This window comes from Clytia hemisphaerica, unplaced genomic scaffold, assembly GCF_902728285.1.
Source record: "Clytia hemisphaerica strain Z4C2 unplaced genomic scaffold, Clytia hemisphaerica genome assembly, whole genome shotgun sequence".
Lineage (NCBI taxonomy): Eukaryota > Metazoa > Cnidaria > Hydrozoa > Leptothecata > Clytiidae > Clytia > Clytia hemisphaerica.
In genome coordinates this window covers 1,878,076-1,949,772 of record NW_027104390.1, presented here as the reverse complement: position 1 = coordinate 1,949,772, position 71,697 = coordinate 1,878,076, and the positions used below count along the sequence as shown (strand labels likewise).

The window sequence follows — 71,697 nt, the reverse complement described above, 5'->3', positions numbered from 1 at the left end:
ATATTTATCGAGAGATACTATTCTTCCATCATCGGGCAATTTGGAGAATGCTTTCTCCACTATTTGTACTAAGACCTTCTGATTATCCATAATTATCAAGTGCAATTTCCTTACAAGGTGCGAATTCCCATGTTACAGACGTAGCCAAACGTAAATCTCGTGATCGAAGCCACGATAAACTTCCATATGAATATCATAAATTTATAATAATTTCCATTGGGTTACTTTCTAATAGATGCTGCACCAAAATGTTCAAAAGCTAAATGCAAATTCAACGAAATCTGCGTATTGGACGGTGATCGTAACGCACAATGTATATGTCCGAGATATTGCGTCAATAAAGAAGAATACAGGAAACTGGGGCGAGTTTGTGGTAGTGACGGCAAAACGTATAAAGACTTTTGTCATATGCAGCATCACGCTTGTCGTGAGGATAACAATGTCACGGTCACGAAGTATGGATATTGTGAAGGCGATGGTATGTCTTTTTTGAATTTTCATATACAGTGGTCATTAAACGTTCCACTATTCAATATGCTCCATTATTCGATAATATTGAAAGTCATCGTAAATAAGATACTCTCATAAACGACGCTTTGCCATTTGATATACTCCACTGTTCGATCAAAATCCGATTTCCCTTGAAAATAAAATTCGAGACTGTCAGCTGTAATGGAATATTTGAACTCGAAACTCGAATGTCTCTTTAACTCGAGCAACTGATCTTTTATTACTCACCTTCTAAAGACCGGGTCTTTTTAGCGTTATCCTCGTGGGAAATTTATTCATACTCGAAACTAGCGCTCGAAACCTATCCTAGGTAATAAGAATTTGGTTTGAATTAATTCAACATCTTCACGATTGCGAAATTCTTTTAATGATGACTTATGTATTGATTTATATATTTTTCAATTTTTAGAGCCATGTGAAGATGCCAAGGTAGAAAGCGAACATGGAATGTGCAAAGCATGGAAAGAAGCCGGCTTCTGCGAGAAAAAGATTTACGATTTCCAAATGAGAAAATATTGTAAAAGAACATGCGGACATTGTGACAGTACGTATTTTTTCTATCTATTGATTTCCAATCGTGATATTTATGATGTAATATTTTATGCGGAGGCACCCAAAAAAGGCAAGGCCACTAATTTTGATTCTAAACTAGTTGTAAACCCATATCTCATCCTTATAAAACATTACGTCATGAATATCATGAATATGCTTATCAATGCTGGAAGCTGCATGCAAAAGATTTATTTGATGATCATCATATGCATATAGCCGCCCAGGTCTGGCATTTTTGGACTTGCAAAAGGATATACGAGAAATGATTTAACTATATATATAAGTTACAATCGTTTACACGCTTTTTTATAAGAATAATTTCATAAGAGCGCGAGGCTTAAAATTTTCCCAAACCTAAGAACAAATTAAGAACAATCCTATAAGCTTCAGATTTCAGAAATAACTTAGAAAGTACTACTTTTAACTGGTTTTAAACCCATTTTAATTTTGTAATGAAGAAACTAAGCGTATTAAGAACGTCGTAAGAACATTTTAGCCTTAAAACAAAAAATAATTAAGAATAACGAAGCCTCTGCCAAAATTTACTAGTTCTTAAATAAAAAGATAAAACCGTGATTTTAAAATATGATAACTTACATGTCTCTTTCTTTTCGTTTTCACCAGAGGGTAAAGCAGCAGCATCAAAATTACGTGGAGAGTGTGATGATAAGAAAAAGAGTCCATATGGTTGTTGTTGGGACCTCAGCTTCAGACGAAACCCAAAATCTCCTAAACAGTGTCCATGTAAGGCTTCATTCTTTTTCATTAGAGGTTTCTCTTATAAGAGAAATTAATTCATAAGAACATGAGTTTGGTTGAAAGTTACTGAAACAAGACGAAAAAACTTGAGAAATTTGAGAAATTTCTAATCATATATAGTGTAATTGCCTCTGAGATCTTGTTTTAAACCTTAAAGGTAAAACACTCTTTATGTTATAAGCATAGCATAGAATTTATATTGATTAAGAAATATAAGAACAGCCTCGCTTGATATTACTGGTTCTTGTAAAATAGAGTGTTTGTATATGAATTGAGGAGAATTTCTATCTGCTCATCCTCTAGCGAAAAAAATTTCTTATAGGAAGTATATCTATAGAGGTCTACGATTCAGACTAAATTTCTACATAAGCATTTCCATCAAATGCAATTTAAAATTAATTATCATTTTCATTTTAGCTTGTCGAGATCATTATAAATTTTGCGGCAAATTTATTGACCAGTGTAACACAGTGAAGAATATGGCGATCATGAAAGAAAAATGTCCCGTTACTTGTGGCTTCTGCAGTAAGTATTGATACATCTTTTTTTGTAAGAATGATGTTTTTCCATTTCATCATGGATATTCTCAAATTATTGGGGTGATTTCAATAGGGATTTTTATTCCCACTGAGGAAAAAGTTCAACCGGGGCTGTGAGGCAGGGGTGTCTCATTATACTCATGTTTTTGATTACATCTCGTATTTTATACGAACTGTGCCGAAATCCACCTGACAAAGGGTAGGGTATGAAATTCAGCAATTATTTATTCAAACCCAGCTGGCACACAACGTTGTTTTAACGTTCAGATAACGTTATTTGGACGTTAAGACTGTCACACGGACGTTGTTTTGACGTTGTGTGCCGTCTGGGAAAGCTGTTGGCTCGCAAACTTAGAGTTTGGGTTATATAATCAGTTAAAAGGAAAATTTAAACTTAAAAATAATCTGAAAATGTAAATAGTTTAAAGGTTTTTTTAGGGTTAAAAACACTTTGATGATTTTTAACTTACGTAAGAGAAAATGAATAAGAAAGTGTTATTTTCTCATTCTACTTTATTTGCATCCTCTTCTAAAATGCTTTTAGTATAATGCCGGATATTTTTATAATACTGTTGAGATATTTTTTGGTGGTGTGACAGTGAGAATCTTTTAAGGGATAGGAGATGAAATGAAGAATATCGAAGTGTCTAATGGGTGTGGAAACTTACCTGCTGCTCAAAACAGATAGTGCTCTCAAATTATATTGTTTATACACGTTTTTTTTTATAAGAACAAACTATATAAGAACATAAAGCTTCGGTAGCCAAAATCTTGAGAACAAGTTAAGAACTTTTTAAGACTTTGTGGGCTCAAAAACACTTGATTTCTTAGAAAAATAGACAAAAATACTCAAAAAATGGTGAATATAAGAACATGTTAAGAACACTTTTAAGCTTAAAACCGAAAAAGCTAAGAACATCTGAAGGCTTCAAAAATTGTGGATGTTCTTATAAAAAAACGTGTAGGAGATGAAATGAAGAATTTAAAATTGTCCAATGGGTGTGGAATCTTACCCGCTATTCAAAACAGATAGTGTTTTCGAATTAGCCTGTCTCGCAGCCCCGGGTGAACTTTTTTCCTTAGTAGGGATAAAGAGTCCTATTAAAATTCAAATTGGGATGAAAAAAAAGTCAATTTTTCAGGGGGGCTGAAATTGAAGGGTAGAGTATTTGCCCTTGAAAGTCTATGCATGTCTTAAAAAGTAATGACGCACTCGCCTCAGTAAGGGTCCACATCCTAAACGAAAATACATTTATTTAGTATTAAAAAGCTGTAATACTTAAAAATATTGCACTCAAATAGATGGCTTACGCAAATTTTGAAACCAAACTGTCCTACTGCGATGCAATGGTTTTTTAATCCTTCAATTTTTGATCGTTCATACTGTTCTATTAAGGAGTAAAAGAAGTATACAGGTCCATACAGAGCTTACTTTCTTACGTATACGTTTTTTCTTAAGAACCATCCAACTCTTTGAGAGACTAACGTGTTCTTATTTTTCTCCCTTTTGAAATTCTGATCAAAAGCCCCTCAATATTAATCACATTTACTGCCGACTGTTTTTCGATTGATAGTGAGTTTATGTGTCATTTTAAAGACCGTAGTGTGATAGAAATGATCTGGAACAACCCGTAGTTTTGACCCGCAAAATCGAGGACGATGATCTTAAAAGTGTTGATTCAGTGTTGCAACTTTTCCGTCTGTAGACGGAAATCCGTCCAGCTGAGATACAAATACACTATTTCCGTCCTTCCGGCAGTAATACCGAGTTTATGTATTTGCACTTTTGAGGACAATAGAGTGACTGAAGCGATTTGGAAAAACCCGCAATTCCGCCCCGCAAAATCGAGGACGGTAAAAATGCTGATTTACCGTCGTCCTCAGCTGGTCAGGATCTACTCAAATTAGAACCTTACCGTCTCCGTCGCTGAAAAACACACATACATAAACTCGCTAATGATTTTGTTCAAAGGACTCACTAAACCAAAGATTTTTTAACAAATTCCGTCCATAGTTACAAAACCTGGTTGCAGCACTGTGATATACCGTCCTCTTCAGTCGGTCACAATTTGTACACAAATCAAAATCAACTGTCTTCGTTGCATAAAATATGACAAACATGAGTTCGCTTATCCATGACATTCATTACGTAATATTTTCTACGGAAACGCCCCAATTTTTGCCAGTAGTGGCAAATTTTGAACTATTTTTCTCTAGCTTAAATTTGCAACTGCTGGCAAAAACGGCGTGTTTCTATAAAAAACATTACGCCATGCAATTATCATGAAGAAATAATTAAAAGGAGAGAGGTTATTTTAACTTTTAAATTACGCTTCTCTTTTATTTTTAGCTCCGGAAAAGAAGCGAGTTGTGGAACTGATAGTCGTCGGGTCGGAGTTCACTGAAAGTCACAAACATCTTACGAACTAAAAAGAGGTAAAACGAAGAACAGAAAAAAAATTATAATATGCAACTTGTGTAAATTATAAGAAGTTGACGTTGTTGTTGTTGTTGTTGTGCTGATGGTATGCAAAAAAAAACGAAAATCCTGTGATCGTACGCATGCGTAAGAGGTCACAGATTACCACAAACAAACAAAATGTAAAAATAGTAAGAACTCTATTCCTATGGAAAACGACGAGATTTCAAAGTTTTTGTTGAAGTTATCGGTGATGACAATAAAATAATTTTGCTATGGTTGCAACTATGGTTATAGTGCACTGAACGTATTCAAAATGTACACGTGGCAATATTGAAACTAAAGTAAAAACATCGAAATTTCTTTAAAAACGATAATATAATAATTGTGAAAAAACGGACATACTTCATAAACGATCTTTGTCAGTGCACCCGACAATAATTAATAGCGCGAGTTTAATGTATCTGTGTTTTTTAGCAACGAAGACGGCTAACTCTTAATTGACTTTAGAAAGATTGCGCTAAATCGACATTTTTACCGTCCATGATTTTGCAGGTTAGAACTGCGGGTTATTCCGGATCGTTTTTTTCACTCTTCAGCTCTCGAAAGTGCAAATACATAAACTCGCTTATTTCTATTGTGCTAGAGATAAAGATTTGGTTAGTCTTCACCAAAATAGGGGGGGGGGGTACAAAATTTAACCTTCCCGTCACCATTGATATTTGAATTCACTTTTACGTTCGAAATAATTTGATCCCAGATTCTATACAAGTTTTCTTTTTTCCTATCTGACTATCGGTGAGAAATCCGAAATTCACAATCTTGGCAATGCCCTATTTATAGGATTTTGAGTACATGATTTTTTCTACTTCACTGTAGTAATAGCATAATAGCATGTAAAAACGGCAGGTATCATATGAAATAGGTTTATAGCACTCACAAGTCTCTCTGCGTAAAGAATTCAACCTAAAAAGGGGACCTTTAAGATCATTCAAAGTTTTTCGAATCTGTTTTCGTGTTTTTTTTTATAGATTATAAAATTTAAAGTATTGAAAAGTTGTATGAGGCATTTAAACTTTTTTTTATATTTTGATACATTATGGTTTATATAAAATTAATTAAAAAACAGGTTATAATTATTTAAATAAAATTGCTTTTTATTATTATTGTTAAGCAATATTTTTTTTTTTTTTGAGTTACATAGTTAAGAGATTATAGTGCGAGAGAAGATTAGAGGGTTTTCTTTTCACTTGCTTGAAAAAATACAAATCTGTCCCAAACAAATTCACTCAGTACTTTTTTAAACATTTCTCTCGAGGGAAAAAAAGATATTATCAAAAATAACACATCGTTGGAAAGATAATTTTAAGTGCATCGATCTTTTGAAAATTTGAAAATAAAGATGAAGAACTGGAGATTTTTTCTTATTGATTTAGAAATTTTGATGTTATAATTTTCTTAATTTTTTTTAGTTCACTTACTTTTTGGCCTTAAAAAATATCTCAATACGTATTTCCTTTGTAAATAAAAATTCTTTATTTCTCCTTTGTTAATATAAAGATTCTAGGACTTTAATCTTCTATTTTTTTTGCTTTTATTAAATATGTACCATGTACATTTTTGCAGTAAAAAATACAGAAAAATATCTATTTTAATTCGAAGTTTATCATTCCTAAATCTTTAAGATTATTCTCACAACTTCAATTTTCATTGGATACTATGTTACTAAATTTTAAGTAGCCAAAGACACAAATATATATTTTCAATCCGGCAAGCGGGAGTGGTATCAGGAACTGCAGGCAACCTAGTGTTGTTGGGTTGGGGTGTGGTTAGGGTGTGACTGTGTATCAGAATGGCTAGGAATTAGGTTATTATCAGTTAAGTCCACGTTGGAAACTTCAAGTTGGTGTCAAGATTAATTTGAACTTCAATTTATTTTTCATTGCTAATGGGCCTAAGTCATCATCATAAAATCATACAAAAAGTGTCAAAAAATGTCTATGAAAAGTATCTTTAAAATGTTTCCAAAAGTTTTGTGTCAACAATGACTTTGAATTCGGGTACCTTTCAAAGAAGGAGCAGAATTTTCTCTCCGTCTTGGTTCAGTCATTTTCTTTATTCCCACAAAAGAAGCCCAACTATTAGCACGTGCTAACCCTATAGATTCCAATGAAATACGACTAGCAATTTTTGATCCTCGTCGTATTCCTTTATACCTTTTTCTATAAGGTGAATCAGCACTTGAAAAACTCGGTAAAGAGTGTTTCCTTGCTTGAAACAACTCGGTTATGTCACGTTTGGATGATGTCTTTGATGACGAAGGTCGAGTTGGTAACTCGGGATATTCTGATTCGTCATTTTCACAAGGTTGTTTTTTACTATTCAGTTCCACAACCTCGGTATATTCAGTCGGTGTCTTCTGACCGTCTTCACCCAAATAAAGCTCTACTTCCCTATCCTCGAAATCAAGTGCTTCCATACTCTTTGCTAGACTAGCCACCCCGTTTATCGATCTCTCTAAAGGTTCTAAATCAGTACGTTCGACACTTAAGACATCTTCGCATGACATACTTTTGAAGCGATCATTCAAAGTCATTTTACTTGCAGTAGAACTATTCAAATCAATCGACTTTGGTACAACTATTATCTTTTTAACACCATCAATGGAATCAATGTCATCCACATCTTCAATATTAATCGATAATTTTGCCGACATTTCCGATAATTGTACATCACTCATGCTATCTCTAACAAATCGATTTTCAACCACGCTATCCTTCACATTAACATCTTTCTTGACAGCGTCAGTCTTATTCGTATCCGTCTTGACATGTTTACTGCCGCCGTATAAACGCCGTGATATCCATGACGATGATTTTGATTTATGTAGACTTTGTAAACGCTCATTAAATGAACGGCTACGTTGCGGTAAAAGATCTTTAGTTGATAACGTTTTCATTGATTTTGTATTATTGTTATTGGAACGTTTTTCAACCCTGGGTGTCGAATTATCGAGTAATCCACTATCTATAGATTTACTTCGCGTTAAATTCCCTTTTTTATGGTTAGTAATACTACCGTTCGCCGATCGATTTAAAGTCCCTCCGTTGGCTGATCGATTCAGTGATTGTGTTTGGTTTCTAGTCCTACTTATTTTACCGTTAGCCTGTGTTCCATTTTTGGACGGGTCAGTCGGCTTCCGCGGTTTTATATTACGCTGAACAGTCGGGATCATTTTTGGGACTGGGCCTGGTGGTTTACCTGACGCACAAAGACGTATGGCGTATAACCACCTGTACCTATGAAGTTTAGTCTCGCATTTGAACTGGTATTTTGTTTTCCCTGTCTCAATCCAAAACGGAAAACGATAACATTTCTTTTTATGGTCATCAAATCCGCAAAATGTTTTGTTTGATATTTCAATCATGGTCACATTATGTGGAATAATTTGTCCAGTCTTGCTGTCCTTTCTGTTAAATACCAAATGTTTATCAACTAAAACTGCATAATATTCTATCCACGTTTTTCCTTCTTTCTTTAGGATAACTTCTTTATGGTATATTTTTGTTTTGTCATATTGTATGCCTGGCAATTCCGCCATTTTGTCAATATTTTCCAATAAATCTCAAAGTCAAAAAACCATTACCTGAAGGAGATTACTAATAAATTTCAATTAACCTCCTTGATGCATAGAGTAAGATGCCACTGTTTTGTAGGATAATTATGACATGTCAATTTTTTTTATCCTTTGAAAAAAATACTAACAACTCCTTGATTTTTTCTTTCAACTTCTAAAATAATCACGAAAAATAATTTGGAAATATTCGTCCAACCATAACATAACTCACTTCAATAAACAATTACTTCTTTATCTAAATTGTCCATAAAATCAAAAAACTATTAACAACACAGTTGCTTAGCTAAACATGAATTCCCAATTTGAATGTTTTTTTCTTTTTCATTTTTGCTTTACCATTACACCATATATAATAAAGAAGAAAAAAACCCAAAAATATCGAAACTCGATATGTTTTTGTAGAAATCTCAGTAAATTTTAATATCTATTCATCTTCTTTTTTTTCATCTTTTTTTAGCTTTTTCGCGATTTCTTATATGAATAGATAAATTATTCATAATATCATACATTCAAATGTAGTGAAATATTGAAGCTTAATCAAAACTTCTGAATGGCTTTCCAATATAATTGTAGTACCCAAATCCTTTAAATCCATGTTATCTTGAAGTTTCCATTTTAATTATCACTCAACTATGACGTCATAATAGTTAGTCATTTTAAGGCTTTTAGGCTATTTATCCCAGTCTAGAACCGCAAGTTGACTTTTTTTCCCATGCTGTTTTTCTAGTGACACTACACGTTTTTTTACAAAAACAAACTATATAAAAACACCCCCTTCTCACGGACCCACTTGAAAAATTAGCCAAATTGGAAATTATTATCCTCAGTGGAAAATTATCTATCAATTTTTGTCCCCGCTGATAATAATCAAATGAATCAATTCTCAATGCAAAATATTATGCTATTTTCCCATCCCCACTGAATTTTCTGACATGAAAACAAAAAAATTTAAATCCCCAGCAATAAAAAATATGGGAATATCAATCCCCATCGAGTTTCAGAAGAAAATATATACTATCACAATTATTGTTTTTACAACAACTTGTGATTAAAAAGAATTAACTTTCTTTACAATTTTCATGACGTTAAAGTTATTGAGAATCGTTTTTTATAAAAGTTATTTATAGAAGATGTCTCGTGACAATTAATATGACACAGAGAGAAGCTTTGATAAACATTGCAAATTTAGTGAAACACACACAAGAACTTTCTTTCCATAGAAGTGGTACGACTCGATACTTTTTTTCCGGACACCCTGTAGATGGACAAATTTGAATTTAGTCAAGTTTTTGTAAAAAATGACGTTATAATTCTCTAGGGATTCATATCATTTAAAACTATTGTATTCTTCCTATTCTTCGTCCCAAAAACGACGACAAAAAAATTTCAAGTCGTCTTGAGATTTGAAAACGTCTATTAATTACCCTATTAAAATTCACTTTTCTCATGAGAAAATTGATATGAAAAGAATAGAACCTAGCTGAGATCTTTATATCAATCCCCTAAGGGCTTTCTTTCTCGGGTAAATTAATGCGTGTCCAAATTTTCGTTAATTTAGGTTTTGCCAATAGACGATATCGGCTTTCCGAATTCTCCCCGAATGATTACCCATGATGCATTGCACAAAAAAATTCACAGACAATATTGACTTACTGATTTTTTTTGCGCAATGCATCATGGGTAATCATTCGGGGAGAATTTCGTTAAGCCGATATCGTCTATTTTGCGAAAAATCACAAAAACCAAAAAATGCTGACGTCAGCAAAACTTGCTTTTTAAATAACTCCAATTTGGCTAATGGTATGAACATGAAATTTGGACCAAAGTTTGACATCATTAAAAGGATCATTTTGAAAAAAAATATTTTTGAAATTTTGCTGATGTCAGCACTTTATTGCAAATTTTCGTATTTTGCTGATTTCTGCTGACGTCAGCAAAATTTGAAAAAAAGGATTATGCAAAAGTGTTTTTATTAATGATATGCAACTTTGGTCCAAATTCCATGTTTATACCATTAGCCAAACTGGAGTTATTTAAAAAACAAATTTTGCTGACGTCAGCATTTTTTGGTTTTTACGGTTTTTTGCAAAATTGGCAAAACCTAAATTTAAGTAACACCGATTTTCATGTTTTACATCGTAATGCGCTTCTTTAAAGGTATAATTTATTATGCTAGGAAGGGTGGAATTGCCCCCGAGAAATTAACGAAAATTTGGACACGCATTAATTTACCCGAGTTTTTTCTCAATCTTGCCGTATACTTTTTCAAAGTCGCCGTCCTAGATGCTAAAGGTCCGTTAATGTGACACCGTGATCACCACAGCTAAGCTTTCTTTTTCTTAAGCTGTGGAGACAAACTGTAAGAATTTTATCGCGAATGTCTCAATCAATCGCATTAATATCCAAAGAATCGAAAATGGGGAGCACATATCCCTGTGCTAAGCTGAAGTAGATTATATAATTTATTATTTCCAGTTATTTAAGACTTTTCTGGGACTTAAAAAAACAGTGAAACGACTCTCCTCCAAATGATTTCTTTCTCCGACTCCCGTGTAAAGTGTTACACTAATCACATGGTGATCAATAAGTTTTCAATCCTCTAAAGTTATACTTTAATTTATTCTTAATTAAAACAATGTCTGTTATGTTCTTTCACTGAATCTTTTCTACCTTTCTTATTCATGATTTGAATTGGTACGGCTTTCATCGCTTTCATCCAAAATCTATTCTGGATGATTGCCATGGTTACTAAATGTGTCTTCACAATTTGATATGTAATATCAATACGCTGCGATATTCAATTTACAAAGGTCACACGTGGAATACACGATGCTACAATCTGAGGATCCAAAAGTCCAAGAATGGCTCAATAAGGCTCAGAATATAGCCTAGAAGTCTACAAACCTCTCCCAAATTGAAATATTTCATTACATTTAAAAAATGATAGCCTAAAAACACTTTCTCGCCCGAACTTCAAATTTCTAAAAAAGAGGAATTTTGGTTGTTCCCTATTGTAAGAAAATTCGGCATGACCACCATTGAATTGTCTGATTCAGCATAAATATCCAATTCTTTCCATCAAAGATCAGACTTTGAGATTACTCGATTTCGTTTTTCTATACCGGTTCTGTGCTTAGGAGCGCTGTGAACCATGCCAACCTGTTTTGACCATACCCGAATGTTTCAAATTTAGGTTGAATTTAGATCCTAACCTATGAATATTTTAGGATGATTTTCCAAAAAAATAAATAATTTCCGTGATGAAATTGAAAACAATCATTCTTATAAAAACGCGTACACTACAGGTTTATAATTTCTAAAGGCCATTCAAGTGGTTGCGCGCTAACCTGAGATCAGATTGTGGTTGTTTTCTGCCCACCACGCTGAAGCTCTAAAGGGATGGGTGAAAACATAACAATCTAACGAATATGCAATCTCGAAATCGTAAGGACCACGATCGTCTAAAAGAACTGGGGATGACAACAAATTTGCGTGATTGTGTTTATGAATAGGGCGCCGTATCAGTTTTTGACTTTCTGGCGCACAACAAGATTCTTGTTGCAAAATTTTGCGCTGGAGGACTATTTTCCTCAGATGTATAATTTTCAAGTGCCTTCAAAGGTTTACCGTGCACGTAAGAAAATTATGAACAGCTGTTATCAGGTTGTTGCGCGCGAAATGGGTGACAGTTTTTTCTTAACCTTTTTTTGCCTGAAGAAAAGATTACGTCATAAAAAAGTTTCGCGCGAACAAAAAAAAGTTGAAGGATCAAAATGAGAGGTGATAAAATTAATTTTTTGGGACAACTTTCTTCTGACGTCTACGGTATATCAAAAACATTGAAGAATCAAACTAAAAAAAAACATGAGCATTTTTGTCCATTTTATCCTAAGAATATGGGTGTTTTAGAGTCCTCAAAACTTACGTAAAATGATTTTAATTTGTTCTTAATATTTTGAAATGAAAATTTTTCATTTTGTTTTGTTTTTAATGCGTCCAGTTGCTGCTCAGATTTTCGATAAACCGAAAAAATTAATGAAATAAATTAGCACTATCTTTTTTTCTTCTTTTCGACGGAAGATACTTTTAGAGCATTTTAGAGTGCATTTAGCAATTGATGGCAGTAGGTATAATGATGATTAGGTGATAAATAAAAAATAGAAACCCCTCTTCAATAACAACATTTCCCCTTTTTGCGAATGTGCTAATTCTCTCCAGTCTTCTAAGGATTAGGATATTTTGAGAAAAAAATAGTACTGGTGAGTCGATGAGACACAGTTTTATACCATGATGAAAAGCACAGGCCGAAATCATATACTGACCTGTGCCGACCAATCCAGATTCTATTCAGCGCGCAATCAACGCAGAGAAAAGTAACCATGACGACAATCCCAGATCTTGGATTAAGTTCAAAGTTGATATTTTTATTCCCGTCGTTGAAAAAACGACTCAAAAATGTCATCAACGCTTTTTAAAAAGAGTCAGTGATAGAGAATCATAACACAAAGAACTGTCTAATATTAGATTCCATTAAAGTAACATTACCATGATTAATAGTTTAGTATTACTATTATACATTTGGGAATCATGTAGAAGATTTCTTTTGAAAGAAATTCATATTTCAATAACACTTGGAGGTTTCTGGGGAATTCGTAAATAGTAAACTGCATACTGATACAGTCTGTTAGACATTAATATGATAATATTTGCTCTTCATCTTTGATTCTTTCTACAGTGATTAGATTGGCGCACATGCACGATAAAATTTCTATTAGTGGACTTCAGAGGTTGATATATTCTTTGAAAACTCAACCTCTGATACTCAGGGTAACAGTTTTAGTTTTCTATAATAAACAAATAGTTCTTTATATACACTGAGACGATTAATTTGTCTGAGACGAGCAATTTAGAAAATGAGCACTATGGAGGAGTGTATTTTCCATTCATGTTTCAATAAATAGGATCTCCTCCCAAGATCACATTTTACAAACTACTCGTCTCAGACGATTTTTCCGTCTCAGTATAAATGGAACTAATGAAACTGACTTAAATTGCTGTCAACAGTAGTGTGATGAGTTGACCAAAATCGGGATTTTTGCGCTGGGGAGGGGGCAGTTGTTACCACGCTATCGGCTGTCTAAAAAAGGCTTTATTGAGCTTTGACGTTACAGTATTCTTACATATCTCATTATTCCAAACTCCATTGTAGCTATATAAAATGAATGTATTTTGTTGATGTGATGCTTTTATCCATCAATAGAGTGCTTAACCAACCGAAGTCAGAAGCGTGATATCATATTTTCAACTGAGGATTGTTTGAATAAGACATGAAACTGTCAGTATTGAAACAATAATTTTCACTACTTCAACTATAATAAAATGAATGTACAAATACCCCAAACAGTACTTTTTTCTCTTATTCTCTCCAGGAAATATCAAAACCTTTTTCATAGCGACTATGTAATTTTAAATGTAAAAGATCACAACATATATTGATAACAGTGAAAGTGTGAAAGAAATCATTAAAAGTTTGAGAAGAACGTCATATGCAAACGTAAATGTCTAGAAATTTCCTTTTTATCTTGGAAAGGTATATTGAAACATGATCTTTGAGTTTGGTTGAAAATAGAAATACATTCCCTTCTCACAGACCAAGAAGGATTTTTTTAGCCAGTGGATGTTAAAATAAACAGACCAAAACTCGATTGGATTGGGAAAGATTTGCCCATCTTTTGTGTGGCTGGAGATTTAAATATATTGTTTTCGAGTCAGAAAACTCCAGTGGGGATGTTAAAAATAGCACAATTTTAAAGCAGGGACAAAATTTGGAGTATAATTTTCCACTGGGGACGATATGTTGGTCAAATCCCGTCAATTTGAAAGGAAGTTTTTCTAATCCATGAAACGATTGTGAGGCTATCGTCAGGAAAGCCTGCAGTGAAAAGCTACAGAATAATGTGTTGTTTTTTGTTTCACATTTTCATAATTTTAGCAGAAAATTTAATTGATTGTACCTATTCTTTTTAATCATTAATTTTTCTAACAAACCTGGTCCAGATAAGAAATCAACTGCATCCGAAAATAGTGCCTTTTTTCATAATGTCATTTTCGCAATTAAATTCTCAATGGCTGCGTTTAGACCAGCCTGGCATTTGTAATTGCTTGCAGTATTCTTTTGAATTCTATTGTTCCACGCAATTGTTCGGTTTGTCAAATGCATAATGATGCCAGCGTGTTGGCATTTCGTTGGCATTTGAAATGCCATTTTGAGCAAAGGAATCCCCTTTTCTGGCATTTCAAATCAAACAAAGGAACCAAAACAAAGAGAAAAAATTACATTTTTGATTTTTTAAAGTATTTACACGTTTTTTATTCAGTTTTTTTCTATAGATTGTAAAATTTGCGAGATTTGCCATAGCCTAGCCCAACGGCAAAAAGTTTCAGTCTTAATGACTGCAGTTTTTGAAAAATTCCATGCTTTTCATTGTTTGATCTGTCAAAGTTGAACTTGAGGGAATCACCTTTTCAGTAATGACTCTAAAAAGACGATTCCTTAAATGCCATGACAGAAAATACAATGGAAAGGCTATTAAAATCGAATCCCTCATGAGCAAATGCCAAATTACAAATGCCAGTTGGTCTAAACGCAGCCATATATAATATTTTTTAGCCAATTAAGTCAACTTTTATCACTTTTATTCACTTTTATTGCCTGTTAATCCGTTAATCACTTTCTCATATTTTTTACATAGTAGAATCTGTTCAATTTTTTTTTCATGCATCTGATGATCATCTCTGTGGAATGCATGAGACAGCCTAGCCTGGGAATCCAAGCTCAAAATTTTAGAAAAAAACAAAAATACCTCACCTCACAAAGTTCTAAGATTATAGAGCTTGGTGCAGGTACATTAGTCTAACACAGAATGTTATAAACAGTCTGTGTGTGAACCCTTGTTGACAGACTCTAAACCTTGGAAACCCGGCAGGCAAACACACATAATCAACTTACCATAAAAACTCCTCCACAAGCTCTAAAGACTTTCAAAGCTACTAAAAACCACATCAAAACATCAGCCACATGTATTTAGACTTCCAGCCAACAGCCATTTTGTTTCGAAATGAATCTTTATTTTAATTTTCATTTGCTTTCCTTTTTTCTGCATAGTCAGCTTTTTCCATAAATTATGCACGCGCATCAAAATTATCAAAATGCGCGCCAAATTACTGCTGCTAAGTATAACGCCAAAAGCTGGCCAATAAGGCCGAACCTGCATTGCAGGAAAAAATCTCCATGCAGGCTAGTTACCTGCGCGAAGCGTTAAACAAGCAGCCAAAATATAATACACTAGACTGTGAACAAAGTTTAACGCTTGGGTTCCCAGGCTAGAGACAGCCTAGGCTGCTGGCATCCACTAACGGATTCGTGCTCCTTATACTACCTAGAGACAGCCTAATATGTTTTTAATTTTTTAACCTTTTGGACCCGAATGCCGTACATATACGTCCTTGAGACGTTCCGAATGCCGTACATATACGCAATTTGATAGGCATGTTTTTCTCGCGCAATATCTTTAATTGGCTTGCTTTCTGATCGTTGAAAAAGAAAGAAAAAGAAAGTAGAGAGTCTAAGCTTTCCGTTGATATATAATGATGTAATGTTATGATCACGGTGTGAGTCAGCACTTTTCAAATAAAAAACACTGATTCAAGATGGCAGACGGAAAAACACTGATTTTGGAGAAAAGTGGACAATGTTTGAAAAGCCCGTGTGACCAGTAGAATTGTTTTTGGATGCTAATTTTTGGTATATGGCTTCATGAGTAAGTATATATTGATAAAATAGTAAAGAAAGATTTTATAATTAACTTTCCCCCACTTTTTTTTGCATAGAAAGTGAAAAATGCCAAAAAAGTGACATTGTCGAAAAATGAGGAAAAAAGCATTGGTGTATGTAAAGCTACCATTTAAGTTAGAATACTTTAATTGAACTTGTACCCAACCTAAAAGCTGCAAAACTTAATTAGCTTTTCAGGGATAGTTTACTTTTTGCCAAAAGATTTCTAGTTCTTGAGTTATGGCAAATTTCCCAAATCCCGCGTTTTCTCAAAAAAAGTTGCGCGCAGACAGCGTGAAAATATAAAAAACAGCGCGCTGGAAAGGTTAAAGAAATTATTAAAAAAAGTAGAAATCTAATATTATTTTGAAAAACACATACCCTTCTCAAGAAAAATTAACTGTCACCACAAAAAGTCAAAACAATATTTTTAAAGGATTCACAGAAATTCGAAAAATATTGATAGTATATGCGGTCAGTGTGGGACTTTCATGCGTAACTAGCTTGATTGAAGTATACGGTTTTTCAACAACGTCCGGTCTGTGATTGCACTACTTTATACACCTTTTCGACAGTAGTCGCGCAGGCATTTTTTTGTCTGCTTTATCCACTAAAACAGCCCCAATCCTTTTTTTATGCATTTTTCTATCATCGATTGGTGCGAAAAAAGGACTGGGACGGTTTTAGTGGGATAAAGTGGACAAAAAATGCCCGCGCGACAATCGGTAGCTACGGTCGAAAAGATGTATTGTGTGATTAGTTTTTAGTCATCTCTCATTGAACGAAATATTTCGAGCTAAGATCTTGGTCCTCTCATCTAGGAGAGTAGTAAATAATTTTTTGTAATTCGAATTTTTCTCTAATTTGGGGTTCTAAGTTTTTGGTCCCCTGAAGATCGAACAAGAGAGAAATCAAACGTAGTAGCAAATATTGTTCACGGGGCATATGATCTTAAGATATTTTATTAAAATCTGTTAGCCGATGCGAAAAAAAGTCTATTCTCCAGTGGGGCTGAAACTGGGTATTAATTTCACCGAGGAGAAAATTTCAACCAAATTTTCCAGTGGGTAGTGGTTCTGCCGAGTCTGTGACACAGGGGTACAAAATCACCAAAATCTCTGAATCTAGATCACAATTCCTGGAAAATATGTTAAAGATTAATCAAATATCAAGGAGAAATATCTGGAGTTTAGACAAGACAAATTTGATTGTTTGTTTTACGGGCCCAACCGACCGCTATAAAAATAAAATTGATTTTTTTACTACATTTTTATTTTCATTGTTTTACTTAGTGCCAAATTTTTTCAATATTTTTGTAGTTTTCCCATGGTTTTGAGAATTTTATGTTCAATTTTTTATTTCATCCATGAATTCAAGCTTTTTGTAACTTTTTATTTTCTTTTTCGCATTTTTGTCAAAATGTAGTAGTTTTTGCTGCCTTTTTAGGAGATTTTATAGGTGAAATTCTACTATTATTCGCCGACCGACCGAAACTTTCTTTTTGGTAGCTTGGCCCGTAAAGCAACAATTTAAATTGGCCTCGCCTTAGTTTATTAAATATTAACCAAAAAGGAGGTGGTATTATTTTCTCTCCAAAAAAGCTAAAACAAAAATGATTAACTGTATCTGTTCCTCCTTTTAAATAACAAAAGAAGAATAGAAAACAAAAAAAGTAGAGAGCATGTATTTTTTTCGAAATAAGAAAAAGGAATACAAAGATTTCAAAATTTTAAAGTGGCAATGGTAAACGGACGAGTTGTTCAAACCGATCAGCTACTTATATCATCATCTGAAATTGAGTATTGTATTATGAAACTGACAATAAAGGGATCAGATTCGGGTGTTGCTTTTGGATGGTTCAGGATTGTAGTTGGGTTGTGTAGGCTTGACGGCTTGACTTACTGAATTCCGCCACTTTTCACACCAGTGATCATCTCTCCTCTTTAGATATTTGAGTAACATTATCAATCTTTAGATTACATCTGGATTACAGGGATTGCATTTGGATTACACCATGAACATATCTATCAACAACAATACGATCGACAATCTCAACAGAATCGGGATGGCAATACTTGATCGCAACATTCTTACAACTGTTTATGTTTTGAATGTCATTTTAGGAGTACCTGCGAATTCATTGTTATTGTACAGTCTTTTAATCAAGAAACGTGAATCAAGGCGTGAGAATATCAACGGATACCAATTCTACGCTTTTATGGCTATAGTGGATTTAATCAATTCTTCTCTAGTGCCTTCCTTTCACATAACAGGAGTACATTTCAAAACAATAACTTATGATGATTATTATGAAAACCTATGCCGTGTCATTTTATCATGTAATTATTCACTTTCAATGTTGAGTTTATGGGCGCTTTCTCTATTGAGTATCGACCGCTGTTTGGCTCTTGTTTATCCTTTCAAATACCACGACAATGACTATACCAAAACGAAATTTGCAGTGATTGCAATAGTTGTCTGTCATACTATGATAGTGATAATACCAGCATCGACAGAAAATTATTTCCAGTATGAAGGGCAACCTGGTTTGATGTGTGGTATGGTTTTCAAGCGGTTGAACTCTGTATATGGTGTATATGTTGGAACAACACAGCTGGCGTTACCATCTTGTATTATTGGTGTATCCAACTGCATTGTTTTCAGGTATGAGGTCATCTTATTATTTCTTCAAATGAAATGTAAAAAAAAACAGAGTAGGAACAAAAGGATAAGGGCATGTTGTCCCATTTTAATCACGCCGTTGTATACTTTCTTATACTATGGTCACGCTTAGGATCCGAACTGTAAAACTAGGCCGACACTGATGGGAAGAGTGACATGAAAAGAAATTTCCTAAAGAAACTTGCACGAGTCCATGTCATTGGTAGGTCATTCGGGCTTTTGATTTATCCCATGTTCTGTAAAATTCATGTCACCATTTTATTAATTTTCCACTTTCGTGAACTCTCGTGAACTTTCCCTATTGGAAGGATTATTGGAATAAGTTAAAGGTTTTTTTACACAAGTATTTCCGTTTCATATCAGACACATATTTCATATCAGGACAGTGTCTGCCTTTTGTTATATTATACTGATTAGTTCGCCCCCCCCTTTCTTAAGGGGGGATGACACCTCCCAAAAAAGTGAAGAAGGTGGGAGACCAGAAATTTTCATTAAAAAGGGGGGGATAGCAAGGAGGGGGGATCGTTTAAGAAGAGGGGGCTTACATATATTGTATATATTGTAGATTATTTTCCAGCACTGTTATGAAGTTTGGTCTGCATGAAAGGAAGTTCTTTATTTTCACTAAAAAGCGGTATTATATTTGCCAGGCTTGCCACAATTTTTCTTTACTGTTTCCCTTCCCTTTTTACCATAAAAAATTTAGCCCAAAACACTTGGGGGATAGGCATTTTTGAAGGTTGGGGGGGATGCCAAGAAGGGGGGAATCATTTAAGAAGGGGGGATCAGAACCCTCGTTCGTACTATGGATATAAGCAAAAAGATGTTTTTCTTTTCCTTTTTCTGACCAATCTTTCTCCACATCCCCGTGTCAATCCAATGTGAAAAAGCTTGTGAATTGAAATTGATAAGTAAGCAAACGATATCACTCTTATTTAAAAACAAAACCTTTTACTTACTATCTTTTTTTTTTACCTTTGACAGAATTGCTATCAAAAAGTTACAAGAAACTCGATTATTCAAGCAAAGAATCGGTCGTTTGTCTGTTAAACGTGGAAAAATAATCGAGCAAGACGCAGAATCTAGTAAAGAAAAACCTTCAACTCAGTGCTGGGACAAACAGTGGCCTGACAGTCAAAATCCATCTATATTGTCTATTAAGGCAAGTATTGAAGAAATCAAGCCTGCAATCCTACCAATCCATAATTTTAGCCTGGATGCAAAAAATATAAATGAAAAATCACAAGAACAAGTCCCGAATGATCGAAAGAAATTGAAAATTATAATCTCAACATTGTTCTTATTTTTAAACGCTTTAGTATGTTGGCTGCCATATTTGCTTCCACGCTTCTTGGCTTTCCTACATATCAAGCAATTCTCATCGAGAACATTTGTATATACTGTGATAGGAACGACTTACATATCTACATTGAACCCTTACATTATATTTTACACACGAAAGGATTTGAGACTATTTAAAAGCGAATCGTTTGTGACAAATTTCAATCGGCAGAGATCTATTAAACATAAAACAACAGATGCAAAGAATTGCTAAAGACAAACCAAGAAGTTTCTGAAAAGTTTGCTCGTAACAATTATTTACTTTTTTGTAAAGTTTACTTTTTTTATTGACGTGCATCAAAAGTGGGTCCAAATGTATGGGTGAACCAGCGAGATGGGATAGAATAAAAAACCAGTTTCTCTGATTACCTAAAGTGTTTTGATCGCTTCTATTGAAAACGCTTTTGTTTTGACTTTGATGAGGTCGTTAGAAAAAATACTGGGAAAGACGAGTGTTCGCTGGTTTCTAGCTGGTTTCTATTTGATATGACCATAAAGTGGGTTTTTATTTTTCATTTTTGACATGTTTATACTTTCAGTGCGAAGTGACAAATTTTACGGGAAAACCAGATTAAATTTCCTACTCTCTTGTATTCAGACGTTTTATCTAATGATGCAGATTAGAATTGCTTGGAAATCTTTTGGTCTTAGTGAGGTGCTCCCAAAATTTAAGCCCCTAAAGTTTGCGCATGATTAGACTCAAAACAAAAGAATTTCGTCACATCACGCTAATGCAGAATTTTTATCAACAAAAAAGAAATCCATTTACCGAAATAAACTCCTTTAAGGGCAAGACACCTGGTACATTACGAGCCGTATTTCTATTGTTTTCAAGAAGCTGGTTTTCCATTTCTTTAAGGCCGATCTCCACGTGCACACACTTCAATCGCACTTTTTCGAGAAAAGCTTCCACGCTATTGGTCAAAATAAAAATGAAGCAACTTCGTTAGCGCGATCTGACTTAACGGTTGAAAAAAGTTGAAATGTGAACTTTTTTTTCGAGCGCGCGCTACATTTTTATGACGTAATCTTTTTTCCAAGCAAAAAGAATTGAAGCAAAAAAGTGCGATCACAGGGCGCGCAAGTGGAGACCGGGTTTTACAATTCTCTGGATCAACCAAGATAAAAGCTTTAAAAAATTATCTTGAATGACCCTGCAGCAAAGAATTCGACAAATATGGTCAATGTTTTATTACGTGTCTTTTTCTTTATCTGAAAATTAACTTTCAAAATATTTCCGTTTCAGAATATTTTTTTGATATTTTATCTAGATCAAATAAATTTTTAATTTGAAATTAACAAAAAATATGAAAAACGTGATAAAAACCCACATTTTTTGGTTAAGCTATTTCCCTGCTAATTATTTCTCTCATTTAAAAACCTACACTAGTATTTTATCAGATTTTTGTCATAAAAGTTGCTGCGACTTTGCTAAGTATCTTTTCTGATTTTTTTCAAACCTCCCCCTACATGCTGGTTTCTCAAAAAAAAAAATTTAAATTCCTTAGTGTGAAAAAGTGGTTGAATTTTGACGTGGAGATTTTTGAAGCTCAGGGTAATTCTAACATTTTTTTTATAAGAGCATCTAAAGTTTTTGAAGCCTTCGGATGTTCTTCTTTGAGTTTAAGCCTAAAAATGTTCTTAACATGTTCTTATTTTGACCATTTTGTTAATATTTTTGAACATTTTCCTAAAGAATAGGAGGCTTATGTTCTTATATAGTTTGTTCTTGTAAAAATACATTCAAAAACTCTAAAAAAATTCGGATCTGTGTTAATGTTATTTTCACTGCGAAAAAAGCGCGCCGATTTTAAATAAGCGTGAAATAAGTGATTAATCGGTCTGCTAAGCTCATAACTTTTACACTAAGTATAAAATCAGCCATATGCAGTAGCGCTATCTTAGATGTGTCGGAAAATTTGCATAGGAAAAGTAATTATCTTTTAGTAATTGCTTTGTGCTTTGTCATAAAAATCTTTTTTCTACACTACAGACGATTTATCCACTCTGCACGTTTTTTATAAGAACAAACTACAGTATATAAGAACACAAGGCTTTGATATCCAAAATCCTAAGAACAAGTTAAGAGCATTTTAAGAATTTGTGGACTCTGAAACACGCAATCTTTTAAGAAAATGGACAAAAATACTCAAAAAATGGCGAAAATAAGAACATGTTGAGAAAATTTTTAGGCTTAAAACTCAAAAAGTAAAGGACATCCAAAGGCTTCAAAAAAATTGGATATTCTTAAAAAAACGTGTATTACTTGAACCTTCAAAATTAGAAAGTTTCTGAAAGATCGTACAGAGAGAGAGAGAGAGAGTTAACTGAAGTTACTTTGTAATTTTATGTTCGATTTTATAGACTTTTTCATAAATTACGTCACGAATACCACTTGCCTCGTATTCAAACAATTACCATGGTGATTATGTCTCTTTGAGACATTTAATGGTTTTTTAATGAATTGGAAATAAAAAAATCAAGAAAATCGTAATAGGAATCGTGAATAGGAAGTAGTTTTAATAAAATCCGCTCCGTGGCAATAATTTCAAACGAGGTAAAGTGATGTCCGTAACTTGATTTATGAAAAGGTCTATTGGCTTCTTGGTTAAAGATATTACCATTTAGGTCACTGAAACAGGGGTGTATCAATAGACGATATCGGCTTAACGTGAAAACTCAGATCTGATCCACGAGAATTCCCCACAATGCTTTGTGCCGAAAAAAGTTCACGGTGAAATTTTTTCCGCACAAAGCCTTGTGGGGAATTCTTGGGGGTCAAATCTGAGTTTTTATGTGAAGCCGATATCGTCTATTGATTATATTTTTTTGTTTGCCCTTCTGGAAAAATTTGATTTGGGTATGAGTAAAATGTTTACAGTAGTCACCCTCGCGGGTGAGGACCGTTTGATATCCCCGTCAATGTGTCCATCAGAATCATCAATAGCGTAAGAGGGGTGGGGTAGATAAGCACTGGGTCTGAGAGTATATGTATAGTAAGAACGTACAAGCAGGAAGGCCTAAAAACCCATTTAAATACACCTCTTTTAGTCTCAATTGGATAAACTTGTCTTTCAATATAAAAACACGTTTCTCATAGGCCCGTTGGGACAACTGTTAAAGTGGGGAGGCTGAAGGCTCAAATGAAATGAAATTCGTTAAAAATTCGAGACAAAAATAAATCTCATTTTTTCAAGAGTGGGGAGGCTGGAGTCTCCCCAGTCTCCCTGCTTCCGCCGGGCCTGATGTCAGAGGCCTTCTAAGAGCAGTCAAATTTTTTGAAGCTTTTGGATGTTCTTATTACTTATTAGCCTTTGAGGTTTCAAGGCTAAAATATGTTCTTAACATTTTCCTATTTTCATCACTTTGTGAGTATTTTTTGTGTATTCTCAGAATCCACAACGTCTTTGAATCTTCTTAATTTGTTCTTATTATTTTTGGCCACAAAAACTCTTTGTCATTTTGTTTTTATAAAACAATCATATAACAAACTATGATTATAATAACCTACTCTTATCACCCTTTCGAACTGATTTGGATTGACACCAAAGAGAAAAGAGACAAACTTTCACGATTTTTAATGACTTAATAAACAAATCTGTCAAAAATGACAATTATGAGGCTGTCAGTACAGAAAGAATAAACTAAAAATTTGTCACGAAATTTGATTTTCGAGATGTGATATCGTGACAAAAAAATGTTTGACAATTTAATTTTTTATCTATAACTTTGTTTACAATGTGGCAAATATAGGAAGGGTTTAAAATTTAGTTACTTTTTTTTCAAACAAACACTAGAAGTATAAGAAGTTTTATATTTGAGAAACTTAAATTTTGATGTCACTTCGAAATCATCATTGATACAAATCTCGCAATGAAGAACTAGTTGCTTCAATTCAACTTGCATACATATTGTATTGAAATGTAGACGGTGTACCTTGCATCTCTGATTTGTAAAATCAAAGATTCGTTATCCATGAAGCTTGGAGCTACTTTGTGATAATAACCGCATCAGAGATTGGTTTGCAGCTGGTCATATTTTACATACTTTTACATGCTACCCCTTTAAATACCTTGGTATAAATGCTAATTGCTATTGATTATATTATCTTTTACCACCATTTTAAGCATGGATGATATATCTATGGTAGTTCTTTTATTGGCTCTCATTGTATTATTTTTCTTGGCTCGTGGACTTGTTGGATTGAAGCTATTTCAACGTTGCGTATTTTTATCCAAAAAGAACGGGCAAAGACCAAACCTGATCGTCATTTCAAAATCTGAAGATGTCACAAACTCCAAGAAATACATTTTCGATAATGCCATCAAAACGTATCAACTACCTTTGAAGTTTCTGGTAATTCTACCAAAGCCATCAGTGAACACTGTATTCACCATGTACATTGGAAAACCTATCGAAGATAAAACTCAACCATACAACAAACTATGTCCTTTATGCTTAGACGAGTTGAATACAATGACTACAAACTGCTTTACTGTCAATTGTGGACATTCTTATCATCAAGTATGTGCTGTTAATCTCTTTCTGAAAGAGACTAAAACATGTCCTTTATGCAAACAAGGGATTGAAAAACGCGTTAAAAAGGTCTTTGGAAAAGAGACAAAGATTGACACATTAGCTAAGTTCTATGGCTCTACTATATCGACAACTTTAAATTCTGAGGCAGATTTAGTTTGATTAAACACTATAAAGGACTTGAAGACCCTTGAAGTTCAAAACATTTTTGGAACAAAAAGGAAAAAACTGTGTTTCATACTTTCAGATGATATCCAAAATAGTATATTAGGTACATTTTGTAAATATAATTTGTCATAATATAAAAAATACTACTACAAGGTGTCCCTAATACACTCTTCTCGAGATGTTTTTGCGCGGCATGAAAACGAGGCCAGCAATGATATTTTGTAAACATTATACAAAGTGGCGAACGAAAGCGGTGCTGTTCAAGAGCTTTTTGGATGAACTTCTTCTAAACACTGAAAGATCTATTGAAATTATTGTTGAAAAAGAACAAAACATTGAATGGACTAAACATTTAACTAATCTTCCTTTGTTTACAAAAAGAGAGATCGAATTACATCGACAAAAGAGTGGCAAAAATGCACGATCAATCATCAAAACAAGAGATCAAGGTTTAAAATTCAAAAACGAAGGATATGTTATAAAAGATCAAATGTATACAAAGACTTCCTCACTATTTTTGAAGAATTTCTTATCTTTTGAAAGGTTATCATAATTGTAAAAATTTTTCTTTAGTAATTCTACTTCAAGTTTTAAAGATAAATTTTCTTGTTCAAGTTCCTCAATTCTTTGTTTCAGTTCATTGATCTCGTTTACTTCATTGTTTATATCATTGACGTTTCTATTCTCTGGCTCCTTTTGAATCGTATTGCAAGCAGGATCGTCGAAAATTTTGGATAAACGTTTTTTAGGGACTTTAGGTGATTTTCTTGATGTTACTTTTTTCGGCTTTTTAAAAGAAAACACTATTAAAGGTATTGCTTCTTTCCTTAAAACCTTTTTATGTGTTCCAAGGGTGACTTTAATGTCCTCTGCTTTAAAATGAAATTCACAGATAACTGTTGTAGATGTGATTTTGAACTTATCTTTTCCTCCCTTTCGTCGATACCGGTAAATGATTCGTTTCCATTGTGGATTTTGTTTAGGGTTAGTTGGGATCTTGAAAAATCCAATTTCAGTTTTGGTCATGTCAATGTTATAAAAACTGCTCTTGCATTCGGGTATACAACAATATGCACCTTTTCCTCCTTTCAAAACTTTTCCAGGTCGCGCAGCAGACGATCAAGCATACTCCTCAGAAGCCATTTTTAACTAAAGACACATAAAATTTTGTTTCTATTCACTGAAAATCTTTACTCATTTTGGTTTTTTCTTCTATAAACAAACACTAAATTTTTTTTATATTCTAATCCCTCATACCATCCATTCCATAAAAAACTTCACAGAAAGATCAATTTTCTCACAAAAGAAAGCATATTATTTTCATTCAAATTTCTTGTGTAAACATATAAAGAATAAATAATAAGAAAAATTCAAAGGAATGAGAAAAGAAAAGAGAAAAGAAGACATATTTTGTAAACTGTTATGGGAATTTATAAGATTTCCCGCTAGAAAAAAAGTTTGTTTTGATTTTTATCATTTCTGGCCTCGTTTTCATGCCGAGCGAAAACATCTCGAGAAGAGTGTATTAAAGTATCGAGTCGAAACACAACTATGAGTAGAAAGTTTTATGTGCGTGTTCACAAAATTGTATCTTAAGCTCTCCCTCTTTTTTCTTTGTCATTACGATTAATTTATACGTTGTAACTACCTTTAGTAATAAGCCTGTGTGATGGAGAACGTTCTTATATTTTAGCGATAACACACACAAACTTTTCTACTCAATCGCATGTTCAAACTCGATACTTTAATTAGGGACACCCTGTATATCAATACAAAATCCTTAGCGAAGGTGCAATTGAAAAACTATAGGGGATGTGGTTCCAGGGTTGAGACTTTTCGCGGCAATGATTTCTTGTTCTGCAGTTTTTCCCGAAATCCTGATCTACCGACTTTATGGATTGAAATTATACAGATTAAGTGGTGTTTCGGTGCAGTGGAGCTTTTTAATTAAGTCTGGGTTGAAATTCTCCATCAAAATTAAATCAATACATAAAATCGACGGAATGAGGTCCTCGGAAGCAACTAAGTTTGACAAGACTCGACCGGGTTTGTGATACAGGGGTGTATATGAAAAAAATTCAGTAATAGGGGGGGGTTTGTACTTTTTCGGTGTGACGGGATTGGCCCTTTTATAGTACGGTATTACGGGATTTGACGAAAAAAGAGACGGGAAAACGGTATTTTAAAATCAGACGGTGACGGTATTTAGGTACATTTTTGCCCTGTACAAGCCGGTGTGACGGTGTTGTTATTTTTCCAATTTTCGAGACTACGGGATTCAGCAAAAATTTTGACGGGAAAACGGTATTTCGAACCCCTACGAACCCCCCCCCCCCCGTAATAGAGTAAAATCAATATGACAAAACTACGTAAACCCAGAAAATGTGCCTAAATGTAAATACTCTCACCGCCTCGAAAACCTCTTCCTTCTAAGATTACCATAAGCCTCTTTATAAATTGATAGATTGTTTTAAACATTAGTATCTTTTAACCCATCCAAAATGAATTTTTCGGGCAAAACCACAGTCTTCTGTTCTTGCTTGAAATCAATTGATGTTTTACTCGAGTCAAAGTTTTTCGTAGAATCTTTTATTTGCCTGCTCGTGGTGTCATATTTTTTCGTCTCTATGTTACTACATTCGACTTTCGATGTTTTTCTGTCGGAAGGTATTGTCGTTCTTTGATTTTTGGGTTCTACCATAGTTTCCAATCTCCCTTTCTCACCATTTGATTGGCCTTTTTTGACGTTATCCAAGTTATCACGAAGACTGTTAGATTGGAAACCATGCTCACTCAAAAGTTGACTCACAGTTGCTATATCGGATTCACTGATTTTAGCTGAAGATCTAGCTTTTCGATCGACTTTCTTTTTCTCCTTGTCTTGTTTCTTTCTTTTGGATGGACTCTCGCTGGTTTCATTGTTGGTTTGTCTGGTATCATCAGATAACTTTTCAAAACCAATATTATAGTCATCATCCTTATCCCTTCTGATCCGTGATGCAGAAGATTCTTGATTCCTCGTCAATCCTTCTTTTTCCAAGGCTATTGAAACTCTGCCAGTGTTTTCTCTTGAAGATGGACTCTCTGGTGATTCTAATTCGCTTGAACTTGATGGATCTGAGCTTTCATTTTCACTCGAAGATGCCTCGATAGATTGTTGGTGACGCTTCTTCTTTTTGACCTCCAGATATATTTGTCTTTTAGATTTATCTTCCTGATCTTGATATAGACGTAGACGTGTCCTTTCTGTCGAGTTCAGCTTCGAATCTTCCTTCTCTTGGTGTTGACGTCTTTTATCTGGTGAATCAAGATTCAGATTTTCATGTTGGTAATGATGTCGTCTTATTGGTGACTTCGATTCTCTTGAGGAGGACTTTGGTGATTTAGATTTCTTCCTGTAAGATTTTCTTGGTAAAGTAGCCGAAGCTGATCCAAGATGGTTTGGTTTTGTAAGTTCTCTATCACGTCTTTCCAAGAAATCTCTAGCTGATGATGGTCGTGCTGGACTGGAGTGTTCATAGTATTGAGCTTCTTGGTTGATGAAGTTTCGATATTTAGGTGCAAGTGGTGATGTAGTATAATAACCTATGAAATAGAAATTCTTTTTGTTTGAAACCTTTTCAACTTTGGTTTAAACTGGTGGCTAAGAACACCTTTGTTATATCTGAGAGTCTTGGCGGAGAAACGTGTGCAAATTTTAGTTCCTTAGCTAACATGTCGTACAAATGAATGTATTAGGTCTCGATTCAGGGTTTTTTATTGCAATCTATAATAAAACAAATTTTATTGACTCAATACTCGTCCTTTGAAAAGGTCTCAGTCTGCAGACAGAAAGTTACCTACTTAAAACCAACCTTCTCTGGTGAATTGTTGAGGATGTAGATGGTCTTCATAACTACCTCCAGCTGGCATTGATCTCATCTTTGTCAATGTTGGATGATGTTGAGGTTCTTGGTGAAATTGTGAAGGATATGGAGAACCTTCTCGACCTGATTGGAGATGTGGTGCTAAAAAATATCGAGAGAAAGTGAAAAGGAAGTAATTACAAACAATTTCAATTTCAAACTGATTTTCAATGGGATTTCCCAATATAGGTTGTATAGTTCTTTTTAAGCTTTTGGACCTCATAATTTGAGCCTTTGGACCTCATAATTTGAGCCTTTGGACCTCATGATTTAACCCTTTGGACCTAATAAATCTTTTTTCCATGTAAAAAGAACGTTAACAAGACTATCCCAATATCAATACTATAGGCTCAAGACAAGGGTTCTCTGTTTTTATTTTTTTTGCCATAGATATGTATTAACAGGCATGTTCATGAATTCGATATGATTTTCTGTTCTATTGGTTCGTCAATACTACACTCTACAGAGACCATTCAAATGGGTAGAAAAAATAACCATTCTTTGGCCCAAAGGGTTAAAACTAAACAGATCTTTATAGCAAAATTCAAAAATTCCCAAAAAGTAGTTCAAAACGTTTGCTGAATAAATCAAGGAGGGATAATTTTATACCATTGGTAGGTGACATTAAATGTGGCGACGATCTTTGTTGTTGATAAGAGACATCGTGAAGTGAACTGAATTTTCGAGGAACAGTCATTGGATGATATGGTGAATATTCTGATGATGGGGCAGAAATATCTTCAGGATAATGGTGACTTCTCTGGTAATTGCGTGGTAGCGTAGAAAAGCTGTTGTCTGCAGGATGCCTGAAAAGATAATGGAAAATGAAACTGTTAATCTGGCGGATGTTAATTGAGCTGAAACTAGTTTTTGAGAGTATTAAATTTTCATCAAAAACTAATTTTAAAGAACAATCGTCATTCCTTCTTTTTTATAAGAAAATCCAAAATGTTTGAAGCCTTTGGATATTCTTAACTTTTTGAGTTTAATACCTAAAAATGTTCATGTTCTTGTATTCACCATATTTTGAGCATTTTTGTCCATTCTGCTAAGAAATCGATTGTTTTATAGCCTAAAAAGCCTTAAAATGTTCTCAACTTGTTCTTAACATTTTGGCCGCCGAAGCTTTATGTTCTTATATAGTTTGTTCTTATAAAAATGTGTATTTAATAGGATCACGCCAATACGTAACCTTCTTTCATGCTTAAGATCCGGACCTCTGTTAGACAAGCAACCTAGATACAATACATTCTTCAGCCGATTATTCGCCTGTGCCTCTATTGTTGGATATTACTACTTTCATATTTGCCTGGACCACACGGGGCCTCTATTGGACAAGACCTGGGTACCATCTAGGAGTAACCCCAATAATTTCGCCAAACTTGTATAGCACCCCTCAGATATATCTTAGAATACATATAGCCAGGGCCAAAAGACTCACCATGTGTCAATTTCTTGTTTCTCGACCACTAACCAATCGATACTTGCTGGGACTAGTTTCTTAAGTTAAAAACAATATACCTTGTAAAAGGAGTATGTAAATGTTGTCTTCTATCCATCAATGCTTCGCCAGGATGTGGTTGAGTCTGATAAACTTGGGAATGGCCACTATCTAGAGCTGTCGTAGCTTGTTTATCTTTGTTTGTGAACGCTGCAATGACTGACATCAATTTCTGATCCCAAGAATTGCGTTTCTCCTTTTCATCTTTGGTAGATTTAGATTCTGGTGCTTCTGCTCCTCTTTCGTTCGGCAATGCAGCAAATTCGATCATTTTGGGATTGTTTTTATTGGATTCGATGTTATTTCTGAATGACTCGTTTATTGTTTTGAGTAATGAATGAACTTCATCGATTTTTGTATTCATTTCTTCGGTTGTCTCTTCCAAAGAATCCATCTATGGGAAATGATAGCGCTATTATTTACCCGAATGGGGTGAAGTACCCTTGCCGACCGACGAGGGTATGCCGTCGAGGTTCAAAAAGTGGACCAACATACCCCCGTGTCACAGACCCGAATTTCGTCTCAAGTGGGGAAATTACCCTAAAATTTTAGCTCCTCTGGAAAACTCATCCCCATTTGAAATTCAAGGGAAAAACTTACTCTTCATACCATCCAATTTTTTGACTTCAGAAAAATAGAATTTATACCCCATTGAAACTTCTGAGATTTCATTTCAACTACCCAACTAACGGAAAAGTTGTCACACAACGTTATTTAAACATTCATCTGAAGTTATATGGATAGGGGGGTTTCACATTTGGCGGAGGAGCGGAATCGGCCCTTTTTTCGGACGGAGTGGCGGAATTTGGTGAAAATTTAGACGGAATTACGGAAATCGGGTTCCCTGACGGAGACGGAAAATTAGGCAATTTTAGTGCAGAAAAACGGAATTTAGCAAAAAAAATTGCGGAATTTCAGAATTGGTAAAAGATATTCCAAATTTGCGGAATTTTCGACAAAAATATTGAATTTCAAAGGAATTTTCGGTGACGGAATTTTGGTTCAATTTAAGACGGTTTGACGGAAATTGGAGAAAAAATTGGCGGAATTGCGGAATCGGGTACCCCCTGATACCCCCTCCCCCTGGATATTGTGAACGCTAGATAAACGTTTAAATAACGTTGTTTGCCTGCTGAGGGTTGTACTTACTCTTGTTCGTATCTTTTGCTGTTCCTGTAAACTTGTAACATTTGTTGAATGTAATGAACTTCGAACAATGTCATCACCAGAACTTCCAATACCACCAGAGATTTTAGTATTCGCATTGACATGATGTGTCGATGTTGCAGACTCCACCATAACGATTCCCATCTTATCTTTAATCTCATTGACTGAATTGACCAATCGATATAAAGAGAATCGAACATTATCATCTTCATCGTCATCATTGACTCCGTTGTCATAAACAACCTGAAAACGTTGTAAGAATATTCTTTCAAAAGTGATTGTGTCATTTCTGTGAAGAATTTCAAAGAATTTGTGCTATCTACAATCATCTTCAGAATATCTGGCAAAAAATTGAGTTTCGTTCCACATTTCAAAGTTCCTTAACTTAACGTTAGACGGTAGAGTTTTAACTCTGAGTTTTAACATGAGGATCTGAGGATAGAAATATCATAGTATAAGAAAGCCGCGGCTGGAATATGTACCGTATTGTCAGTTAATTGCTGTTCTATCTCTGTCTCCGAGCTTTATGGTCGTGTTCAGACCTGAAAGTTTAAGTTTAAGGTTTAAGTAGTACTTTGTTGATATGGGAATTCAATTATAATCACTTTTCTTTTGTCATCATCGATTGGCGATCTCGAGGAATCTCCTTTCCTAACTTGAAATCATGTCATCTTCTCTCTTGAGATACTTTGAAACAAAAAAGATTTCAGGGAATCCCTCTGCAAAACACTAATTCGTGTTCGTTGAAGCCATTACTGCTAGAGATGCTCCGAGCGTCTCTAAGTCATAAATTTCACGTTCTCTTTTCTTCATTTACAAAAGGAGCATGCTTTTCACTTGCGAGTTCTGATTTCGTCTATTCAGAAAACTGTAACGAAATCGTAAAAACTTTTTTTTTAATCCAGAGGGTGATTCCTTTTTAAACTTTCGTTTAACTAATGAGAAGCGTGCCGTTAAATACAAAAGGAATATAAAAGAAACATGTAGACCTAATTGCTTTAAACCTTGGTCTGAACACAACTTATAAGAACATCAAGATTGTCAGTTTATTACTATTTTAGTTTATTATTATTACTGAGAAGTAAGTAGTAACGACAAACCAATAAAATTTACCATTAAAGATGCTACATTACTGATTTCGTGATCAACAAATAGTCATCAAATACGACAGAGATAGAACAACAGAAATTCAGATGTTATCATTCCAGCCGTGGCTTTCTTATACCATAGTATAAGAAAGCCGCGGCTGGAATATGTACCGCATTGTTTTTTCAGTTAATTGCTGTTCCATCTCTGTCTCCGAGCTTTATAAGAACATCAAGATGCTCAGTTTATTATTGTGGTAGATAGGTTTTGAAATTTTTCTCTTATTTTCCTTCACAAAAAGTTTTTTTGTTGCTAGATATCTTTGAATCTGTACCAAATAGAACACTTGAACTAACTTTGGACATATTTTAGGGGTATTTTGTGGAAACAATATCTTTTCGCTAAAGTTGAAATTATAAGAACTATATTCAAGATGACAACTTTCCTGTCAGTTTAAATGATAAATTTTGAAGGTGCTGGCTTGAAATTTTCACAGTATTATCTCGATGTCCTTTTTCATTGATTTCTAAAAAGATTTCACTGAAATATTCCGAAGGCATTTCGAGGCGCCTTATTAATTTTTGAGTTCTTTCAGTCCAGCCATTTTGTGCTTGTTTAAATTTCTTAGTGCTGATTTTCCCTTTACAATGATTTTATAATGCACTAAAACGCATTGAGAAGTAAGTAGTAACGACAAACCAATAAAATTTACCATTAAAGATGCTACATTACTGATTTCGTGATCAACAAATAGTCATCAAATACGACAGAGATAGAACAACAGAAATTCAGATGTTATCATTCCAGCCGCGGCTGGAATATGTACCGCATTGTCTTTTCAGTTAATTGCTGTTCCATCTCTGTCTCCGAGCTTTATAAGAACATCAAGATGCTCAGTTTATTATTGTGGTAGATAGTTTTTGAAATTTTTCTCTTATTTTCCTTCACAAAAAGTTTTTTTGTTGCTAGATATCTTTGAATCTGTACCCAATAGAACACTTGAACTAACTTTGGACATATTTTAGGGGTATTTTGTGGAAACAATATCTTTTCGCTAAAGTTGAAATTATAAGAACTATATTCAAGATGACAACTTTCCTGTCAGTTTAAATGATAAATTTTGAAGGTGCTGGCTTGAAATTTTCACAGTATTATCTCGATGTCCTTTTTCATTGATTTCTAAAAAGATTTCACTGAAATATTCCGAAGGCATTTCGAGGCGCCTTATTAATTTTTGAGTTCTTTCAGTCCAGCCATTTTGTGCTTGTTTAAATTTCTTAGTGCTGATTTTCCCTTTACAATGATTTTATAATGCACTAAAACGCATTGAGAAGTAAGTAGTAACGACAAACCAATAAAATTAACCATTAAAGATGCTACATTACTGATTTCGTGATCAACAAATAGTCATCAAATACGACAGAGATAGAACAACAGAAATTCAGATGTTATCATTCCAGCCGCGGCTGGAATATGTACCGCATTGTCTTTTCAGTTAATTGCTGTTCCATCTCTGTCTCCGAGCTTTATAAGAACATCAAGATGCTCAGTTTATTATTGTGGTAGATAGTTTTTGAAATTTTTCTCTTATTTTCCTTCACAAAAAGTTTTTTTGTTGCTAGATATCTTTGAATCTGTACCCAATAGAACACTTGAACTAACTTTGGACATATTTTAGGGGTATTTTGTGGAAACAATATCTTTTCGCTAAAGTTGAAATTATAAGAACTATATTCAAGATGACAACTTTCCTGTCAGTTTAAATGATAAATTTTGAAGGTGCTGGCTTGAAATTTTCACAGTATTATCTCGATGTCCTTTTTCATTGATTTCTAAAAAGATTTCACTGAAATATTCCGAAGGCATTTCGAGGCGCCTTATTAATTTTTGAGTTCTTTCAGTCCAGCCATTTTGTGCTTGTTTAAATTTCTTAGTGCTGATTTTCCCTTTACAATGATTTTATAATGCACTAAAACGCATTGAGAAGTAAGTATTGACGACAAACCAATAAAATTTACCATTAAAGATGCTACATTACTGATTTCTTGATCAACAAATACTCATCAAATACGACAGAGATAGAATAACAGAAATTCAGCTGTTATCATTCCAGCCGCGGCTTTCTTATACTACAGTATGTGGCCCCCAAAACGGCGATCAAATTTGAAATTTCTCTCAAATCTAGAGGAAAAGAGATTTTACAAAAATTTTTGCTGCATGACAACCTTTAACATCTCTACTTTATTTCCTGGAAGTTCTTTTTCAAAATTTTCAATTTCAACAATATTTTTCAATCGCTTAAAGATAGGTAGCTTTTTTCTAATGGCCCCCAAAACGGAGGTTTGAAATTTTGGCGATTTCTCAAGATATCTTTAAGATATGAATACAAAATTTTGACCATAGTTTTGAAATATGATTTAGAGGGTTTTGGGCATAAATTTATTTGATAAAATTTTTACAGTATACCCCTGGTTGTCAAAATGCAGGTTGAGGGCCCCCAAAACGGAGGTGTAGTTAAAATCAAATTATTAATCAATTATTAAGTTGTAATAGGGGGGAAAACTATGAACATATTTGTGTTTTCCCTTAAATTTACGACCCGATGGATGTAAAATTTATGATTTTTATGAAATATTTCAAAATTTTCGATATTGCAAAGTCCAAACTGAAAATTTAGAAATTTACAAATTGACAATTTTGATTTAACAACGTCTTAATCAAGTTTTTGAAAACAAATCTCTTTTGAAAATAGTTCCATTCATGTATGGAATAAGCTGTGAAAATTTTTGAAAAAAAGCGTAACTGAAACTGAAAATATTAAGCTTTAAAGATATTTTTCTCCTATATTTTGCAAAAAAATGACAGAATTTGCTGTTTTTGCTGATTCAGCGAAAAATTTTATATATAATGTTAATTTTTTGTTATAAACTACTAACTCAAGGTGATAGGAATAGAATTCCAAGACTTTTTGCTTTTTTTCATATTTAGAATTTTCGGTTTTGTCAATGCTGATTCTAGGGCTCCAAAATACTGGTTGACCTTCAAGATGCTATATCTTTTACCCAGCCTCTAAAGTCACAGATGTATTTGCATTTTCTGAACGGCATTAGGTGTAGAAAGTTTCCTATACCCCGTTTTCATAACTTATTTTCAATATCCAAGGAGCTAGAGTGAGTTATATGCAATTTTTGTCTAATTTTGGTGTTAGAATATTTCCTTTAGACGCAAATATGTTATTTTGAATCTGTCTCAAACCAGCAAAAACATGCTCATTTTTAAGTATAACCATCATTCTTTCAAAATAAAAAAAAATTGTTTAATTCTGATAAATCTACAAGTCAGAATCTTAATTTTAATGAAAACCTCCGTTTTGGGGGCCGCCTCCGTTTTGGGGGCCATATACTGTATGTTTATACTATGGAAATACTCAGCAATGGTCCCACTAAGCTGAGAATATAGCCTGAAAGCCAGCGTACCCATCCGGGGGGGGCACTTAGGCAAAATTGGGTACGAGGACGTGCCGCTGGTCAGGGTCCCATTTTTAGGCTCTGAAGATATCTGACAGGGTCTTAAATTTACTAATTTTCAAGATGTTTATCTGGCAGGATCGACTTTTGGGTGGAAATTTTCCAATTTTCCAATTCTTTTAGTCGTTTTGGCCACTTTTCAGGGTGAAAATGGGATAATTCTTCGATTTTTTTTTCTGACAGGCTCCCAAATTTACCAGATATTCATATCTGACAGGGTCCATTTTTCAAACTCCAGCGGCATGTCCCCGTCGGCCGTCAAGATCATTGCCCCGGGGTACCCATCCCAGATCGAAATATTTGATTAGATAAATTAGCAAGCCTGAAAATGTCATTCTCGCCCGAACTTTTAATTCTGCAAAATTTATATAATACCCAGAATATTCAAACTAATCTGACCATGATTTTATCTCCTAACAAGAGGTGAGAGTAGGGCGAGTTCTGTCGACATATGGTTCACACACAGACTGTACACAACGTCTGTCAAATGTTTACAACGTCCATATACATATAACGTTAGATGAACGTTCAAATACACACTTTTTTATAAGAATAGACTTTATAAGAATGTCCATGATGGAAATGGCCAAAAAATTAAGAATAATGCTAAGAATATCACCATCATGGAATTTTGCTAATCAAGCTAAGAATGTCATTTTTAGAGCATTATTTTCAATTATAAATTGTCGTCATAAAAATGCCATTTTATGCTTGAGACCTACTTATGCACTTAATGTTAAATCTAGTCTGAATTAGGATCCTAACCTAAGAATGCTGTAAGAATATTTTAGGATGATTTTCCCGAAAAAGTTAAGAATATCCATGATGAAATGGATTTACACCATTCTTATAAAAAAAACGTGTAAAATTGTGTGCTATCTGGGATTTGTTTTCCTCTTTATTGATGATGCCCACCATAGAAAAATCAAGAGCAAGAAATTAAAAACGCAAAGCTAAATATTACCGACCTGTGGTGAACATTCGTTAGCCATGAATCTTTGCACTTTAGTTCTCTTCCGTTTACTCAGCGAGCGCTCAATAGTTAATAAGTGTTTCGCCTGTTGCATGTATGCAGTTGCTGTTGCATTTTGGTATATTCTTGTAAATGTTTGCGACATCAATGCAATGTAGAGGTTCAAACATACGACTGATGCAATCGCTAGATAAGTGCCAACCAGAACCTAAAAAAAATTGTTACAACTGTATAACTTGCTTGTCCTTTTTTATCGTAATCTATGTTACCCTAAGTTAGTAAGTCTGCGACCATAGTCGGAGGCGATCCGAAGGCTCTTCTTTCGATAGCTATCTAGCCGTAGGTAAAGGTAGGGGAGGGCACCACTCTCCCTAGATTTATCCACTTACCCTTGATCCTTCTCTTATTTGCTGGGCATCAAGCAGAGAGGCATCAAGTACCATTTTGAGAATCTTTTGTAAGACCTGGGGGGGGGGTCAAACCCACAACCTTGCGAACCGTAGCCGTATGCTCTACCACTGCACGACGGTTCGCTTATGTTACCCTACTATCTTAGGTTAATCGATACAACGGCTTTCCCCCAAACCCCTTTCAATGAACGAAGGTGCATTAGATATGTGAAACATTCAGTAAGACATCTGTCACAAATCTTAATTTAAAATAGAGTTTTAGGCACAAAATGAAGGCACCAGAGATTCGCGTTCAAGAACGGTCGGCATTTCGAACATAATTATCCCCTTACCTGCGCCATAACCTTATCTTGCTTCATTAGTTCTTCGCGTTCGTACTCATCAACCAGAGTCATCAAGAATACTTGATAAATGACATCATTGAAACGTTCATATTCTGTACCAGGTTGGCCACCAAACAAAATCCAAAACGCACAAACGTACGGTATAAAGAATTCAAAAAACAAGAATCCAAACTTAAGCGTATCTCCGATCACATGACTAAGCATAGTGATAAAGGGGCCTAGTGATTGGTAGATTTGACAATAACGCATAAATCGAAGCCATAGAAGAATCAATAGCATTGGTACAGATTTGTAATGAATGGTATTGAGTGTTGGGTTCGAGAGAGTGACGGCAACAACACGTGTAATGATAACCATTGCCATTATTAGATTTGTGAACATTTCGAATCCGTTCCAACCATTCTTCATAAATCGTTTGGATGATGTTTCGATCAAGTTGATTTCAGATGTGAGGTATCGGTGTTCTTCTGGCCACCGTTCGTGACAATACATAAGGTCACGCTCTAATTCACGTTTTTTCCATTCTTTGTATTTGCGCTCACGTGTCTCAGAACGTTGAACTTCAACCACTTGCTATAAAATAGACATTTTTTTTATAAACAACCCAGTAGCTATGGGTCCAGCCCTGAAAATGGCTGAACAATTGAGCTACTTGGCCTTAGCAAGCTAGCCCTAAAATTGAACAATGATTTACTGGTAAAGCAATCAAAAATACCTAACAAAAAGACATTTTTTGGCATTATTTAGCATTGAAATGGTATTCAAATTCTTGATTTGATTTTGGACGTAAAATGAGATAAAAGCCAAAACATTTCAAAAATTTTAGGCCCAAAATCCATTAACCAACTTTTTGGCTAAAATTTCGAAAATCCCTACCAACGCCCTAAGCCGAAAATCGGGGTTGCTTATGAAAGAAATGTATAGACAGGGAGGTATAGAAGGGGAAATACTTATTGTCCTTTAAATTTAATGGTTTGACATCATTTGTTCAACTGTTAGCTTAATCCTGATCTTAGGACAATAGTCCTTTGGGGCAATTCTAACTGACGGCTCTCAGTTTAGTAGTTTGCTATCAAACTGAGGTCAATGCGCACATATATACGTGTTGGCACAGATGGGAAGTCCTTGGTAATTATATCGTCGTATAAAAAAGTTCATAAATGTCTAAGATGTTATATTGGACCTTACCTTTACAATAAAATAGACTGCCAATATTAAACTGATCACTTCAAGGCATATCCTCCAAATGTTATCACTCAATGGGCTATAATATGCTGTGACGTCATCTCTCGGCATCGTGATTCCAAGAGCTGTCCATAATATAGTGTATAACAGGTTTATAGCTGTTGAAAGACCAGTACGATAGTTCCCATAAAGTTGCCATTTGATAGCAATGAGCCGAAGTATGACGGGATTCATTATCAATTCAGCCTCATTGTATTCGCATATTGTCTAAAAATTGAGACATGGTTATTCTTGATTTGCATAAATCAAGATTACGTCATTTTTCATATTGGAAACACCAGAAAACACCGGAATTTGATCCCTGAGTGTTACTAAAAATGGCAACACGGGTCAAATTCCGGTATTTTTGGATGTTTCCGATATGAAAAATGACGTATTCTTGACTTACGCATATCAAGAATACGATAACGTATTAGATTGGTGGTTTTGAGATCATTAAAAAGATAATCAGGAGTGAAATATTATATAATAGAAAAGATAAAAAATTAGTAAACGAAGATGAAAATTGAAGGGGAAAAAAATCAACTTCTTGTAGAATTGTGCTGTGATCACAATTTTTATATTAAAACATCTTCAATCAAAAATCTTTCAAAATATTCGGCTTAAAATATAGGTCTGTTTGACTATAAAATGGGCTTATGTTTGTTGTTTCTTTTTAATTATTTGTAATAATTTTTTCGTAATGATATTCTAAGATAAAAAAAATACTGTTGTGAAAATGATAATCACACCACAGGCTTTTCACGGAAGTGATTATTCCTTCTTCATTTTTGATCTCCATTTTTCAAATTTGTTTTATTTTTTTTCTATTTTATGATATTCCACTCTTAAATATCTTTTCAACAAGCACAAAAGTTACAACCTTTAATGTCTCCGCTTTAAATTATATTGAGATAGGCCTTAACTGGTGGACTTTTAAGAAATGATCCCATGTATTTTGATCGAAACATGCAGCCATCACTTAATTTTGGGTTTATATACTTTAAAGGGACATAACAGTACTTGTGAAATTTGTAAACAAACTGTATGCAGCGGATACAAAATCAAAACAAATGTCACATGTCAAAATAAAAAATCAAACCAAATATGGCTAATTTTGATTGTTCAATTGTTTTACAAGTTTGTTTTGGACACCTCTTTAATGACACGTTGTTCGCACAATGTTTACATTTTACTACTTTAATGTCCCTTTAAGTAACGACTTAGACGATCCATTTAGAGGTCAGGAAAGAGTTAGGGCGTCAGGGCGGTTTACGGGAAAAAAGTGGCGGTAGAGTTTTGGAACACTGTAAACATCTCCGCCACTGCTTGCTCCAGCCGAATTTATCACGCTTCTCCTAAACTATTCCCTTTTTTAGTGATCTTGTGTAGACGATAGGATCGTCTAGTAACTACTAATAAGAAATATACCAAAATGTAATAGGGTACAATAAAGGTTTTTGTATCAAGTGAACACATACGTTTCAATAAATTTGTTTTCTAACCTCTAAAGGTCCTCTAGCCAGAGTGGTGGAACTGCTTGGAAGAGGTTCATATTTTCGATGTACCATCTTCTCCAAAGCGATCATATTCAAATCGGCTGCATCACTCATAGAGTAATCCCTTTGATTTTTCTTGCGAGATTTTTTTCTTGTTTTCTTAAGACTGCCACCATTATTGTTCGAATCTCTTGAATTTGATTGGTTGTCATAATTTGGTGATTTTAAACGTGACCATGTGTCAGTTTCAAGATAATTAAGGTAATAATATTTCTTACGAAGTGCTTTATCTACTGTGACAAATTGACCTAAAAATGTAATTATAAGATGTGGTTAGGACAATTTTGAAAATACTAGAATATGATTGGAAGTGATAAAACGAACTGCAAGTGGATTTGCTTGCAATTAGGCGTTTGTATAAGTGTAGTGAAACCTTTTTGAACAAAGTTTATTCATCACGCCTGATACTCTGGCTAGTCCCCAGAGAGAAGTAGAAGATTTATACTGTTTCTCATCTTGGAATGAATATACCATAAGCCCTTTTTAGGAATGGTTACGTTAATTCTATTTCCACTGGAGTGTCTCAAGAACTCGAAGCTATATTATTCGAATGTCTCCTTAACTCTGAATAAGTTTTCCTGTCCCTTCAGTAAATAATGCCTTATAAATCAGTTTCCTCTTAAAGCGAAATTGCTTAGTTCGAATAAATTTCTATTCCTCGTAAGTATTCGAGTTATGGATTTACCTAATGCAATCTTGGCAACATCAGGCATTTTTTGAACCATCAAGGATAAAGCCAGTCTACCACCATTGTCATAAACTCCTGCTGGTGCACCTTGCTCCAATAAGAATGTACATGCTCCCGATCGACCTATGGTAAATATAAGTACAGTTGACCCGGGAGAGTACCAAGGCAAAATAGGTGCTGGAAATGTGCGTACGATAAGGGTCGGTTTTTTCACCTTCTAAAGTCTCTCTTAGGGTTACAAAAATTAGAAAATCTCAAAGTAGTCGTAGGGTCGGAAAATTCACGATTTTTGAAAAATTTTTCACGTCAGGAGAAAAGTTGTAAAACAGCTTTTTCAAGGGCTATACATTTTTCAAAAATCGAAGAAAATTTAAATAAAAAGTCTTCCTAAGGGGCACTTTTTCACTAGAAATTTGGTCTCTTTAAGGGTCTCTACATATATCCCTCATCCGCCAACCCTATTACCCCACCTGGACAGTTGACTCTCTCTTATTTGATCTTCAAGGGACCAAAGATTTCTTTTGAATTAGAGAAAAATTCGACTTACAGACAGCAATTTCAAACCATTTTCCATTGGAACAAATATTTTAGTTCCAATCACAAAAAGATTCGAATAATAGTAATGGTAGTTCGAATTAGAGAGAAAGTTGACTGTATAGTTGATTTGCACGTTTTTTTATAAGAACATCAAAAGCTTTTTAAGCCTTCGGATGTTCTTAACTTTTTGAGTTTTAAGCATAAATATGTTCTTAACATGTTCTTTATTCTGACCATTTTGTGAATATTTTTTACCATTTTCCTGTCCACAAAGCCTTAAAATGTTCTTAACTTGTTCATATAACATTTTGGTCATGTTCTGATATAGTTTGTTCTTATAAGAAAGTGTATAGTTTGCGAATCTTTTTGATTTTATCGATGATCGTGATACACGTGATAAAAAAAGGGCGAACAAAGGGGCTGGGTTCGAGTTTTCGTTCACCTGTTTCTGCTGCTACAAACAAAGGCGTTCGATTCTTATAATCTTTATCTTCAATATTAGCACCCATGTGTAATAAAACTTTCAATGAATCTTCTGCATTGTATTTCGCTGCATAATGGATCGGTGCTTGATCTTCACCAACTGTCTTGGCGTGCACGTTTGCTAGGAGAAAAGAGAGTAGTACCATAGATCTATAAAGTCCGAAGGGCTAGATGCCGTGCTTTGGCTGGAAAGTGTGCCATAGTTAGGTAGGAAATCCTACATAGGTCACGTGACATTACGATAGAATTTCAGCGCTTGACAAATCAAAAGCCTCGCAGCTTTTCGAAAACAATGAGTGAGCACATGTTTTTTCAGCCTGAGGACAACTTAATGCTTTTAATTGATAGACTTGATTGTGCTGATAAGCGAACTGAACTCACCGCCATCAAAATTAACAGAGAGCAAAATTCAGTCAGAAGTAGACTGTCTTCTTCAGTCTGAATTTTGCTCTGTTGCACCCGAAATAGCCCGGGCTTTTGCCACCAGTTTTAATGTTTAAGTTTAAAATTAGTACCAAGCATCCGGCCTTTTGGGGTGTTTTCGTATAAGACATTACGTCATGAATATCATCATGAATTCACTTCGTCCAGGAAAGAAATTTTCATTAGTTACATTGGGCTTTCCCAGAAATAGTCCATTTCTCCCCTGTTGAGGATATCGGATATCCAGGGGGTTAACGATTTTTGTTTAAAATGGATATCTACTAGGGAGCGGATATCCAGGGGGTAAAGTGTGTCTTTTCAAGTAAAAAATACAATATCCAGGGGTAAGCATCTTAATAAGAGAGGCTATCCAGGGGGTTAAGCATATTTTTAAGAGTGGATATCCAGGCAGGGTCTTCACTAATAAAGTAAGATATCCATGGGGTTCGATACTTTGAAAAATCAATATCCTCAACAGTGGGGGTAAAATGTTTTTCTGGAAAAGCCCATTGAATCTATCCTGGTTTGCACGTTATGAAATTTTACAACGAAATTATTTGTGAAATTTTCCATATGTTTGAGATATTTTGATATTTGCAACCAGAAAAGATTGACCAAAATTTAAGAATTAACACAATCATATTACTGTAAGGAAGATGCTAGTCTAGGTTTTCAAGCTTGAGCAAAATTAGTCCAAATTTGAGTCATTCTCGTATTGACTTTAAACCTAATAACAAATTTGTTCGAGTGAAGTCACCATTTAAGCACCAAACAGATCATTTTGAAGAAGAAAAAAATTGCATTATACCACCGTTTGAAATGAGCCAAAACACCATTTCTGGATAATTAACTGCTGATGCCAAATGCAAGGGTGTCCGCCCATAGTTATCAGATTTATTCAAATCGACGCCACGGGTCAAGGCGAACTGTGCGACGTCAGTATGCCAATCACGCGTTATCTCGTGCATGCATGTCTGACCGTATTTATCACTAAAATTGATGTCAGCTCCTAAAAGAATGGTAAAATATTATTATGACTGTGGTATTTAGAGAGAACCCAAACAGGTGTATTTGACATGCATTTAAAATCCAACTCTTACCGTTCAGAGAAAATTTAGCCAAGTTTGAGTATAATTGGGCGAAAATCGACCCTTTGGTGCGTTTTTTTAAAAATATATTTGACCATTTAGAGGAAAAATATGGTCAGATTTAACAAATTTTTACACCTTTAGAGTGCTCATTTTTGCTCATTTCACCCCTCGCAGTGCATTTTGGGAAGCTTTGAAAAGGGACCCAGTCGTTTACCTTGAGTGCCCCCTCCCCGATTGGCATGTTTTGCTTAGCTAGCTTTTTAACAAAAAATCAGTTTATTATACTCGAGAGTAAACCGGACAGGTTTTATTATTATGACTTAAGACTGTTTTAGTGATTGATGACAGTATCGTTTTATCTTTTCAAATACCTTTCTTATCACTTCTTCGAGGGAAATTATACAAGGGGTCAATTAAGCATATAGATAATGATGATTCAACTGATCGACTTTCGTGATTTGATCGAAAACATAGATAAGGCTATAGAAGTAGAAAAACGATAACTTTTATTTTCCTACAGCCGATCTCATTTCTTCAGTTCTTTCTATGGAACAAAGATTAGTTATTGTAAATGTAACAGAGAAAAGACAGTGAATACCCTTGATTTCTCGACCTAGTGACTCTTTCTTTAAACGTTGGCCAGTTTTGGTTTCCTATATTCAACTTGTCAAACATCCCAAGCAGTACTTTTTTATATTCTTCCAACATTATTTACATGGACAGTATCGGATTATATAGGATGGACTGATCAAATTTCCACTCAAAAGCACACCCCTGTATCACAGAAACGATGAAACTTCAGCCCCACTGGAAGAATTCAGTGAAAATTTCGTGCACAGTGGGAAAATGCCCTGGAATTTCAGCCCCCTTTCAGCCCCACTGGAAAATTGACTTTAATTTCATCCCCACTCGAAAATCAGTGTTTAAGAATTACTCCAAAACCATCTCCACTGGATTTTTTAACCTTGAAACAAAAGAATTTCTATCCCCATTGGGATTTCAATAGGAGTTTTTATTCCCATTGATGGAAAAAGTTCGGCCGGGGCTGTGAGACAGGAGTGTAAAATCTATCTAGACATTTTTCTTTGTTCTTCTAAAAGTGAGAGGAAAAACTGAATCAAAACAAACCTGCTCTCAGTAACGAATCAACAAACTCCAAGTCGATATACTCATCACCCTCATGCCGTCCAAGTTTCGCGAAATAAGAAATCAAACTACGACATCCAGCTTTTGAAATATGCGTGGGTGCTGTTTTCTTATCCTCAGAATTTGGATACGGTAGGCTATTTTTCACTTTAAGATCATCAAATATTGTGGTCTGTGGATTCTCATCCAAATCACTGTCCAGGCATCCAGGTGACGACACGACATAGTGTTTTGGTTTGGTCTGGAAATCTGATATTGGTGCTGGCCCAATCCGATATGCATGTGTCTTGTTTTTAATTTCACGTCGAATATTTTGAAAATCTTGATAATTTTGAAATTCAGATTCGTTTTTGGTTTCAAACCGTAGACCAAACATAGACATCCTGTTTCGTAGACCACTGTTGTCTGAGCGCTTCTGTTGTCTTCGTGTGACTTTAGATGATATTGATTTCTTTCTTTCAGCCATTATCTGTATGTGTTGTAAAGTGAAGTTTTTTACGCAATGCTTAATTATAGGGTTTATATGTTTATGCTCTGACTAGAGAATTCGTTTATCTTGATTGAGATTATCGATGGTTTAAAATTAGGTTTAGATTCATACAAAAATGAGATTGTAATTACAAATGTCAGATTAATTTTTGAAAACTCAAAACTAGATATCTATTCCAACGTTTTAAAGGTTTTGTTTTTAAATAAGAGTGATATCGTTTGCTTACTCATCAGTTTTAATTTACAAGCTTTTTCACATTGGATTGACACGGATGTGAAGCAAGATTGGTCAGAAAGAGGAAAAGAAAAACAATTTTTTTGTTTATATCAGCATAATGTAACAAAGGTAAACACTGTCCTGATATGAAATATGTGTCTGGTATGAAACAGAAACACTTATGTAAAAATAAAACCTTTAAATTGGATCTGAAATGCAAAGAGTATAAAACCCAGGACACTTTCGATTTGTAAAGGAAAACATTTTCACAATTTTACGCAATTTACCAGCTAGAAGAAACGAAGAAACGGGTACCCATACGTAAAATGACATTCTCGAATTTTATCTCAGCAAAACCAACCATAAATTTTATCAAAAATGTGTTCTGAAACCCCTGGCATTATAATTTGAATAAAATTGCAGCTCTATTTCAATCTCTTACGACTCAACTCTACATTCTTAAGCTCACTAACTTCATTACAAAATGGGTTAAGATTTTTGAAATTAACAGAAAGAAATATTTGATTGAGAGATGTATAACATCCAATAAAACTTAAATTCATTATATCATCAAAAGGATTGATCTTTTAAATCTTGAAAACTCTTCTGATCAATCCTGCCATATCAATTACACACGAAACAGTCACAATTCATATAACACAAAAGATTAAAATTTCAACTGGTACACACTTCTTTTTACATATAAGCACAAAGTATATAATAGAACAAAAGGCCTCAAGGCGAATAACTTAATTACATTTTAAGAACATCAGGCTTTGCAAATCCTAAACTTTACCAAAGCCAGTTAACTTTAAACTTTTAAAAATGTTGGAAGAAGAACATTTTAGGAACATTTGTGAGCTTGAAACCCAACAGTTTTGAACATCCAAAGGCTTCAAAAATCTTTTGACATTCTTATAAAAAGATATTGTAATCATTGCTTAGAACTTCCAAATTTCTTTGATGAAGAAAAATCTCTCTGTTTGCACTATGCTGCAGGGCATGAGGTTGCAAATATATAACTCACCAATAGTTTCAATAACAAGTTAAAAGTATTTAGAACAAAACTTTTTCTTGTACACGTTTTTTTTTATAAGAACAAATTATATAAGAACATAAGGCTTCGAGGCCCAAAAATTTAAGAACATTCTAAGAACATACTAAGGCTTTGGAGACTTAAAAACATGCAATTTCTTAAGTAATTACATCAAAATGCTCAAAAAATGCTGAAAATAAGAACAATTTTAAGAACATTTTTAGGCTTCAAATCCAAAAAAATAAGAACATCCGAAGGCTTCGAAAATTTTTGACGTTCTTATAAAAAAAACGTGTTAGAATTAACGAATAACCCCCCCCCCTTCATCTAAATTAAAGAATGCAAAAAAGCATTTACCTAACTGATACTCAGAAGTTTCTTAAACGCTCATATCTTCAAATAGCCAAATGATGAGGAACTGGACTCTTTTCTGTTATAATGTTGGCGTTCGAGTTGGCGTTAAATAATACACCCCTGTCTTACAGCCCAGGTGGATTCTATCCTACAGGGCCAAAAATTCTATTGTTCATAAGCTATGTAATAAAATCCATTGAGGATGGTTTTGAGATGCAATTTTTTACATTGAATTTCGAAATCAAAATCCAATTTCGTAGTGGGGCTGAAATCGTAGGTTATTTTGTTCTACCGGAGACGAAATATTGCCCAATTTTTTGCAGTGGCGGGGCCCACCGGGTCTGTGACTGGGTGTAGTAATTGCTTTCTCAAGATTTCTATATCAATCAAGAATCAGTCGGGTATCAGGGCTACAGTATCAAGTTTGTAGCCAAAGATACTAAATACTGTCGGGTGTAACCGAAACATACTAAGACCACGGAATATACTACTGCCTAGTAATAGACTAAGATATTAAAGTCTGTTCACGATAAGTGTGCACTCTTTTTTCTTTTACCTATAACTTTTGAAGGAATTCTTCAATCTTTATAAATTTGGTATCATTGGAGAGATATTTGTGAGTGGAACAATTTGAAATAAAAAAGTCTTTGAAAAAATTCTAAAAACGAAAGTGAAAATGAAGAAGAAAAAAATGAAGATCTTGTAGAGAAGTGCTATAACTTTCATTTTCACTGGAGAGATTCTTTGATCTTAGGAGATCATCACTGTGAAGAAATTTTACTAAAATATTTATTCAATATAAAGTTATGATACAAAGTTAATAAGTGAGTGACCCCAAAAAACAGCAGAAAACAGCAGAAAACAGCGTTTTTAGACGTCCAATAGCTTATAACTTTGCTTGATATCTTTAGACTGAATGATTATTTTGAGAAATTTTTTACAGTGATGATGTTCAATAAAGAATCACTTCAGTGAAAACTGAGTTATAGCACCTTTTTTACAGATCTCATTTTTTCTCTTTTCATTTCCTTATTTTTAGAATTTTTTAAAATTTTTTATTTCAAATTGATCCACTCACTAATATCTTTCCAATGATACCAAATTTGTAAAGATTAAAGAATTCCTTCAAAAGTTATAGGTAAATGAAAAAAGAGTGCACACTTATCGTGAATAGACTTTAGACTCGCATTACGTCGTAGTATACTAGAGGTCTAATGCAAAATGATGGCTTAGTTGCTAAGAGCGTGACGATTTTCTCAGTGACAAAGACGGAGTTAATTTAGAAGTCTTTTTGAATTAGAATTAACTCTAATAAATCGTGCAGGTCTTTTTCGCAAATAGTTTTACTCCAGTTTCAGATGTTTGGAATAGAAATATTTCAATCAACGAGTAGACCAAGAGCGGAGGTGAGTAGTTTTTTCCGGTGGAACAGCCGAGTAAATTTGTAGATTTAAGGATGTACTTCCCTTTAAGGGCTTTGACGATAGTCAGAAAATTTGTTAAGGGATTTGAAGATAAAACTTTTGTTTTGGGTACTTTGACACTCAAAAAAAAACTGCCTTTAGACAACTTGTTTGGTAATTTATTCTGGTAAGAGTATTAATCAATTAATTAATTAATTAATTAATTAATCAAGATTTTTATTGCAAAAATGACGCAAATGAACAACTAATGACGTCGATAGAATGTTTTACTTTTTATGTATGTTTTTTTTCCAATCCTTTTAAATTGTCCACAAAGAATTTAACTATTTGAAGTTTTTCGGAGAAATTCTCTAAATTGATGGATCAAAAATTATAACTGCTTTTCTACGAAAAATTGGGATGAAAAATTAGTCCAAAACCACTATTTTTAAGATTTTGAGGCAGATATAAGCTTTTACAAAAATGTTTATTCTTCTCGTCGAAAGTTCGAAAAGATGTTACAATGATGTTATGTGATAATATACTAAGGTATACGGCATTAGCTCTTTAGTTGCTACAGTTAAATGCGACTGAATAGTTTTTACATAATGAAATCAAACTAAATTAAAACTTTTACTTCTTACAAATAAATCGAGTTTCATAAACGTTCATGGAGGGACTTCAATAATTTTTTAAAAAAGCCTTGTGATTAATCCCTCAGACCTGCTGGTGTATCTCACTGTTTTATAGATATGACGCATGAGTAACTATAAGTGTCCTATATGGTGAAATTTTGAAAACACATTGATAAATAATTTTGCAGCTCACCATATAATACAACAATAGCGTTCAGTTTGAGGTCGTTGTTGCTATTTTCTGCCCGTGCAGTTTGATTATTAGCCCGAGAGTGTCATTTGGGCCCGACGCGAAGCGAAGGGCGCAAATGGCACTAGAGGGCTAATAATCAAACTGCAAGGGCAGAATTAATGACAACAACGAACGAAAGCTTAACGCTATTACTATTATTATCCATATCGGACATTCAAACAATGTTTTTTTCTAGCGTCAGCCAAGTCTTTTCGCTTCAATGCAATAACTTTAACAAGCTTTGAGAACCTATGCGAGCGGGCCGCAAATGACCAAAAAGTGTTTTTTTCTGACGTTAGTTTAGTCTTTTCGCTTCAATGCAATGATTTCAATAAAGTTCCGAGCGGGCCGCAAATGACGTTATCGCCCTATAACCAGAGTGGTTAATGATATTTCAGCCCTCTGAAGCGCGACGCCTTAGTTTTCTCAGCGCGGGTATGACTATTTGAGTCATAGAACCTTTCAATACCGCCCGTCGTTCGAATCTTTAATGGCTTACTTAATGACCGCTATATGGATAATAATAAGGGAATTATGTAAAAGAATTTATTACAAAGTAAAATTCTTTAATTTTATTTTTATTTTTTGACTAAAATGTATGGAATCCCCCCTCTTCAAAAACCTAAAATACACCCCTGTCTCAAAGACCCAGAAAGAATCTTGTACACGTTTTTCTTTATAAAAACATTTTCGAAGCCTTGTAGTGTTCTTAACTTTTTGACCAATTTCCCCTTAACTCAAATTTCCTGGAAAAAATGTGCGCTCCAACGTTGCGTACGAAATTGTATGGGATGAAAACCAATACGTTTTTGCCTGCGAGGGGTTAGAGAAAGTGGGTTTTCAGCTTCTAACTTTTGATAGCGATCTATGCGATCTTTTTTTTGGCAAAGAATTTTCAGGGTGGTATAATATCATGTATAGAAAGAACATACTAAATTTTGAGGGGGTTTTGATCTTTTGATCGACAGAACTTGACAAAAGCTCAACTGTCCCCCGTAAGGAAACGCAGGTAAAAATTGGTTTGTTTACCTCCAGAGAACAAACGATGGAAAGCATCAAAATAATGTGCGTGGATCTGTTTTGCGAATTACGGGAAAAGTGTATCGGGCTACTTATTGGGATTTCTTAAAATTTGGTTGGTTTAAAATCAGTTCAGGTTAAGGACTTCATACACTGCACAATATATTGTCAGGTAGTCTCGCAGGCAGTAAATAATGGTGACTATTAAAAAAATATCATAATTAGCGGTAATTTTAATGGTGAAATTTCATTAATCATGGCAAATTATTTTCCACTAATTAAATTGTTATTTCTATTCGTATAAAAAACGGAAGAAGAATTATCAACAAATCAATGAATGATGCGTTTTAGAATCATAAAAGCATCAAATTTTTTTACCATCGTCTGAGAAAAACCACAAGTGAATTCATAGGCAAAAGTGAGACTATGTACAATTTCAAGACGCTATATGATTTTAATTCTCTAATGGTCTTTTCCAAGTTATTCCTGGACACTATAATTAGGGTGAACTATTTAGAAATTGTTGAAAGCTATTAGAGAAAAAGATAAAACATTTACGCTGCCGTCAACAGTCAAAGTCGCTAGCGGAAAATGCGGTGCAGAGAAAGGCTTCAGATACGTACGTCTAATACGATATATGTTTCAAGGAGTCGAAATAATTTTTTTTTAAGTGAATCTGGTATTTTTACTCCTTGAAATCTTGAAATCTAAAGAAATTGTAAATATGACAGAATCCAAATTAGTTAATCACTAGGATATCTTATTCCCTGTATATGTTTCCCATTTTGGAAAATTTACGATTTTACGCTTTGAGTCTTAGTGAAGAAACATAAGCCCTAAGATCACATGACTAATATTCCAAAGTTGGTAATTAGTATACACTTAGGTTCGAAATAAACGGCGGGCAGCAGAATAAGAAACCTTCTCTTTGAAAACTAAAAGAATTCTTAATAAAATAAGGGAAATTTTCTACAAATTCGTCAATTTGAAAGAAAACCTTATCGGCCTTATATACATTGTTTCTAAATTTTCCAGAACCCAATTTCGATCTAAGGACAATTTTGGGCCTTCAATAGCGTTAAAGCCCATAAAAAACTGCTAAAGTCGCTTTAAAATAGTTTAAATTAATGGAAATTTGCATTAAATTTCCTAACTTAGCTGTTAATATTTTTGAAAAATTATTGAAAATTGATACTTTTTGTGAAATTCTGAATGAAAACAAATGAGTGGATGGTTTTTTTTTCTAAAATCGATTAAAAATACCGTGTAAAAGCATATGTCGATATCATATATCAACCTGTGCCGACCAATCCAGATTCTATTCAGAGCGCAATCAACGCAGAGAAAAGTAGTCATGTTGACAATCCAAGATCTTGGATGAAGTTCAAAGTTGATATCTTTATTCCCGTCGTTGAAAACACAACTTAAGAATGACACAACATTTACACTTGGAGGTTTCCGGGGAATTTGTAAATAGTAAACTGCACACTGATACAGTCTACTAGACATAAATATGGTAATATCATAGTCCGTGTATTTGCTCTTCATCTTTGATTCTCTCTATAGTGATTAGATTGACCAAGAAACATAGGATATCTATCTCCTATGTTTCTTGGATTGACCATGAACATATACGCAATAAAATTTTCTATAATTGGTCTTTAGAGGTTGAAACTTTCTTTGGAAAACTCAACCTCTAATGCTCAGGGTAGATTAAAAACGGTTTTACGAGATTTCCGTCACTTTAAAAGTGAAATCAAAAGTCTTTCTTCGCCAATTTAATGTTGGTCTTTAATACACCAAAGTACAAAAAAGCCAATAAAGGCCTGATATGAGGCCGATAAGGTTATAGAATACTTGGATATCCTTTTGAAGAATTATCTATCGTCCTTTTTTAATTTTATTTTTGATCTACTTTTAATATGAATATGGGCGTAGTGGTATAGTGGTTATTATCCTTGACTCCCGCCTAGGAGGCCCGAGATCGATACCCACCGTGTCTCTAAGATTCACTTGGCAAGTGAATATACATTCTTCCGGGTCAACCCATGCCATGTGAGGGGAATTGGGTACCATTACTCTGATACAAGAGTGTGGGCAGATTAGATAGACATTGTGACATTCCGTGGCACTCATAAGGTATTCGACCTCGCGTGAGCATCGCTTTCCCAGTGTCGTTCGAGTGTCATGGTATACGCCATGACTTGGCAGCTCGCGTCTGTCAAGTCGCAGTGTCTGTCAGCGCCGTGGTTCCTACTCCTCCATGGGTAGGACCCCCACGAATGCATTCGGAAGGCTCAATCTATATCTATCAGCTTTAATATGAATATTGAAATTTCTTGTAATTCCTTTTTCCTTCGCATTTCCTCTCCGCTAGTTTTTGTAATTGTACGCATAGGTAAGAAGAAATGGCTACATACATAACAACTGAACCAACTAATAACACACTCTCTCTAATATTTGTGAGTGCTTAAAATTACTTTTTCTTTTCTTAGTGTAATATCCCTAATTAACAGATAACAAATCATCCATTCTGCTCACACCACGTTCTGCTCTAAAGGGATATTGCGATTGTGACGATCTGACCTGGTTGCTCAGCCAATACAATCAAATCCCAGTTGCTTTTTAGTTCGAATCGTAGACCTCTAAAACCGCAAGTAGTATAAGTTTCAGATGAAAGTACTGAAACCACTTTTTTCGACATAACTTAAATTCTGAAAAATGGTTAAAAAAATACCTAGAATTATCAATAGATCGTTGAGTATTGGGATGAGGTTGTCACATTTGATCTGTAATTCAAAAATAGAAAGTCATCGAAAATGATAAGTCAATAATTGAAAACTACTATGGAATCTATTAGAAAGGGTATATCTTATCGGCCAAAACTTAGTTGGTCTTAATTTCAATCGGTCCTAATTTTAGTCACCTCGTCAAAATCTAGTCAATATATAATGAATAATAGCGGACGAAATATTGAATTTTAGTAGACGCAATGATGTGGTATTCAAAAAAGTTGGTTAAGGAAAGCTTAATTATAAACTTTCAATTTGGCACAAATTTTTAGTCGGCCCTATTTTTAGTCGGCCCTATATTTAGTCACCAAGCCAAAATTTTGTCCCTTAGGGCCGACTAAGTTTTGGCCGATAAGGTATTCAACTTGCGAGATTCATTTTAAAAGTGTCTATGTTATGCTGTTTACTAATGAGTTTATAATACAATAGTATAATGTATAATGCATGCAATCGAAATGATCGATACATGTTACTTTTATAAAAATGGAACATAATTCTATAAAAAGGTAATTATAATAGTCTTATTTTCTTGTTTTCTTTTAAGGTATTAAACTCAGGAAGGTATTGCAAATCAGAGGGAAGATGAACAATCTCTGCTAAGGGTATGTACGATAATATGTCTACTTACAATTTGAACAAGAGCCCGGAAGACTAGAATTAGAATAAATATCACGTATGTATAGCAATAAGCTAACACAAAATAAGAAATAACAATTTCAAAAAGTTGCCCGCCTTCCGTATGAGAAGCACGTTTTTCTTTGATGCTTTTCTAGTTTTATAACTTTCTTAGTTTCATAGTTTCATAACTTTAATCTAATAAAGTTTTTTACTGAAGAATGTATTACCTCTACGATAGAGAGTGAATGATATTTCAGATCCGATAGAGGACTTCGAATCGAAATTCGGTTCAAAATCAGCTAATAAATTGTTTGATTTTGCTAAATACAGGAGTACTAGCCCTCCTGACCTACACGGAGATCGCTTCTTCATAAGAGCGAAAGACACAAAAATATTTTTCGGATCCGGTAAGCAGGAATAAAGTCAGGACCCGCAGGCAACCTAGTAGGGTTAGGTATGGGTGTGGTTTGGCTTGTTTGTGTATCAGATTGGCTAGGTATTGGCTCATCACCAGTTAAAATCAGGGTTGGAGCTCAAAACAAACACTCTTTTGTGATTTTCTCTTAATATAGTCTGGTCTGTAGTATGCGCAATATAAATAGCCGTCAGAATTACTCTCCTGGCATGCATCAGTGGCTCAGTGATTAGAGCGTCTGATTTCAATCATCGAAACTTTGCTATCAGTGGGTAATAATCTTACGAAAAATCATTTAAACATTTGAAAAGCATAGTTTCATAAAGTCAGAAAAAATACCAACTAGAAACTGATGAAAAGTATACGAAAGTGTCCAGATGTGTCTTTGAAATTTGTAAAGAAATTCGATCTACAACCACCTCCCAACAGTCAGGTAGAGAATGTATTCTGATGAAACCGCTTCTGGCTGCCGCCCAACCCCCACCTCAGCAACGAGAATTGAATCCCTTCCCACAACTAGGAGTGCTCTCCGATAAACGTTTTTTATAAGAACATTCAACATTTTTGAAGCCTTCAGATGTTCTTAGCTTTTCAAGTTTTATGCTTAAAGATTCACTTTATTATAGGTATTTTTGTCCGTTTTCCTAATAAATCACGTTTTAGTCCATAAAGTCTTAAAATGTTCTTAACTTGTTCTTAACTTGTTCACCGAAGTCTTATGTTTACTTACAAAGTTTGCTTTTATATAATTCCTCAACAAAAAATAAGGAGAGTTAAAAAATTATCGCACTCCTCAGCAGCGCAGATTTTTCGTTGATGTCAATTAGCGAAGAAATATTGATGATGTAAAATTGATATTGAAAGGAAGAAGGGAAAGCTTGTAGTTCAACTTTTTCCATTCTTAGTTAATCGCTCTATTAGAACCTGTGTCATAATCGTGCCGTCAGATTTACCCTTTTTTCTTTTGTAAAATAAGAATCATTATATGCTCATTACTTAACGATGCAGTTTTACGGGGGTATAAAAAGGACCAACATGCAGCCATTAGAATCACATTCAAACGTGGAGAAGCAAAATCTTCAGTCAGCAAGTGGAAACAAACTTTAAAGATTGTTTTAGATATACACATTCATGATGGGTAAAATTTCTATAATTGTATTCTTCTGCATTATTGCAGTGACAATCATTGAAGCGAAGAAATCTTTGACATGTGATGAATATATTGCTGGAAATCCTATGCAAGTGTGTGGTATGTAAATCAATTAACTCAAAAGATACTTCTAAAAGTCAAATCCAAGTGTTTTTGGGTAGGACAAAGAAAAATTAGGAAATAGGAAACAATTATTCTTGAAGAAAGCTTTACTTAAAACAACTTTTGTTCAGTAGCGTTCTGGCTGGGGTTTTTGGGGTGCCCACTGCAAACTCGTTTCCATGTATGTTTTGAAGGAGTTCAGTCCTTTAGTGCCTTCTTTATTCACAACCTTACTTTAGAATAAATAATGTAGAATCATTACTTTCAATAATTACCAATTTTCGACGCTTCTCTTTATCTTTTAGTTGATGGATACATCTTTGAGCGAAATGATGAGGCAATGGTGACATGGCAGGATGCAGAAGATGTTTGCAAAGGAAAAGGAGGTCATTTAGCTTCAGTTACAAGTGATAGTCAAGTGATAGCTATGGAGATGCTCCTTCCTACCGGGTAAGTTTTGAGATGAACCATTAAAAAGTTACATTCAAATCTCCTTGTTATATTCTGAGATAACACTCTTTCATTGAATATTTTTTATGTGTTTTCTCATTGTGATCTAGTTGGTTTACTGAAAGCGGTGAGAACATAACGTAATGACTTCAAAAACATTACATAATCCTATAGCGATCAATAAAGATAACAAATATTTTGCAGCTAATATTTTTGAGTCGAAAAGGTGACTATCAAACATCTGCCTTTATTATTTTATCCAAAAAGGCCTTTTGTTGTAGTAATAGATATACCCACACTTCAAATTACCTTGAGAGAATTAATTTTTACGGGAAATTATTTTAATTTTTTCCCGGTTTTACGAATTACGAATTTGGCTGTTTTTCTTTAACAAATTTGAAAAATTAGGGATTAAATTAAAGAAATTTGTCACGAATAGGACAGAACTCTAAAAATATATCCCCGCAAAATGCCATTTCTCCAAACTTTCTTTCGCCCACGAAAATTAATTCCCACCAGAATTAGTTAAGTTAAGGTAGGTTTAAAAAAATTTCTGAAATGCACTTCTCTTTCCTTTAGTGAACAAGCATGGCTTGGTACAGTACAGGCGGGAACCGGTCCCTTGAATGCTGATAATACAGAAGTAACTACGGACGTAGCAGCACAAATAACGACTGTAGACAACGCACTAGTTATTGTAGATGGAGACATGGCTATTGCTGATTTAGTCGAACTTAATGCAGCTACTCCTGCTACTCCTGTCAATCATTTCTTTTGCAAATACAATTATTTCCATAACAGGAAAATCTATTTTGGATTTCCTGACACAGGTATTTTATAAGATTAAGAACAATTTTATTGTTTATTTAATCTCCGTTCCCGGACCAAAATAATATACTATTTTCGTCAATATACATCCAAAAAGGTAGACAATTCACAATATTCAAATAAAAGTTAGAAAAGCATTAGAAAAAATTATTTAGTATAGACGTCAAAATTAAGGAAAATTTTGAAAGTTATATTTCAAAATGGTGTTCCTTGTTTTTAATTTTTGACCATAACACTTTCCAAGAGTTTACCAAATGACAAACATTTTGGTATTTTTTGAACAATATTTAAATGCGCTTATATTTTACACTAATTTGTTTTTCAAGATTTGTCGAAGAAAAATAAAAATTACATATAGAATAGTGTCATACAGTCAAGGACACCTTCACTATTTATATTTCGTCAGAAATTAGATCGACATCACTGTGAATAAAAACTTTTCAAAAATATTTCCTTCAAAAAAATATTAAAACAAAGTTTTAAAAGACATTGACCCGTAAAATGCGCGTTTTACTGTTTTTGTAGTCAAGCAGACACATGAACGAAAAGAAGGAATGCACCTTTAATAGAAACATAAAAGTAGTAAAATGTAAACATTGCACAAACCACGTGTCATTAAAGAGAACAATTAAAATAACGTGCCCAAAAAAAACTAGTAAAATAATTGAAACAATCAAAATCAGCCATATTTGTTTTGATTTTTTATTTCGACATGTGACATTTGTTTTGATATTGTTACCCACATACGACGGTTTGTTTACAAATTTCATCGGTACTTTTATGTCCTTTGACTTGTTGAAAGTGAATTGACTTTGATTGCTTATCAGAATTAATACACGTTTTCTTTAAGAACAAACCATAAGATCATAATGCTCCGATGGCTAAAATATCAAGAACAAGTTAAGAACATTATAGACTTGCTGACTCTAAAATGAACCAAAAATATGGCGAAAAAAACAACATGTTAAAAATATATTTAGGCTAAAAACTCGAAACAGTTAATAACATCCCGGTGCTTCAAAGATATTTGATGTTGTTGTAAAATAACGTGTAAAATTATATATTTATATTTGGATGACAATCATAAATCTACAATTTCTTTTGATAGCTTTGAACCAACCTGATACTGCTACAGCATGTGAAATGCTCGGTGAACCTAAGGATGGACGTATTATTCAAATCGATAGTGGAAAACTTCAAAACTTCGTGAATGCAGAAGTTGATCGATTGTAAGTAGAATTAACTCTCATCGCTAAATCCAAGGCTGGAAGCATTCAGTTTAAAGCCCGAAGTGCTAGAATAGAACCTCTAACCTTTCTCAGGAAAGATAAAGTAAAATTACTTATTTGCCATCCAGAACACACCAAGAACGCTCCGGAATCATAACAACGGATTGTATCTAATGGGATCTAATGGTTTATTTTTTTTTGAGGACTGCATTTCATGAAATCTAGACTTAGACTTTACTTTCAATCCAGCGTTTGTGTGGGCGTTCTGGAATGGGAAATTAAGGGACTTCATTTCCCATCCTGGATTCGAGAAAGCATCACCAAGATGATTAAATCTCTTTAGTTTTCAGATGTTACTTTTGGAATAGAGTATAAATACACCCCTTTCTCACAGACCCACTGGGACCCCTTCCCACTGGAAAAATTGGCCAAAATATCTTCCCCGGTGGAAAATTATACTCCAAATTTTTGTCCCCAATGAAATAATCAGATAAGCCAATTCTCAATGCAGATTATTACGCTATTTTTCCGTCCCCACTGATTTTTCTGGCTGAAAAACAATAGAATTCAAATCCCCAGCCATGAAAAAACATGAAAATGTCAATTTCCATCGAGTTTTGGTTCACTATTTTTATTCCTAATGGCTGAAAAAAGCCAACCAGGTCTGTGGGAAGGGGGTGTTTCAATTCTCCTTAAAAACTCCTCTCGGAATCAATTACCATAGCAATAGTTTGGAAACGAGGTAATCGTTGCTCAGGACGTAATTTATGAAAAGGTCTATTCACTCGATTACAATAATTTAAACTACATACTCATTTATTAAAACTTAACTTGTTCATTGAATACCATAGAGTTGAGAAGGCAGATCCTGAGGAATATTTGTTTTGGATAAACATGAAATACAGCGAAACGACCATGAAATACAAGTGGGGTGTTGAAGGGACTTATTCACCTTTCCGTAAATGGTGTACCGGTAAGTCTAATCAAATACACTTTTTTTTACCAGATTCATATAAAAAAGTCACGAAAAAACATCGAGTGGTTGGCTAAATATTACATATATAAGCAAATTTGTTCAAGTGTCCAAAGTATGAGGCAATCTTTGCATGTTTGAGCCAATCAGAGCTTAACTCAAGGTTCTTTTTATATGAATCTACTGATGGGAAATACGTGTAATCTAATGATTTGTAACTTCAGTTAAAAAAACCCCTTTCTCACAGACCTGGTAGGATTTTTTTTCAGCCAGTGGGGTAAAAATAACTGATTAAGACTCAATGTTGATTGATACTCTCATGTTTTTTATGGCTACTCTCGGGTACCTAGCCGTCCCACCCCCCCCCCCGCCCTCATCAATTTTGGGGAAAACGTTTTTGAAAGTTCCCTTTTTAGTCCTAATTCCGCTTTATTTGCCTCCTTTTCAAAAGCTTTCCACCCAGGACACTTTTATTCCAACCCCCCCTCCCACATGCTAATTAAGTTTTGAGACTTTTTCTAATTCCGCCCTCCACTTATTCCAATCCCCCAAATATTAGATAACCGAGAGTAAGGATTGGGATTCCATTATTTCCTAGGCAGAAAATTCAACGAGGATGGAAAAAATAGCACTGTATTTTGAAGTGAAGCTTTGCTTATTTCATTATCTTAAGCTGGGACAAAAATTAGAGTATAATTTCTAACTAGAGAGGATATTTTGGACAATTTTTCCATTTGGAAAGGTTCCAGTTGCTCTGAGAGAAGGGTGTTGTTAAGATTCATATGCTTTAACTGTGCGGTCTCTTTATTAAAACGGTGCAAATTAAAAGTGAATTAACTTCAATTTATTTCTATAAAGATAAGGATCTGTTGAAATCAGATTGGGGTGATAAGCTAACCAAAAACACCATCTTTGATTTATTACCATCTTAAGTCAGATGGTCCGTGTTATTTCGACCGCGTGGTCAAAAGATGATGTTGATGCAGACATTGGGAAAATAATATTACTAAAGTTTAATACTTAATAAACTAAAATATTTGTTTCATCTTTTGTAGCACAACCAGACGATGATGTGATCGATGCAGCTGATCGTTGTGTAGCTTTGACTGATGCTGGATGTTGGAAAGTTTACGATTGCAGTGTGACATCCGATACTATAACCATCGGTACTGATACTACAATTAATCCTTTTCTTACTATGTGTGAGTTTGATATCCGTGAGTCAAATCCAACCAAACATGAATTATTCACTTTGATTCAAGTTTTAAGATCAAACGTCAATGAAATCACTAAAGATTGTAAACGATGCAAAGGTGTTGAATAGAACTATAAAAGTTTTCTTTCCTAGCCGGAATAAAACGTCAAGTCAAAGTTCATCTAACGTCAAACGTTAAATGAACGTTGACATAACATATTTTTCCGGCTGGATTGAATATCGAGATTGCCGGATATTTACAACAATGGACTGACCTTGATTTAAGAAAAACGATATTTTCATTATGTTTACCTGAAACTTTATTTATATTGCATGTACGTATTTTGTAAGTGTTATTCTAATTTGTTATTTTTAATTCATGTTTGAATGTCTTTTTGCTTCACTCTTCATTTTCTTCATATTCTTGACACGACACTTGTTTTTGTGAGAACATTTTCATAGAGGTCAATAGACCTGCGAAATATATTTCTATAAGAAAAAAAAAGGTAGAACAGGTTAAAATGGTTAAAATCTTCAAAACAAGTTGAATAGATATCGAGGCTTTGAAGACTTTTAAATCACTTGATATGTTAGAAAAATGGATAAATAGACAAAAATACTCACAAAATGAATAATAATAAGAACATGTTGAGAAAATATTTAGGCTAAAAAATCAAAAAAGCTAAGAACATCAAGGATATCATTCAATATTTCCTGGAAAATTTTGGTTATCCTTAAAAACAATCTTCCCATTTTGGATTTGTATAAATCAACTTTTTTTTCTTCAATTTACTAATTACTTAATATCTTATTATGTGTGTGGAGTGTTGTATTGTTTTGTCTTATTTATCAAATTGCATTTAAAAATATATCGATAACAGATAACAATCTGAGTAATCTATATTTCAACACATTTTTAGCCTTTAGACTACAATCGGGGACAAAATACGAAAGGAAAATCCACCGGAAAGTGTTGAAACCACAATCGATTTGTAAGCGCTCTAAACTAGGTTGGAAGGGTAGAGTTTTAACTCTGAGTTTTAATGCTATACTTAACACTTAGGACTTAGGACCTTAGGATCTGAGGATGCAAAAGCTAAAAAATGGTCCAGTAGGGCTTGAAATATAGCCTAGAAACCAATAAATCTCTCCCAGTTTGAAATAATCAATGAAATCAAGTTAAAGGCCTGAAATTGACTTTCTCGCTCGAACTTCAATTTTCGAAAAGTGCCAAAATATTATAGCACTGATTGTAGCTAATAGCCAAGACTATGATGCGCCTGTCCCTATGTATTCTGGGATAACATTCCCCACTATAATTATTGTCACACGGGAACTAGTTTGAATTTTGAAAGTAATTTTCGGACTTGCCTCATTTAACATCATCTCGAGACCCTGCTTAAAGCTAAAATTTGTGTCAGTTATTATTATCCGTAATAAAATAGTAACAATTTAAAGATATGAACAATCGAGTTTTTCTTATACAAATAATCAAGTCGAATCGAGGAATTTCAAAAAGGAAATCACGAGCTCTAGCTTAGCTACTACTCAGTGAGTCGCCCTTTAGTTTGTATAAGATTTGTTCCCTTCGTTATTTTTTGCTTTATTTATTTCTATGTCTGTTTAGTCGTCGCTTGCTAGATTAAAGTCAACCTTTAGAGAGACTAAAGTTCGAATTTCTTTTGTATTTTTTGACGTTATCGTCATCCTTAGAGAGATTATTTTACTAAAACTTGAGCCAAAATTTTCAAATTTTAGTCTAAATTTCATGAATATATGAGCATTTGAGGATAGGTTTTTGATCTTCGAAATTGTTTAACCTTTACAGAGACTCGAAAGTTTGAATGAGGGACCCTTATGGCTAGTATATACCAGGCTCCCTCCCTGCAGTTTTAGGTGCATGCAAAATGCCTATAGCCGTTCTTAGAAAATGACATAGAGTCTTTTCACAATTTTGGGCAATTGGAAAGCTGAATTGCTGGGCACTCATGCTTAGTCAGAGAATAAATATTTTTCGAGGGAAACTAAGCTTATACATGATCATATCTCCTTCTCACAGACCTCTGGGACAGGAATAATTTGGCACAATTTTCATCCTCAGTGAAAAATTATACTTTATATTTTGCCCTCACTGAAAATAATCAGATACTCACTGCAAAATATTATGCTATTTCTTCATCTCACTGAAATTATGATATTCCACTCCTAATTATCTTTTCAATGAGCGCAAAATTGCCATTAAAGTCGAATTCCATCAAATTTTAAGGCCATTTTTATCTCTGCTGCAGATCATGTTGAGACAGACTTTTTAGTGGCTGTTCCAAATTGAATTGGATCAAAGCTTTTTTCAACCGAAGACTAGAGATGAATGTTCAACCTTTCAAAGACAAGGCAAAAAAATGCGTTAAAATTTGCTCTAGATTTCGGATGACGGGTTGAACCTAACACTTTCTTTCACGCGTTTCGTATTTTACATTTTTCGAAATAATCCTACAAAGGTCGACTCTAACTTGAACTATACTATAGTCTAAGACGAATTCGAATAATAAAGAATAACCTCAAACACGCAAATTAGCAGTCGGGTGGAAATTTTGTCCGTGCCGGCGAAAATTAGGCGGATGGCATGGGCTCAATGTTTTATTAAACGTAATTTCGTAAACACTAGACTAGAGTCTACTTATGGCTGAACTTGAGCTCAATGAAGTAGACTAGGAGCGTTTGACGAGGTATATACGATAATATGTTTACTTGCAATTCGAACAAGAGCTCGAAAGACCAGGATTAGAATAAATTATATCACGTATGTATAGCAATAAGAAATAATAATATGTCAAAAAGTTGCCCGCCTTCCGTATGAGAAGCACGTTTTTCTTTGATGCTTTTATAGTTTTATAACTTTCTTACTTTCATAACTTTAATCTAATAAGGTTTTTTAAAGGATATTGAAGAATGTATTACCTCTACGATAGAGAGTGAATGATATTTCAGATCCGATAGAGGACTTCGAATCGAAATTCGGTTCAAAATCAGCTAATAAATTATTTGCTAAATATAGGAGTATGAGCCCTACTGATATACACGGTGATCGCTTCTTCATAAGAGCGAAAAACACAAATAAATTTTTCGGATCCGGTAAGCAGGAATAAAGTCAGAACCCGCAGGCAACCTAGTAGGGTTGGGTATGGGTGTGGTTTGGGCTTGGTTGTGTATCAGATTGGCTAGGTATTGGCTCATCACCAGTTAAAATCAGGGTTGGAGCTCGAAACAAATACTCTTTTGTGATTTTCTCTTAATATAGTCTTGTCTGTAGTATGTGCAATATAAATAGCCGTCAGAATTACTCTCCTGGCATGAATCAGTGGCTCAGTGATTAGAGCGTTTGATATCAATCATCAAAACTTTGCTATCAGTGGGTTCGAATTCCACCGGTGGCAATCTTACGAAAAATCATTCAAACATTTGAAAATCATAGTTCCATAAAGTCAGAAAAATCCAACTAGAAACTGATGAAGAGAACGAAAGTGTCCAGATGTGTCTTTGAAATTTGTAAAGAAATTACGATCGATTTACAACCACCTCCCAACAGTCAGGTAGAGAATGTATTCTGATGAAACCGCTTCTGGCTGCCGCCCAACCCCCACCTCAGCAACGAGAATTGAATCCCTTCCCACAACTAGGAGCGCTCTCCGATAAACGTTTTTTATAAGAACATCCAACATTTTTGAAGCCTTCAGATGTTCTTAGCTTTTCAAGTTTTATGCTTAAAGATTCACTTTATTATAGGTATTTTTGTCCATTTTCCTAATAAATCACGTTTTAGTCCATAAAGTCTTAAAATGTTCTTAACTTGTTCTTAACTTGTTCTTATTATTTTGGCCACTGAAGTCTTATGTTTACTTACAAAGTTTGCTTTTATATAATTCCTCAACAAAAAATAAGGAGAGTTAAAAAATTATCGCACTCCTCAGCAGCGCAAATTTTTCGTTAATGTCAATTAGTGAAGAAATATTGATGATGTAAAATTGATATTGAAAGGATAAGGGAAAGCTTATAGTTCAACTTTTTCCATTATTAGTTAATCGCTCTATTAGAACCTGTGTCGTAATCGTGCCGTCAGATTTCCCCTTTTTTCTTTTGTATAATAACAATCATTATATGCTCATTACTTAATGATGCAGTTTTACGGAGGTATAAAAAGGACCAACATGCAGCGATTAGAATCACATTCAAACGTGAAGAAGTAAAATCTTCAGTCAGCAAGTGGAAACAAACTTTAAAGATTGTGTTAGATATACACATTCATAATGGGTAAAATTTCTATAATTGTATTCTTCTGCATTATTGCAGTGACAATCATTGAAGCGAAGAAATCTTTGACATGTGATGAATATATTGCTGGAAATCCTATGCAAGTGTGTGGTATGTAAATCAATTAACTCAAAAGATACTTCTAAAAGTCAAATCTAAGTGTTTTTGGGTAGGACGTAGAAAAATTAGGAAATAGGAAACAATTATTCTTGAAGAAAGCTTTACTTAAAACAACTTTTGTTCAGTAGCGTTCTGGCTGGGGTTTTTGGGGTGCCCACTGCAAACTCGTTTCCATTTATGTTTTGAAGGAGTTCAGTCCTTTAGTGCCTTCTTTATTCACATCACTACTTTAGAATTGTAGAATCATTACTTTCAATAATTACCAATTTTCGACGCTTCTCTTTATCTTTTAGTTGATGGATACATCTTTGAGCGAAATGATGAGGCAATGGTGACATGGGAGGATGCAGAAGATGTTTGCCAAGGAAAAGGAGGTCATTTAGCTTCCGTTACAAGTGATAGTCAAGTGATAGCTATGGAGATGCTCCTTCCTACCGGGTAAGTTTTGAGATGAACCATTAAAAAGTTACATTCAAATCTTCTTGATATATTCTGAGATAAAACTCTTTCATTGAATATTTTTTATGTGTTTTCTCATTGTGATTTAGTTGGTTTAGTGAAAGCGGTGAGAACATAACTTAATGACTCCAAAAAACATTACATAATCCTATAGCGACCAATAAAGATAACAAATATTTTGCAGCTAATATTTTTGAGTCGAAAAGGTGACTATCAAACATCTGCCTTTATTATTTTATCCAAAAAGGCCAGTTGTTGTAGTAATAGATATACCCACACTTCAAATTACCTTGAGGGATTTAGTTTTTACGGGGAATTATTTTAATTTTTTTCCGGGTTTTACGAATTACAAATTTGGCTGTTTTTCTTTAATAAATTTGAAAAATTAGGGATTAAATTAAAGAAATTTGTCACGAATAGGACAGAACTCTAAAAATATATTCCCGCAAAATGCCATTTCTCCAAACTTTCTTTCGCCCACGAAAATTAATTCCCACCAGAATTAGTTAAGTTAAGGTAGGTTTAAAAAAATTTCTGAAATGCACTTCTCTTTCCTTTAGTGAACAAGCATGGCTTGGTACAGTACAGGCGGGAACCGGTCCCTTGAATGCTGATAATACAGAAGTAACTACGGACGTAGCAGCACAAATAACGACTGCAGACAACGCACTAGTTATTGTAGATGGAGACATGGCTATTGCTGATTTAGTCGAACTTAATGCAGCTACTCCTGCTACTCCTGTCAATCATTTCTTTTGCAAATACAATTATTTCCATAACAGGAAAATTTATTTTGGATTTCCTGACACAGGTATGTTATAAGATTAAGAACAATTTTATTGTTTATTTAATCTCCGTTCCCAGACCAAATAATATACTATTTTCGTCAATTTACATCCAAAAAGGTAGACAATTCACAATATTCAAATAAAAGTTAGAAAAGCATTAGAAAAAATTATTTAGTATAGTCGCCAAAATGAAGAAAAATTTTAAAAGTTCTATTTCAAAATGGTGTTCCTCGTTTTTATTTTGACCATAACACTTTCCAAGAGTTTACCAAATGACAAACATTTTGGTATTTTTTGAACAATATTTAAATGAGCTTATATTTTCCACTAATTTGTTTCTCAAGATTTGTCGAAGAAAAATGAAAATGACATATAGAATAGTGCCATAGTTATTATAATAAAAAGATTGAAACTTCAAGCTTAGATCAACATCACTGTGAAAAAACTTTTCAAAAATATTTCCTTCAAAAAATATTAAAACTAGGCACTTCAGTCACGTGACTAAAACAAAGTTTTAAAAGACATTGACCCCTAAAATGCGCGTTTTACTGTTTTTGTAGTCAAGCAGACACATGGACGAAAAGAAGGAAACCTTTAATAGGAACATAAAAGTAGTAAAATGTAAACATTGCACAAACCACGTGTCATTAAAGAGAACAATTAAAATAACGTGCCCAAAAAAAACTAGTAAAATAATTGAAACAATCAAAATCAGCCATATTTGTTTTGATTTTTTATTTCGACATGTGACATTTGTTTTCATATTGTTACCCGCTACATACGGTTTGTTTACAAATTTTATCGGTACTTTTATGTCCTTTGACTTGTTGAAAGTGAAATGACTTTGATTGCTTATCAGAATTAATACACGTTTTCTTTAAGAACAAACCATAAGATCATAATGCTCCGATGGCTAAAATATCAAGAACAAGTTAAGAACATTATAGGCTTTGCTGACTCTAAAATGAACAAAAATATGGCGAAAATAAGAACATGTTAAAAATATCTTTAGGCTAAAAACTCGAAACAGTTAATTACATTCCGAGGCTTCAAAGATATTTAATGTTGTTGTAAAATAACGTGTATAATTATATATTTATAGTTGGATGACAATCATAAATCTACAATTTCTTTTGATAGCTTTGAACCAACCTGATACTGCTACAGCATGTGAAATGCTCGGTGAACCTAAGGATGGACGTATTATTCAAATCGATAGTGGAAAACTTCAAAACTTCGTGAATGCAGAAGTTGATCGATTGTAAGTAGAATTAACTCTCATCGCTAAATCCAAGGCTGGAAGCATTCAGTTTAAAGCCCGAATAGAATAGAATCTCTAACCTTTCTCAGGAAAGATAAAGTAAAACCACTTATTTGCCATATAGAACACACCTAGAACGCTCCGGAATCATAACAACGGATTGTATCTAATGGGATCTAATGGTTTCTTTTTTTTGAGGACTACATTTCATGAAATCTAGACTTAGACTTTTCTTTCAATCCAGCGTTTGTGTGGCTGTTCTGGAATGGGAAATTAAGGGGGCTTCATTTCCCATCCAAGAGTCGAGAAAGCACACCAAGATGATTAAATCCCTTTAGTTTTCAGGTGTTACTTTTGGAATAGTGTATAAATACACCCCTTTCTCACAGACCCACTCGAAACCCTTCCCACTGGAAAAATTGGCAAAAATATCGTCCCCAGTGGAAAATTATACACTAGTTTTTGCCCCCAACAGAAAATATACAGATAAGCCATTTCTCATTGCAAATTATTGTGCTATTTTTTCCGTCTCCACTGATTTTTCTGGCTAAAAAAGAATAGAATTCAAATCCCCAGCCATGAAAAAACATGGAAATGTCAATTTCCATCGAGTTTTGGTTTACTATTTTTATTCCCGATTGCTAAAAAAAGCCAACCAGGTCTGTGGGAAGGGGGTGTTTAAATTCTCCTTAAAAACTCCTCTCGGAATCAATTACCATAGCAATAGTTTGGAAACGAGGTAATCGTTGCTCAGGACGTAATTTATGAAAAGGTCTATTCACTCGATTACAATAATTTAAACTACATACTCATTTATTAAAACATAACTTGTTCATTGAATATCATAGAGTTGAGTTGTCAGATCCTGAGGAATATTTGTTTTGGATAAACATGAAATACAGCGAAACGACCATGAAATACAAATGGGGTGTTGAAGGGACTTATTCACCTTTCCGTAAATGGTGTACCGGTAAGTCTAATCAAATACACGTTTTTGTAAGAACAAACTTTATAATAACATAAGATTTTCGTGACTTTTTTTTTAGCAGATTCATATAAAAAAATCACGAAAAAACATCGAGTGATTGGCTAAATATTACATATATAAGCAAATTTTTTCAAGTGTTCAAAGTATGAGGCAATCTTTGCATGTCTGAGCCATTCACAGCTTAACTCAAGGTTCTTTTGGGACTTTTTATATGAATCTGCTGATGGGAAATACGTGTATTCTAATGATTTGTAACTTCAGTTAAAAAAAACCCTTTCTCACAGAGATTTTTTTCAGCCAGTGGGGTAAAAATAACAGATTAAGACTCAATGTTGATTGATACTCTCATGTTTTTTTGGCTACTCTCGGGTACGTAGCCGTCCCGCCCCCCCCCCACTCATCAATTTTGGGGAAAACGTTTTTGAAAGTTCCCTATTTAGTCCTAATTCCGCTTTATTTGCCTCCTTTTCAAAAACTTTCCACCCAGGACATTTTTATTCCAACCCCCCCCCCTCCCACATGCTAATTAAGTTTTGAGAATTCTTCTAATTCCGCCCTCCACTTATTCCAGTCCCCCGAATATTAGATAACCGAGAGTAAGGATTGGAATTCCATTATTTCCTAGCCAGAAAATTCAATGAGGATGGAAAAAATAGCACTCTATTTTGAAGTGAAGCATTGCTTATTTCATTATCTTAAGCTGGGACAAAAATTAGAGTATAATTTCTAACTATAGAGGATATTTTGGACAATTTTTCCATTTGGAAAGGTTCCAGTTGCTCTGAGAGAAGGGTGTTGTTAAGATTCATATGCTTTAACTGTGCGGTCTCTTTATTAAAACGGTGCAAATTAAAAGTGAATTAACTTCAATTTATTTCTATAAAGATAAGGATCTGTTGAAATCAGATTGGGGTGATAAGCTAACCAAAAACACCATCTTTGATTTATTACCATCTTAAGTCAGATGGTCCGTGTCATTTCGACCGCGTGGTCAAAAGATGATGTTGATGCAGACATTGGGAAAATAATATTACTAAAGTTTAATACTTAATAAACTAAAATATTTGTTTCATCTTTTGTAGCACAACCAGACGATGATGTGATCGATGCAGCTGATCGTTGTGTAGCTTTGACTGATGCTGGATGTTGGAAAGTTTACGCTTGTAGTGTGACATCCGATACTATAACCATCGGTACTGATACTACAATCAATCCTTTTCTTACTATGTGTGAGTTTGATATCCGTGAGTCAAATCCAACCAAACATGAATTATTCACTTTGATTCAAGTTTTAAGAGCAAATGTCAATGAAATCACTAAAGATTGTAAACGATGCAAAGGTGTTGAATAGAACTATAAAAGTTTTCTTTCCTAGCCGGAATTAAAACGTCAAGTCAAAGTTCATCTAACGTCAAACGTTAAATGCACGTTGACATAACATATTTTTCCGGCTGGATTGAATATCGAGATTGCCGGATATTGACAACATTGGACTGACCTTGATTTAAGAAAAACGATATTTTGATTATGTTTACCTGAAACTTTATTTATATTGCATGTACGTATTTTGTAAGTGTTATTCTAATTTGTTATTTTTAATTCATGTTTGAATGTCTTTTTGCTTCACTCTTAGTCTAGCATGCTAGACGACTTAACTCAGTAAAAAATAGGAAGTAGAAAACTTGTTAGGAGCATCAATATAGTCGTCTAGAATATTTTGTGCACAACAAACTTTTCATAAAAATTCTCTTTTTTCATGTTTTTGGATAACATTTTCAGGGGGTCTTGTTGGTTTGTTTTGGTTTGTTTTTTTTTCTTTCACTTAGAAATTCTCATTGGCTGAAATTTTTATTTGTTTATGTATTTTGTTGTATATGATTGTTTTCTCACCCCGCAGAAATCTGCGGGCCCTGCTGGAACTCCCGTAAGCTACGGAAACCACCTTAGCCCAGTCGTTTATTTTAACCATATCCCGACATAAAAATTTATAAACGACTGGATTCCCAGTCTACTTCACTCTTCATTTTCTTCATATTCTTGACACGACACTTGTTTTTGTGAGAACATTTTCATAGAGGTCAATAGACCTGCGAAATATATTTCTATAAGAAAAAAAAAGGTAGAACAGGTTAAAATGGTTAAAATCTTCAAAACAAGTTGAAAAGATATCGAGGCTTTGAAGACTTTTAAATCACTTGATATGTTAGAAAAATGGAGAAATAGACAAAAATACTCACAAAATGAATAATAATAAGAACATGTTGAGAACATATTTAGGCTAAAAAATCAAAAAAGTTAAGAACATCCGGGATATCATTCAATATATCCTGGAAAATTTTGGTTATCCTTAAAAACAATCTTCCCATTTTGGATTTGTATAAATCAACTTTTTTTTCTTCAATTTACTAATTACTTAATATCTTATTATGTGTGTGGTGTGTTGTATTGTTTTGTCTTATTTATCAAATTGCATTTAAAAATATATCAATAACAGATAACAATTTGAGTAATCTATATTTCAACACATTTTTAACCCTTTAGACTACAATCGGGGACAAAATACTTGGCACGAAAGGGAAATCCACCGGGAAGTGTTGAAACCACAATCGATTTGTAAGCGCTCTAAACTAGGTTGGAAGGGTAGAATTTTAACTCTGAGTTTTAATGCTATACTTAACACTTAGGACTTAGGACCTTAGGATCTGAGGATGCAAAAGCTAAAAAATGGTCCACTAGAGCTTGAAATATAGCCTAGAAACCAATAAATCTCTCCCAGTTCGAAATAATCGATGAAATCAAGTTAAAGGCCTGAAATTGACTTTCTCGCTCGAACTTCAATTTTCGAAAAATGGTAAATTAGACAAAAGTGCCAAAATATTATAGAACTGATTGTAGCTAATAGCCAAGACTATGATGTGCCTGTACCCTACGTATTCTGGGATAACATTCCCCACTATAATTATTGTCACACGGGAACTAGTTTGAATTTTGAAAGTAATTTTCGGACTTGCCTCAGTTAACATCATCTCGAGACCCTGCTTAAAGCTAAAATTTGTGTCAGTTATTATTATCCGTAATAAAATAGTAACAATTTAAAGATATGAACAATCGATTTTTTTTTATACAAATAATCAAGTCGAATCGAGGAATTTCAAAAAGAAAATCATGAGCTCTAGCTTAGCTACTACTCAGTGAGTCGCCCTTTAGTTTGTATAAGATTTGTTCCCTTCGTTATTTTTGCTTAATTTATTTCTATGTCTGTTTAGTCGTCGCTTGCTAGATTAAAGTCAACCTTTAGAGAGACTAAATTTCGAATTTCTTTTGTATTTTTTGACGTTATCGCCATCCTTAGAGAGATTATTTTACTAAAACTTGAGCCAAAATTTTCGAATTTTAGTCTAAATTTCAAGAATATATGAGCATTTGAGGATAGGTTTTTGATTTTCGAAATTGTTTAACCTTTACAGAGACTCAAAAGTTTGAATGAGGGACCCTTATGGCTAGTATATACCAGGCTCCCTCCCTGCAGTTTTAGGTGCACGCAAAATGCCTATAGCCGTTCTTAGAAAATGACATAGAGTCTTTTCACAATTT

At 34.1% G+C, this 71,697-nt stretch overlaps 5 protein-coding genes across 7 annotated transcripts in view; 4 read left to right on the top strand and 1 right to left on the bottom strand.

The window, feature by feature from the left end:
• The window catches only part of LOC136819700 (uncharacterized protein ZK643.6-like), a 5,793-nt gene extending 902 nt beyond the window's left edge, over window positions 1-4,891 (top strand). The window contains exons 3-7 of the mRNA XM_067075941.1: window positions 236-478; window positions 920-1,054; window positions 1,687-1,806; window positions 2,239-2,346; window positions 4,711-4,891. Coding sequence (XP_066932042.1) covers window positions 236-478; window positions 920-1,054; window positions 1,687-1,806; window positions 2,239-2,346; window positions 4,711-4,790 — 686 coding nt within the window. The 3' untranslated portion in view covers window positions 4,791-4,891. The remainder of the gene's footprint in view (window positions 1-235; window positions 479-919; window positions 1,055-1,686; window positions 1,807-2,238; window positions 2,347-4,710) is intronic.
• Window positions 4,892-17,931: 13,040 nt separating this feature from the next.
• LOC136819741 (5-hydroxytryptamine receptor 2B-like) lies at window positions 17,932-20,603 on the top strand. Its single transcript, XM_067075985.1, has 2 exons — window positions 17,932-18,914; window positions 19,917-20,603. The coding sequence occupies exons 1-2, from the start codon at window positions 18,265-18,267 to the stop codon at window positions 20,485-20,487; spliced, it is 1,221 nt and encodes a 406-aa protein (XP_066932086.1). The 5' UTR covers window positions 17,932-18,264; the 3' UTR covers window positions 20,488-20,603.
• A 6,766-nt stretch (window positions 20,604-27,369) lies between these two features.
• On the bottom strand, window positions 27,370-45,506 carry LOC136819865 (transient receptor potential channel pyrexia-like). Of its 2 annotated transcripts, none has more exons than XM_067076114.1 (13): window positions 45,024-45,506; window positions 43,613-43,813; window positions 42,341-42,502; window positions 41,359-41,484; window positions 40,620-40,921; window positions 39,079-39,342; window positions 37,879-38,463; window positions 37,132-37,344; window positions 31,533-31,793; window positions 30,404-30,777; window positions 29,492-29,688; window positions 28,832-28,984; window positions 27,370-28,562 (listed from the first exon to the last, which is right to left on the bottom strand). In XM_067076114.1, exons 1-13 carry the CDS (start codon window positions 45,421-45,423, stop codon window positions 27,448-27,450), a joined length of 4,353 nt encoding a protein of 1,450 aa, XP_066932215.1. In that variant the 5' UTR covers window positions 45,424-45,506; the 3' UTR covers window positions 27,370-27,447. The 2 variants fall into 2 exon arrangements, with proteins under 2 accessions (XP_066932215.1, XP_066932216.1); XM_067076115.1 differs by having other exon boundaries at window positions 28,474-28,562; window positions 28,821-28,984.
• Window positions 45,507-53,755: 8,249 nt separating this feature from the next.
• Window positions 53,756-60,661, top strand: LOC136819726 (uncharacterized). 2 transcript variants are annotated; one of them, XM_067075970.1, is made up of 7 exons: window positions 53,756-53,821; window positions 55,430-55,501; window positions 55,810-55,954; window positions 56,534-56,784; window positions 57,891-58,011; window positions 58,863-58,984; window positions 60,040-60,661. In XM_067075970.1, exons 2-7 carry the CDS (start codon window positions 55,489-55,491, stop codon window positions 60,306-60,308), a joined length of 921 nt encoding a protein of 306 aa, XP_066932071.1. In that variant the 5' UTR covers window positions 53,756-53,821; window positions 55,430-55,488; the 3' UTR covers window positions 60,309-60,661. The 2 variants fall into 2 exon arrangements, with proteins under 2 accessions (XP_066932071.1, XP_066932070.1); XM_067075969.1 differs by lacking the exon at window positions 53,756-53,821 and having other exon boundaries at window positions 55,272-55,501.
• A 3,780-nt stretch (window positions 60,662-64,441) lies between these two features.
• LOC136819776 (uncharacterized) lies at window positions 64,442-70,032 on the top strand. The gene is made up of 6 exons (XM_067076018.1): window positions 64,442-64,598; window positions 64,901-65,045; window positions 65,627-65,877; window positions 66,995-67,115; window positions 67,964-68,085; window positions 69,186-70,032. The coding sequence occupies exons 1-6, from the start codon at window positions 64,484-64,486 to the stop codon at window positions 69,452-69,454; spliced, it is 1,023 nt and encodes a 340-aa protein (XP_066932119.1). The 5' UTR covers window positions 64,442-64,483; the 3' UTR covers window positions 69,455-70,032.
• Window positions 70,033-71,697: the final 1,665 nt, after the last annotated feature.

Excerpts from the sequence above, each read along its gene's own strand:
- LOC136819741 (XM_067075985.1), top strand. The coding sequence starts at position 18,265 with ATGAACATATCTATCAACAACAATACGATCGACAATCTCAACAGAATC. Across the intron at positions 18,915-19,916 it reads TCCAACTGCATTGTTTTCAG|AATTGCTATCAAAAAGTTAC; the intron begins GTATGAGGTCAT and ends TACCTTTGACAG.
- LOC136819726 (XM_067075969.1), top strand. The coding sequence starts at position 55,384 with ATGATGGGTAAAATTTCTATAATTGTATTCTTCTGCATTATTGCAGTG. Across the intron at positions 55,502-55,809 it reads AAATCCTATGCAAGTGTGTG|TTGATGGATACATCTTTGAG; the intron begins GTATGTAAATCA and ends TTTATCTTTTAG. Across the intron at positions 58,012-58,862 it reads AATGCAGAAGTTGATCGATT|AGTTGAGAAGGCAGATCCTG; the intron begins GTAAGTAGAATT and ends TGAATACCATAG.
- LOC136819865 (XM_067076114.1), bottom strand. The coding sequence starts at position 45,423 with ATGTCTATGTTTGGTCTACGGTTTGAAACCAAAAACGAATCTGAATTT. Across the intron at positions 43,814-45,023 it reads TGATTCGTTACTGAGAGCAG|GAGCTGACATCAATTTTAGT; the intron begins GTTTGTTTTGAT and ends CCATTCTTTTAG. Across the intron at positions 42,503-43,612 it reads TTGGCTCATTTCAAACGGTG|CAAACGTGCACGCCAAGACA; the intron begins GTATAATGCAAT and ends CTTTTCTCCTAG.
- LOC136819776 (XM_067076018.1), top strand. The coding sequence starts at position 64,484 with ATGGGTAAAATTTCTATAATTGTATTCTTCTGCATTATTGCAGTGACA. Across the intron at positions 65,046-65,626 it reads GAGATGCTCCTTCCTACCGG|TGAACAAGCATGGCTTGGTA; the intron begins GTAAGTTTTGAG and ends TCTTTCCTTTAG. Across the intron at positions 68,086-69,185 it reads TTTCCGTAAATGGTGTACCG|CACAACCAGACGATGATGTG; the intron begins GTAAGTCTAATC and ends CATCTTTTGTAG.